The 72089-nt window shown below is 45.7% G+C and overlaps 7 pseudogenes; all 7 read left to right on the top strand.

The window, feature by feature from the left end:
- The first annotated feature begins 28671 nt into the window (after positions 1 to 28671).
- Positions 28672 to 30315, top strand: LOC136543021 (probable E3 ubiquitin-protein ligase WAVH2; annotated as a pseudogene).
- A 1395-nt stretch (positions 30316 to 31710) lies between these two features.
- Positions 31711 to 34077, top strand: LOC136543020 (uncharacterized; annotated as a pseudogene).
- A 193-nt stretch (positions 34078 to 34270) lies between these two features.
- LOC136543019 (uncharacterized) lies at positions 34271 to 35501 on the top strand (annotated as a pseudogene).
- A 6992-nt stretch (positions 35502 to 42493) lies between these two features.
- On the top strand, positions 42494 to 43809 carry LOC136543018 (uncharacterized; annotated as a pseudogene).
- A 103-nt stretch (positions 43810 to 43912) lies between these two features.
- On the top strand, positions 43913 to 45530 carry LOC136543017 (E3 ubiquitin-protein ligase WAV3-like; annotated as a pseudogene).
- A 5251-nt stretch (positions 45531 to 50781) lies between these two features.
- On the top strand, positions 50782 to 59857 carry LOC136543016 (uncharacterized; annotated as a pseudogene).
- On the top strand, positions 59854 to 61357 carry LOC136543015 (E3 ubiquitin-protein ligase WAV3-like; annotated as a pseudogene).
- Positions 61358 to 72089: the final 10732 nt, after the last annotated feature.

Genomic DNA, 72089 nt, shown 5'->3' with positions numbered 1-72089 from the left:
CCTAAAAATCATTTAATGCCCCCCATAAAAGAAGTAACTAATTTAACAATAAAAACATATATGCAGGGAATCCATAAAATTATGACAAACCAAACCTAGGAAAATGTATCATACACTTTTAGTCTAGTGCATATATAGAAAAAATGAGTAAAATGTATGGATAGTCCATTAACTTGTTTGGGTGTGTCGATTTGGTCCATCTACTTTGAAAGTGCATTTTTTTGTCCAAAATCTTGAGTAGTGGTGCATAAAGAGTCCATACCCTTTCGTTTTATGTTCATATTTGCAGAAACCCCCCTACATTTATTTTTCTTTCGCAGGCTTACCCTTCACTTGCACGTTGACTACATTCCGTGCCCACGACGGCCGCCCGCTCACCGCACCAGCGGTGCACGTGCCATCGTTGCTATTGAGTAGCACGGCGATGCAGAGACAGCGCACGTAGCCTAGCAGTCGGCAGCGCTCGTGCATGTTCCTAGCACGTCGTACGGAGTGTGGCGTACGTCAAACCTGGCAAGCCCGGCGGCAGTGGCACCACGGTCGGCATTGGCATGGGCTGAGTTGGCGTCAACGTCAATCCTGGCTATGGCAAGCCCGGTGGCACCACGGTCGACGTCCTGATGGGCGGAGTGGATGTCAACGTCAATACTAGCAAGCTAGATGGTACCGGCACAACTGTTGGCGTGGCCAAAGGCAGGGTGGGTGTCGGCATCAATCCCGGGCACTACAAGTTGGGCGGCACCACGGTCAGCATTGGCAAGGGCGGGGTTGGTGTCCACGTGAACAACCCGTGCAAGAAGTCTGTCAACGTCAACGTCAACGTCCCCCCTTTCCTGTACGCGCAAGCCGCATCAGAGACGCTGGTGCATGACGAATTGATGACCCCAGCGTGGCGCTCTTCTTCTAGGAGAAGAACCTCCAGCTCGGTAAGAAGGTGACCATCCAGTTCGCCAGTGTTGGTGATTCGCCAACACCGTGACGACCGACGCCATGTTGATGGGATAGAATGTTGCCCAAGATCAGGAACACGACGTTGCTGGAGTACCGCTGGAGCGCGATCACCAGCCGCCGGTGCGCAGTCACCGGGAACGAGAGCTGAGTACTTGCAAACACGAACACGAGAAGAATAGATTTGTGCCGCCCGATATCGCAGCGCTTTCGGTCCTTTATTCATGCCTTTTATACATATGATGCATGACCTGATCTTGGGCACAGGCGCCCGCGATCTCCGCGCCACGCCGCGCATTGTGTGCGCGCCGTTTCACCGCAACACGCACCGCGTGCGCAATACTCGCCATGGCGCCAACTAACCAACCGACTCGGGCTGGATCACGATCTAGCACGCCACCGATCGTGTCCATCCCCTATCTAGCTGAACTATGACTCAATTGAACAAAAGATTACATATGCGTGCTCTAGTTTAGCTAACAAACTGCCCCTAAACTTGATGCACCTTCACGATGCCCAGCGCCTGTCGAAGCTCCAGAAAGCTCATCCTTCCAAAAGCTTTGGTGAATATATCAGCAAGCTGCTCTTCAGTCCTGACATGATCTACCTCCACCTTGCCTTGCTCAATGCACTCGCGAATGAAGTGATACCTTGTATCTATGTGTTTGATTCTATCGTGATACACTGGATTCTTACTTAGGGCGATGGCCGACATGTTGTCCATCAACAGCTTCACTGGCATCTCCTTTGTTCCCATCAAATCACCGATCAACCGACTAAGCCACACACCCTGACATGCTGCTGCTGCTGCTGCCACATACTCAGCTTCACAAGATGAAAGAGCAACTATCTTCTGTTTCTGTGAAGCCCAGGTGACCAAACTATTCCCAAGGAAATAGACAACTCCAGTGATACTTTTCCTGTCCTCGGTGTCACCTGCATAGTCACTGTCACTATACCCTAGCAAGAGGGGTTTTAGTGCAGTCCCACGATCATACCTGCAGCCAAACTCAAATGTACCCTTCAAGTACCTGAGAATGTCACTACTACAAAACAAGGATATTGTATCACTTTCTTGTAATATATTTATCAATGTGTTCCAGTGAAATTTCATAGTAACACAAAATATGTGTTACAGACTTCGGTTGTAACACAAAACACTTTTTTTATAAAAATGTGTTACTGACAATAATTATAGTGGCACAAAATTAATGTTACAAAAGTGTACTATGTTGTAACACATAAATGGAACATATAAAATGTGTTACAAATATATGTCCTATAGTAACATAAAATAATGTTACAATCCAAGTGTTACAAAGAAATATATACATGTGGACCTTCTATTCATAGGCGATACGGACATCACACCTAGGTGTCACCAAGGCTATTTGGCAATCACATCGTGGTCATCACATGAGAACCAAGTACCAATGAGTAGGCGATGCCAAAGCCTATTGTCAATTTATTAGGCCGAGCTCAAGACACTCTAGAAGCCAGATTACAAGAAGTAAAACAGGGAAGGAATATTGATATTTTTGATGTTGTTGCGCGAACCCACTAACCTACCACTGTATAGGTGGATCGAGAATTTCAAGTTTTTGGTTCACAAGAATACTAGTCAAATTTACAAAACATTGTCATGTAATATTGTTTTCTATGCTCAAAACCGGAGTGCAAACGTTTTTTGTGGTTTTGAGTCTAACAAAAAGGCTATGCAAAAAACAGTCATGTATGGCGGCCACAAAATGTTAAATCTAATAAGTAATCACCGAAAAAATGGTCTCAAAGTTATTAAATGCATAGAAAGACCACGACAAAAGGCATTTTAGTCTGGTCTTTAACTGATATTTGAGGCAATACAAAACATGTGCCATCACAAATGAAATAGGAAATTCGAAAACAGACTCGAACATGTTTTGTGATAATATTCAGAATATCATGAACCATCGTCTAGGACATTTACATATAGAATGTGAATTCTTAAAAGGGTTTGACAATAAAATAAAAATGTATGCTCTCCAACTTCACGTCCACGCATCCATCATACTTTAGGCTTGAACAAGGTAACTAGGAATGCCACATGACATTAGTAACCTACAATTCAAGAAAAAGAAAATAGTTTAAGAATGTTTCTATACATTAACTGGAAAAACAATAATAAAGCTTCTAAAAGTATGATATGGCAGGGGCTGATCCCGATCTTTCAATGAGAGGATGGGGTAACTTCGATTTGGGGAAGGATTCGATGTTGGCTGTCCGACTACAACATCCAGTAGGGTCGCTGCGCCTTAGCAACAGGTACACCGACTCCGATTTGTTGTTGTTCTTGTCGTGCGAAGAACAACCCTGAACCTATAAGCAATCGAGAACAGGCAAGAACAAGATAAACAAGGAACAACTCACGGATCTGAATCAGGACACGAATTTGGTGTTCTAAATCAAGTAAATCGGGTGGTCTAGCCGACACATGCGTTTACAAGGAAGTAGCTGAAGCTAAACTTGCATCTGAACAAAACCCACCCTCAAATGGTGGCTGCTACATGTCTTTTATAGTGAGGAACAGCCAGGAGGCGTGGGAGGGTGGAAACCCTAAATTAGAATGGCCCCTAGTGGGCTTTACTTGATAAGTGGTTCTCAGCCCATGACTGGAGGTCCGAATGTCTTTTCGTTGATTCTGCTCGTCTCCGGTGGAGTCTGGCCATGAGGTTGGATCCATGTGAAAATAGACATCAAGATCTTTCCAATGAGTACTCATGGGCCTTCAACAACATCCGGAGTCAAGAGTTATGATCAAATCAATCTGGTGCTGCTACGATGTCCAAACATGCACTTCGAATGTTTAGTATAGTCTTCTTGTTGTTTACACCAGGATCCGCTTGATGGTCATCTTGATGACCTTGCACCCAGCTAGTTCCTTCCATCTTCCTAAGCATAAGGAAATCATCACAAGGATATAGTAGTACCCCATTCGGAGAAGACATTGTTTGGACAGCGAGGAACGACTTTACCTGATAATTAAGTTCTCGTGCTTTAGCTCGAGTCATTGGCCCTTGCTATGCAATAGGTATGGTTGTATCCAAGGAAGAGATGTCCTCATCAAAGTAAGACAACATGCCTGACTGATTACGAATACTGTGTTAATATAGATGCAGCTATTGACCAAAAGTGAACTAGAGTCACAACATGAGCAAATTTCGTCCAATGTAACCAGGACTTATTAGAATGAGCATAAGAGGTTGTATGGTCCTAATACAACTGGCCAACAACTATGGGTAGAATTACACTTTCCATATGGGTTAAAACCATCTGTTGTTCAAAATCTCATGAGAAGAACAAAAAATCTTCAGCCCTACACAACAATGATTGGGAGAAGAATTACAAATGAATAAGAATACTTTGCAAATTTAGCATGTACATGAAAAACTTCGGATTCAACTCACTGGGCAATGCTCCAACAAAATGTTCGTATGTCAATTATCTTGTAAGTTTCAGAAAATCGATAAGGTATATACATGTTCGATAAGGCATAAGAATAAAGCGTTGGATAATTCACGAATAAGAATCAAGTAAAATAGAATAATAAGAATTAGACTAAAGTCCATATTTATAATGTTATTTGAACTTGAAACTTTTTTTTTGAAACTCTAAACTTGGAACTTCAGAACAAGTAAAGTGCTATGGTTCGGATAGGATAGTCTAGAGCATGACATATATAAAAACTGGAAAAAAAGAATTCAAACCTAATTTTACCTTGTGCTTCCTGATTGTGACATACTCTCCTCATCCCTCTTAAATCATTTTCCCCTATGATTGCTTTGCTGTAAGGAGAAGATAATTTTGAAGACTATAAGGTACAAATGACAAATGAATTTTGGATTATAGTTATCAGAATAATATATGCCTATCAAAGTTGTAAATCAAAATTAATTTATTTATGAGTAGAAAACTTGGAAGGGTTTGGAGCATACTGAAAGAAAAGTGGAATTAATATTTCAGTAAATACATATAGATAAAATAAGATGGACCACAGGATATGTAAAGTACTTATTTCTATACAGTTTGTGACTGTTATTCCAGATTAGTCTGTGACAGGTACTGCTTTAACTCTTAGAACTAAATATTGCACACTAATCAGTATGTGAATCATGTTTCGGATCAATCTGTGACAGTAAGAACTTAAACGAAGTTGGATTTGAATATTACACTAGGAATTGATCATTCTTAAATAAATAAATATTATTACGAGATATTTATACCATTGCAGATAATTCCCTAGAGCCGCTGACACGAACTCTTCCAGAAACGTGATGTACGCTCCTCCCCTGCCAGCCGATTTTGGCTAATTTAAGGTTCAGATGACCTTGGTGTGGCAGCGCAGCCAGGCACATAGAGATTTGGTAGGATTTATTTATAGCAAACTAATTCTACGATCTGAGAAACAGGACTGGTCCTAGCCTCCTAGGGTTCTGGAGGTAGAAGAATGTCATTCAATACAAATGGGATCAGAGAGGAAGATCAAATTGTAGGTACCTTACAAAGCGGGCATCCACCGTGACGGCCTGACGGACTGGAAAATTTCAAATGGAATCAGTCGCCGTGGCAGGGATTTTGGCTCGCCAACTCGCCGAGCTCCGATGGCCTTGCTTTTTGCAAGGAAATATGGATCTTGAGTTCTTGACGGCCGCTGACTGGGGAAGTTGCTTTGCGAGGAATAAGGATCTTGCGGTGGAAACTTTGGTGGGAACGGGAAACCAATCAACTAAAAAGAATTGTGGGAAGCGATTCCACTGGTTAAAAAATGGTGGGAATTATTCGGTGGGCAAATTAGATTGAATGAAATACTGAGGAGTGTTTAGATGATTTTTTTTTTGTGGGAAACAATTCCACCGGTCAAAAATATTCTAGTTAAATATGAGGTGTTTAGAGATACGACGAGTTATCTTTCCAGAAAAAAAAAAACATAGCACAGTTTCGCTTATGTGGAAAAGGTGACCTTTTTTATTGAACATCGATCAGTGTTAGTAAAATTTCTTTGAAGAAATGACAATATGTCAGTAGCAATCGAATAAATATATGTTGAATATACCTCCAAATTATTGGGTAGATGAAAAAAATATTAATGCAACTCTTTTTTAAGGAATATAGCTGTCACATAAATGTTGAACGTGTACAATGAAAATGTTGGGGTAGATAAAAAAAATATTGATACTAGTCTTTTTTCAGAGTCAAGTCTGATTTACCATAGTCTTTCGAATGTTTTTAGAAAAAATAAGAACAATATTTCAAATAAATAAATTTAATCTTTAACTAAAACTAAAGTAATTAGTCATATTCAATTAATGTTATTAGTTATACAAAATAATAATTTATTATTTCGTATTAGTTAATTTTATTAGTCAATACTTTTAAATAGTTTATAGTGCTAAATATTATATCCGGCAGTGATAGGCTGCAAATAAAACTTCATAACTTTCTCATATAATGTTCCATGAAGAAGAACTTTATACCAAAGTTGTAATACTTGACGAGATCAGTTCATACTTTTTTATTTGAGATATTTTGGATGTCCAAATATGCATCACAAGATTTTATAGAGTTAATACCAAATGAGTCCATATGCTCTATGATCACAAGTGAGTGTGTAGTGGTAGGAAAGGATCTTGATGGAGAAACAACCAAATAAAAATTATAGATTTCAAAAAGTTATGCAACTTTATAGTTCACAACTTTTTTATTTGAAGCCATTTTGATGTTGAGGTATTTGATTCACAAGATTTTATAGAAATTAATATCGAAGCAATCCATATGCTCTATAGTCATAAGTGAATATGTAGTAGTAGTTAAGGATCACGGATGGAGAAGTGCACAAAACAAAAGTTCTAGATCTCAAAAAGTTATACAACTTTGTAGTTGACAACTTTTTCATTTGAAATTATCTATCGAACAAAAATTACATTTGAAGTTCAAAAATTTCAAACGACCTCGGACGGAGAAACGACCAAAACAAAAGTTGTAGATATCAAAAAGTTATACAATTTTGTAGTTGACAACTTTTTCATTTGAAATCATCTATCCATGAAAAAATCACGTGAATTTACTCACATTTGAAATTCGAAATTTTCAAACGACCTCAAATGGAGAAACAACCAAAACAAAAGTTGTAGTTCTCAAAAAATTATGCAACTTTATAGTTGACGACTTTTTCATTTGAAATCATCAATCCAAGAAAAAGTCACGTGAATTTCCTCATATTTGAAATTTGAATTTTTCGAACGACCTTGGATGGAGAAATGAAAAAAACAAAATTTGTAGATCTCGAAAAGTTATTAAACTTTGTAGTTGACAACTTTTTCTTTTCAATTTATTATGGTCCCAAATGCTCATTTCAAAACAAGATGAACATATATTCAAGCACATGAAATATAGCAACTACATTATTGTTTACTTTTAAATTGAATGCCAAGTATCAAGAAACTATTTTTCATTAATATTTTTCTTATTTATAAAAATTAATATAATTGGCCACAATAAATTGATGTCATTAGTTATCAAAAATAAATTTCGTTTGTGTTAATGTTAATATTAAAATTAATAATACTCATTACTTTAAAATAGACGAAACTGGCTCTGGTTTTTTTCTAGAAAGATAATTCCTCGTATCTCTAAACTTCTAATATTTAACTAGAATATTTTTTATCGGTGGAATTGTTTCCCACAAAAAAATTATCTATACACTCCTTATATTTCATTCAATCTAATAATTTGGCCACCGAATTATTCCCACCATTTTTTTTACGTGTGGAATTGTGTCCCACCATTTTTTTAGCTGTGGTTTTCCTTTTCCACCAAAGTTTCCACCGCAAGATCCTAATTCCTCGCAAAGCAACTACCCAGAACCCACTTCCTGAGTCAGCACGCAAAGGAAGGCCGTCGGAGCTCGGCGAGTGGGTGAGCCGAAATCCCTGCCACAGCGATTGAGTCCATTTGAAAATTTTCAGTTCGTCAGATCGTCACGGTGGATGCCCCACTTGTAGGGTACGTACAATCTGATCTTCCTCTCTGATCCCATTTGTATTGAATGACATTCTTCTAGCTCTAGAACCCTAGAACCAATCCAAATCTCTAGGCCCCGGTGCTGCAGCCTGTAGGCGGCTAGGCACTCGCTCGCTCCCGTGCGCAGTCATCGCAAATTGGTTGGAGGGCATCGGTGGGTCGAGCTATGCGGCTGCTTTCTTGGGCACGGGCGCCGGGGTGCAGGGACCACGACCGCCATGAGGATGACGAGCGAGCTTCGACGATGCCGCCGCTGACCTTGGCCGGACATGTGGACGGGCAGGCCGTGCTTGTTGTACGTGCCTCCTCCACGCGGTTGCGAAGTGGCCATGGCCCGTGGATGACCTCTATTGTCACACGCCCCTCTCACCTTCCGCTTCATTCTAGGCAGAGGCGATGAGCTCCGCTCAGCTCTGCAGCTGCAGCATATAGATCAAATGGATAATACTTATATTATCGTACCCATACCCACAAACAAATGGATAATCCATACCCTCCCCAGACAACATGGGTACGGATTTGGGTATGGACACTGGTTATCCAGGTGCCTGGCAGAATTAGTTTGCTATAAATAAACCATACCAAATGTCATGCTCATTAAGGAATTGGGTATGGACACTGTGGGATTAACTAACACTACCCTTTTAGTTTTACAACGAAGGACCCCTTCTTTCTCTATTCCTCTGCAGTATGGATTAGTATGTGAAGATTATTTATAAAAAGTATATATGTCATGCTCTAGGCGATCCTATCTGATCCATAGCTCTTTACTTGTTCTCAGGCTCCAAGTTCGAATAACATTACAAATATGCACTTTAGTTTAATTGTTATTATTCTGTTATACTTGATTCTTATTTGTGAATTATCTTACACTTTATTCTTATTTTTCTATTGGTGCTAAATTTTATTTAGATTGTGCTACCATGGCGGTGGATATTTGGACCATAAATCAAGCGATGCATTCTAAAAGAAAGGTATTTGCTCTATTTTCTATATTTTCACCTAATCTAGTCTTTTGGCTTTAATATTGTTTTAAATTTTTAGAGAGTTCAATGTGTTGCACCTAACCAGAATGATAGATTTCTTAAGCACAGGGATGAATGGGTGAAGTCACTTTCTTGTGAATTTAATACTTATTTTATCCAAAAAGGATTTTTTTATATTAACTCATGCTACTATATTTTTTCTCTTTACTAGAATAAAGAAACATGTGAGTCTAAATTTAGTGATGCTGGCAGTCTACTTTTATCCACCACAAGTAGAACAAGAAAGAAACAAAAGGTATCTATGAACCACACTTTGCTATAATTATAGTAGAATTTTGTCTTATTATTTCATACTTCATTTTATATGTGTAAGGGTCATCACGGAGGTAGACTACAACCATTGCACACTAGGAGGTGGCTCATGACAAGGCTACATGCTACAAGCGTCAAACACCTAAACAACTTCCTCTAATGAAGGTAGATGAACATAATATCACTTATTCTAATTACATGATCATGATGTACAACTAAGGGTTGTTGGTCACTAAGAGATTATGCCAAATTAATATAGGTTGGGTCCATGGTGCTACTAATGACTTCAAAATATCCTAATAAGGCTAACGTGGCCTATGCAGCTCTCTTGAGCACTGATCGAGAAGCCATTGTTGGTGGAGTTAAGATAGGAAGTCAATTCTACAAAGTGCATATCAATCATCCTATAGCAAAATATGAGCCATTAGTGAGGCCCATGCCTAGGTGTAGCAATATTGGTGATGCTCAAGCCAAAGGAGTCTCAATTACTTGGTCTTCTATGTTTGTATGTTCAAACTAGCTTTCTTAACTTTACATCAATGTGCATATATGGTCTAATTTGTAATGTTACAACTTATATTTTCTTTACAGGTTGAAATGATTAATGGTTGAATTCCTACATCAATGTGTACAAGAAGAAGCAATGGACTTTTTGTATCCTAGCTAGTTCTTGATTTTTCTTTCTAGTATGGACTGTGTGTTTGCTCTCTAGAGCCATATTGTTATGTACATATACTATGATTTGATCTGAACATGCACTATGTTTGAAATCATCCTACCATATGTGGATCTTGTTATGATTATAGAAATTTATGGTTTAAATGATTTTGCAATGTGTCATGTTTGTGTGATTATATAATAATCCGTGTGCCACATGTATAAGCGAAATAAATATTTATTTCATAATCAAAATGTGTTACAATAGATATAAAAAAGTGCTACAAACCATGTGTTCCTTTGTTCCATATTGTGCTCTACCATAATGTAGAAGTGTTACAAGAACTAAAAAAAGTGTTACATCAGACAATCCCTGTAACACTAGGCAAATGTTCTGATAGATAAATAAATGTGTTGCAGAACTATGCATTGTACCATAATGTGAAGTGTTACTAGAGCAGAAAAAAGTGTTATAGCAAAAATCATTGTAACACTAGACAAATGTTCCTGTAGACAACTAGATGTGTTACAATAAACCAGTCTATAGTAACATGGCCAATTGGAACACAAAACAAAATGTGTTACTAAGAGAGCTAGCAACACTTTTTCTAACCTATAGTAACAAAAGTTGGTGTTACTATATCCTTGCACTGTAGCAGTGTGTGTTTCACAGCAGCCCAGTGTTGCTTAGTTGGAGCTTCCATATATCTGCTAGCTACACCAACCGAATATGCAAGATCTGGTCTGGTGTTTACTATATACCTCAAGCTCCCAATAATACTTCTATATGCTGTAGGATTCACCACCTCATCTTCTACTGCTCTTGTGAGTTTGAGTCTTGCCTCCATTGGAGTAGCACATGGATTGCAGTTCATCATTCCTGCATTTTCCAAGATTTTCAGTGCATAAGCACTCTGACTCAGTGTGATCCCATCACTTCCTTGCTTCACTTTGATTCCCAAGTAATAGCTCAAAAGTCCCAAGTCACTCATGCTGAATTTTTTCCGCATCTCCTGCTTGAATTGCACTATGTCACTGACATGTGGCCCTGAGATTACTAGATCATCAACATAAACACCCACAATTAAGAATGATCTTTTGCCGGTTCTCCTATATACAACATGCTCAATTTTACTTCTCACAAAGCCAAGGTTCAACAACTCCTTATCAAGTTTAAAATTCCAGGCCCTTGGTGCTTGCCTCAGCCCATAAAGTGCTTTTCTCAATTTCAACACTTTGTCACCTTTGCCAATCATAAAACCAGGAGGTTGCTGCACAAACACTGTCTCAGTCAGGTCTCCATTTAGAAAAGCGGATTTCACATCCATATGGTGTACCTGCCAACCTCCTTGTGCTGCTAGCGCTAGCAAAACCCTCACTGTTTCAATTCTGGCCACAGGAGCAAAAACCTCATCGAAATCGACACCTTGCTGCTGAGCATAACCCTTAGCCACTAACCTTGCTTTGTGTTTTACAACTTTTCCTTCTGGGTTTTTTCACTTGGAAAACCCACTTAAGGCCAATTGCCCTCTGTCTTGCTAGCAGATCAGACACCTCCTAGGTTCTGTTCTCCTCTATCGCCTGCATTTCAACCTGCATGGCTTGCCTCCAGCACTGTTCCTTCATAGCCTCTTCCACCGATCTAGGCTCTTCTTCAGCAACCAAGCATAACCCACTGTACTCCATATCATGAATTTCTTCTGTGGTGTCAAGCAAATTTGGAATGGTCCTATATCGCCTAGGCCCTCAATCTGAATCTGTAGAGGCGTCTAATGGTGGTGATGCCCACTGAATTTGTGCTATCAGTGGTGTTGATCCTTGATTGCCCGCGATGGGAGTGTGAGGTGGTGTATGTGGACTCCCCTCACCATCTTCGAGTGGAATTGTTGCAGCAGGCAGGGTCGGTGCACCATCAACGAATGAATCAGCACCCGAAGCTAAATCGCTGCCTGTTGTCGGACAATGAACAGTGTCAGCATCAGGGTACTGAATGCTGAATGTGTTGGGTGTTGCAGCTCCACCACTAGAGCTGCTGGCTTTCTCCCCCCAATTCCATGGCTTCTTTTCATCAAAGACCACGTCCCTCGACAACATGAGCTTCTCATTAACAGGATCAAACACCCTATACCCTTTTGTTCCTGGTTCATACCCAAGAAACACTCCCAGGATGGATCTGTCAGCCAACTTAGTTACCCCCGGTCCATTGCGCTTGGCATAAGCAGCACAGCCAAAAGTACACAAATGCCGGACACTCCGTTTTCGCCCAAACCAAGCTTCAAATGGAGTCTTCTGATTCAAACTTTTAGTTGGTGATCTATTCAAGATATACACCGCCGCCTTTACTGCCTCCCCCTAGAACTTGCTCGGTACCTGCATTGACTTGAGTAGACAACGAGCCATCTCTACAACTGTCTGGTTTCATCACTCAACAACGCCATTCTGTTGAGGTGAGTACGGCATGGTTGTATAATGCTTTATGCCCTTCTCATTGCAAAAAGCAATCACCGCGGCTGAATTGAATTCGCCACCTCGATCTGATCTGAATGCTTTTAGGCGATGACCAGACTCCACCTCAGCCGCCACCACAATCTTTTTCAGACACCCAAGTGCCTCATCTTTGGATGTCAACAGCTCTAGCCACATGTAGCGACTAAAATCATCAACAACAAGCAGGAAGTATGCTTTGCCACCTGGCGTGGGCCGCATGATCTGACCGCAAAGGTCACTATGCACCATTTCAAGCCTGGCTGATGCTCTATATGCCGACGTCTATGGAAACAGTGCCCGGTGTTGCTTCCCCAGAGCACACCCATCACATACCTGTTCTGCCCGCTTGATCATAGGTATCCCTTCCACCATCATCTTGGCGCCAAGATCATGCAGCGCCCTAAAGTTCAGATGCCCATATCTAGCATGCCACAGCCATGCAACCTCCTCCAACTTGCTCAGCAGGCACACTGGAGCAATGAGGTTCAGCTTCAACACATACAATCAGTTTCTCCTCTCTACCCATATCAGAACACCACGCTGCCTGTATGCAGGCCAGCTATGCTCAAACACCTCCATGATGCCATGATCTATCTCAACCTGGCATCCAGCTTCTTCTAACTGACCGAGGCTTTCAATATTGCACTTAAGAGATGGAATGTAATATACCTCAGTGAGAACCCGATGATCCTCATTCTTCCCGGCAATGGTCACGGCTCCTATGCCTTGTATCTCCACCATGGATCCATCACCAAAGCAAACAGCTCCTCGCACCGACTCATCCAGACTGGTCAATGCCTTTCGGCAGGTGGTCATATGGTTTGTGGCACCGGTGTCTAGTATCCATGCCCCATCCCTATATTCTATCGAAAACACACGTTCTTGATTCAAGAACACGCGCTGATCTTCTGCTATCGCCATTGGCGTGATGGGCTGCTTCCTGTCGTTCCTTCTTTTCTTTCGTCTTGCACTCTTTTGCAAAGTGCCCGTAGATGCCACATTTGTTGCACTTGCCTTTCCACCGTGGTGTGCCCATCGACATGAGTTGTCTTCCTCCGAAGTCACGTGCATCGCCACCGCCATGCGCCCTAGACTTCTCCTTCTTGACATAGTGCCCGCCACTCTTTTCGTCGGATGTCGAGGATTACTCCGACTGCATGCGGCTCTTATTCCTGGCCATCCACTCCTCTGTTAACAAGAGCTTGCCAGTTTTCTCCATGACTTGTTCCACCGTGGGTTCGAACCTATCCTTTGCCGCCCGAGGGTGACCGACGAGCTCCTCAATGGTCAAGCTCTTCATGTCTTTGAACATCTCGATCGCTACTGCTACCTAGCTATAATGTGGTGGTACCACATGGAGGAACTTCTTCACCATTCGTGAATCGGTGACACTCTCCTCCCCAAGCCCTCGTAGATCTATAATGAGCTTCGTGATGCGCATTGCAAATTCATCAATGGCCTCGCCCGGCTTGAACGCGATGGACTCGAATTCAGCCAGCAACTTCTGGGCATTCACCTCCTTAACACGATCTGCCCCGAGCCTCATCATCTTGATTGCCTCCCATGCCTCCTTCATAGTCTTCTTGTTCAAGAGAATCGAGTGCATCTCCTGCGGAACGCCACGCAGCATGGCCCCTAGGGCCAAACGATCTCGCCGCCACTCCACCTTGTTAGGGTCAGATGTGACCGCATCCAAGAGGAACATACCCTCCAGATTGAACTGAATGTGCGACGACCACTCTTGATAATTTGTTCGGGAGAGCATCGGCCACACCAAATTGCCAGCGGCCTGATTGAATGCCCGATCCATGGACTCTTTCTCCCCAGAAGTGCCCATCTAGATGATATTGGGGTTCAAAGCACCTCCTCCGACGAATTGGTGATCTAGGTCACCTAACGTGCTCTACTACTCCTCTCCACCGGCGAACACCTCCGCCTGCGACCAACCTCGGCTCCGATACCACTTGATTGGACAGAATGTTGCCCAAGATGAGGAACACGATGTCGCTGGAGTACCGCTGGAGCGCGATCACCAGCCACTGGTGCGCAGTCACCGGGAAGGAGGGCTGAGTAGATGCAAACACAAACACGAGAAGAATAGATTTGTGCCGCCCGATATCGTAGCGCTTTCGGTCCTTTATTCATGCCTTTTATACATATGATGCATGACCTGATCTTGGGCATAGGCGCCCGCGATCCCCGCGCCACGCCGCGCATTGTGTGCATGCCGTTTCACCATGACACGCACCGCGTGCGCAATACTCACCGTGGCGCCAACTAACCGACCGACTCGGGCTGGATCATGATCTAGCATGCCACCGATCATGTCCATCCCCTATCTAGCTGAACTATGACTCAATTGAACAAAAGATTACATATGCGTGCTCTAGTTTAGATAACACATGTTCCTCCCATGAAGAAGCGAGGCCGAGGCCATCCCATTCTCTGCTGAGAAGGTCCCCGAGATCCTTGCCGGCTCGCTCGCTTCTCGATGGACCCAGACTCCGCCGAGGCGGTGGAGGTGGTGTAGACGCTGCACGACTGCGAGGCGCCCATGGCCAAGGACGAGAAGGAGGCATGCACCACGTTGCTAGAGTCCATGGTGGACTTTGCCACCACCAGCCTCGGGACCGGCCACGTGAGGGCCGTCTTGACCATAGTGGTGAAGGAGGGCTCACCGAAACAGGAGTACACCATGATCGGCGTGAAGCACGTGGCCGGCACCATGCGAGCTGGAGGTCTGCCTACGGCCAGCGCTGCAAGCGTGCGCGACTGGCGTGGTGAGCTCGCGGCCAGGCATGGGCCGCCATGTGGGCACAGGGCATGGCGAGCGGGCGACCATCACAAGCACGACAGGCAGCGAGCGTGCGAGGGCATCGCGGAGGGCTGCACAGCGAGTGGCGGTCATCGCGTACGTGGGATGCGGCGAGCGCGCGTTGCCATCGTGGAGGGCGGTGAGGTGAACGTGCACAGCTGGCCTGGCGAGCTCGCGGTCAGCTCTGTGTGCGTGCACGGCCAGCGCAGAGGGCGGCGTGGCTGAGCAGGCGGCCGGCATGGGCACACGGTGTGGGCAGTGGCCCGATGTCACAGGCATGGGGTGCGGCCAACTTGCACATGAAGGGTAAGCTTGTGAAAGAAAAAATAAATATATGGGGGTTTCTACAAATATAAAGATAAAATGAGGGGGCATGAACTCTTTATGTACCACTACCCAAGATTTTGGACCAAAAAATGCACTTTCAAACATGATGGAATAAATCGACACAGCCTCACATGTTGATGGACTATTCATGCATTTTACTTAAAAATCATATTTTCCATGAAATATTTTTAACCGAGCGGGGTGGTCGATGGAGCTGGAGATCCGCCTAGCTTCAGTGCAGGGGTGGTCGATACTGCGCACTCCTCCCGAGACGTGCCAGTCAATTTGACCCTGCAATTGACAAGGAGAGAAAGTTTATCAGTAATTTAGGGCGGAACATGCCGGTGTTTCCAGACAGTCCTGAATGTGCGGCTCTGAGAGCTGATATGAAAGGAGATCGACTAAATAGTCGATTCCAACATATTCATAAGAATAAATTAGTTAAAGCTCATTGGGTTGTGTAAGAAGAACCGATTATCATTCATGATGAATATCATTATTTAGACAAATATTAGTTAATGATAATAAGATGTCAACAATAATTAGTTTATGCTAAGCCAATGACTGCAAGTAACCGAACCCCTTTGGTATAAAATAAACAGCTCATTATTATTTAACCATTTAATAAAGATAAATCTAATGAACATATTAGATCTCATCTATCGCTATGATCAGTGGGGCATGAGGCAGAATCATACAGGCCGTAGAAACAACAATAGACTCAACGACCCTAACTTATTACTAATATCAGTGGGGCATGGAATGGTTTTCGCTAGCCAATAGATCTACTCAAGATCAGACACACCTTAACCGCACGCTATGCACGATCAGGATTGATATAAAACAACCGATAAAACATAACTCATCGTTTAAAGTGTAGATTAGATCAGTTTAGATTAACAAATGATGCGTTAAAAAAGATAAAAGGCCAGTCTAAATCAATCCCAATCGGGCGAAGTGATATTGCTGTAATTAAATAAACAATGGAAGTAATAAGTAATATCGGTAACTAAATAAATCTATCTAAAGGAACGCCACTCTTAGATAGAGCCGATAACTTGACCTTAATCTAGTTCGAGCAGTGGAGGTCGACCGGATCGATGCAATCGTACGAACAGAGGTATAAGCCATGACGGTACTTACAGACAAGTAGTGGAGGTCGACCAGATCGATGCAGCCGTATTTGCTGAAGAACTCATCGAGATCTACTCTACTCCTACTCCTAAGGGGTGGTCGGAGCCAAAAAAGTAAATAACTTGTATTGGATTGATTGTGTGTCTTTTACAATAGCCAGGGTTTGATATTTATACCCAGATCCTAAAAACGAATCCTACTCGAGTATGACTCAGTACAATTTTTGGTACGAAGAAAACATTCCTATTTTAAGATAACTTGGACTCTAATCTTTCCCCTTTTGTAGAGTCCGATATGTATCTTCTCGATGCCAATCATATCTCATCATCGTTATCTGCTGACGTCATTCAAAGAGAACTGATCCTAGTGTCACATCTGAACTGGCAGATATAAATATTAGGCAATCGACTCCTTGATTGGCACAATCTTGGAAGCCTGCGAGTTCCCACGCTCTTCTCCCAAATTTTGGTGTAAACATATGTCCCCCAATTTTGGGACAAAATGATTTTATCCCAAAATTCCAGTTCATTGGTTTACCATGCCGCAACTGTTCTATCCCGAGATATACGCATGACTCCTGACTTCCCGGCCCGAGTTTTATATAACATCCCAACAGTATCTTTTCCAACCCACTCGGCCTGTTTGCTTTCTCCTTCTTTCTCGAGCCAACTTTAACAGTCGACGCTGTCATCGCCAAGGCCCCAAACCCTAGCAAACCATCTGTTCCAACAAGCCGTCATCCAAGCAATCCTTGCCAGATTCAAACCAATTTTTTTGGCTATAATGGCGACCATCGACCACATCCCTGAGGTATGTTTCCAAGTTTCCACTCTCCAATTATCGGCCTCTACCTTGTATTTCTTTTCTTCTCAAAATTATTTCGTCCGATTTCTTAGGAAATGGGGAACAAAATCTTGATTCCATCAGCTGTTGCCCCCAATATCTATTTTCTTGGGCCTATGGGCGATCCCAATCCATCTGATTTCATCCACTAAGAAACCAACCAAATCCCCTTCAAATAATCTGTGGTGGATTTGTCCTCTTGGAATACCAAGACTCTCTTTAGAAATTGGCTAAAGATGCCTAAGGGATGGAGAAATTGGTTCCGGTAAAGATGCCTAAGGGATGGAGAAAAAGGGTGGAGATTGGGAGCTTTATGATCTGAATCAATGCCTGACCCTCTTGTTGTCTAGGATGGAGAGGAATGATTCACTCCTGATTTTTGTATCTTATTTCTGGTCTAATGCCCTGAATGCCTTTGTAATCGGAGATGGTCCAATGACCATCACTCTGGCCGATGTTTACATGTTGACCGGCCTTAGAATTACCGGATCAATGTAGCCTTGCGAGTACTTGAGTGCTGGTTCCAAGAAATTAGCCAAAATAGAAGACTGTACGGGTTGGGCCGGTTACATTCTAAACCACATTGAAGATGGATCAGATGTCAGCGAAAGGGAATACGTGGCCTTTCTGAACATGTGGCTGGAAAGATTCATTTTCTGTGGGTCATCTTGTGGTCCAACCTACAATCACAAGCTCATGGCGGAGCACCTAGCATTAGGCAAGGATATCCCTTGCGAAAAGTATCTGCTTAGGAGCTACTTGTCATCTAATGTACCAGGTGGCTGCCCAATTACTGAAGAATGAACCAGTGCATACTATGAGTGGCCCTTGGTGGTTAATACAACTGTGGCTTAACCTGTATATGCACAAGTTTGTGAGGCCTGATCTCAAAAGTCTGAGTTTTCCTTCTTCTAATTTTGATGAGTAATATAGAGGTCAAGAAGAACTCGACAGTGCATGAGCTATGGTGAGGATGCATCGGCCATAACAATTGATTTCGATATTGGCCATCTCTTCAAGAAGTTCTATAGAGGATTTGGTGTAGACATCCTGACTTGGCTACCATATGATGATGAGAATGATGAGCTGGCCTTCCCATTCAAGTTTTGATTTGAGTTAGGTTGTTCGAACGATGTGGCGGCTACAATCTTCAATTCTTTCGTCAAGCCCTATGTTCTTCCAGCCAAGTTTCGTTATGGCCGTGGTAAAATGGCTACAGGCTCTTTCATTCTAGGCAACCTCCCAATGTATGAATTTTACAACCCATCCTTTGTAGCTCATTGGTTTGGTTTCGGCCAATTGCCTCCTTAGCTATTCTTCAAGAACATACTGAAGCCACAGGAAGATATCAGTGAAGTACTGGAAGCCAGAAGAGTTTTTCTGCTGGGATCAGATCTTCCTTCCCTCTGTTTGCACGATTGGATTAGAGTCAGCCTCTCTTCTACACTTTTCGACTTGTGGTGTCAAGAATGGTACTCTCATCTTTTCTATGGGCTGGTCCATCCTTTGTCTAGCTTTGGATGGGGAATTCGCTTCTGATAGAGAGGTAACTTGCCATCTTCTTTCAAGAAAATTATTCGATGAATTCTTTTGCCAAATTTTTTAACCGATCTGTTTTAGGACGCTGAATTTGATCCTCCAAGCTTGGATAGGAAGGGGCATCCTATAAACTGTCAACCACCATGTCTTGTTTCAAGAATGGGATCGGCTGCGCCTACATAGGGGAAACTGATGAAAACTCATGCTGCGCCCACCATCATAACATATCAGTCTTCAAAGCACAAGGCAGCTCAAGGGACAACCGAGAAAACTACTACTGGGAAGAGACTCCACCGAATGAGGCCATCAGCTACTCGGGTAAACAATTTATCTTCTTTCTTGAAAATATTATTCAACTATTGATTCCGTTCTTTCACAGCTATTGAGCATTATGTCCCAACCTGCTCTAGGTGCGGGACTGCTATCCCAGGCGTTTGACTCAGCACCATCTAAACCCCCATTGGCTGATCCTCAAGAGGAGCCAATTTTGGTTGAAATAACCGATGCTTCCATATCAGCAGAAAATGTGAGTTTTACCCTTAATGCTTGTCAGAGCATTTTCTTTGACTTCTTGATTTACTTAGTCTTTTACCCTTCATCTGACTTCTTAACATGCCAGATACTTTCTGAGGGAATACCTATGCAAGATCGGGAGCCTGACAATTTGCTTAGCGATCCTATCAGCATTGAAGGTGGTCTTGTTGCCGTCGACACTCAAACTGTCGATTCCCCAATTCGGCAAACAACTGATGGTAAGGGAGTTATTTGCTCAATTTATCTCCTCGTAGCAAACATGAACTAAAAATCTTCTGATGTTTGCAAATGCTGATGTTGAGATTTTCGAGCAAATTCAACCAAATATTACTGGTGTATCGTCAGCTGTTCCTCCCCTTTAGATAGAAGCTACCACAGAAAAGGTACTATATCTCATTTTACTTGTTCCTCCTATTATAAACTAATCCGATCCTTCTAATCAAGATTTCCTCGCATATGTAGGCACGCAACCTTCCAGCTTTGAGCTATTCTTTCGACCTTAGGGAATATATTGATGAGGATGAGTCCAGTTGGTCAGCCACTTCCTCTAAGGAAGCTTTGTCAGAAGAGACTAGAAATCAGCTAAGAGATATACTACCAATGTTTGAGAAGAATATAGCCAATTTGGTACAAGATACTGACTAACGCAGAGAGTCTTCCTGGCCATTAAGGGTAATCCATCCCGAGTTCTCTCCAGAGTCTTGTCATCTTTGTCTATTTTGAAGATCAAACCCTGAAGGTGAAGAAGACCCAGAGGAACTTGTCCAATCGTGAAACCTTGCTGGCCAAGGGGAATTCCAATAGGCAAGAGGCTAAAGAGCTGACACGGCTAATTGATAACTTGAAGAACTCCTCCCTTAGGCCTGATCTAGAGTTGTCTCAACTAGAAATCAAGTGTGCAGAGCTTCAGAAGGAGCTGGAAAATGTGAAGCCTGCCATTGGTCATCGCAAGTCCACTCTAGCCCAAATACCTGATGCCATCAAATAGAAGAAACAGGAATTGCTGGCCAAAGTCAAAGAGGGTAGAGCCATCTGAAGTAGCCTTGAGAATATTCCTGGAACAGCCGAAGAAGATAAGCAACAGATTGAAGAGCCTGATACTTCCTGGCTAGAAGTACTGAAAACCATCCAGGATGTTCTAGCCTTGTAATTTGCATGTTAATGCGTATCTTGTGTAGAATCGATCATACTCTTCATCACTTAATCGTAATTCTTGATTCGGCTAAAGAGCCGATTTGAGACAGCCGATCCCTGACTTCTAATCTTAATCCAATTGAGCCTAAAAGAACGACCTTTATTAAGCGAACCCCTTGATCTTCTGTCCTTAATCACCCATCGCCGTATTCTCTTCGGCATTGGTGAAGTGGCGTTTCGCCTTCTATTAATTGTGGTTGCGTGTCCCGAGGCATCCGCCTCTTCGCTTCATGTCTTCAAATACCAGCCGAGGGCTTCGGCCTTGAACACATCTCCATTCGCAACTGTTCCTTTACTCTCCTCCGCCTACCGAAACCCTATAGCGGTTTTCTTTCTCCCTTCCATGGATCCAATCATCCTTCATGGCCGACAAGGACAATCGAGGCAAGCGCACGGCGGAGGAAGTCCCGGAGGAGAACATGCCGATGAACCAGCACCTCTGATGCATGAGGTGAGATTGACATTTCTTATTTATGATGACGAACTATTCTAACTCGCCTATAGGCTTGTTGTGAATGACAGTCTTCGTCCCCTTCCTAGGGCCGGCGAGATCTTTGATGTGGCATCTTCTGCGCCCTCCTCATCGTCGAATTCCTAAGACTCGTACAATGGTGATGATGCCCGATGCTTCCTCCGAGAGTGGAGGGCGGCCCAGAACCGCTATTCTGAGGCGACTCGGGAAAATGGCCAGCTTGAGATCCATCTCGGGGTCTCTCAAACGGCCCTTCAAGCCATCAAAGAGGAGGCCAATGCCATTCAGGCAGGGCTGGCCGAATCCGACGCCATGGTGGCAGGTAAGATGAACTCCAGGAACGCTTTTACTCTGATTTCCATTGTCTTTTATGTTGACATTTCTTCTCTCTTCCGTGATCGTCAGCCCTCATAGTGCAGTTGGAGTCTCTCCAACTTGTGGCGAATACGGCTGTGGATGCCGTCAATTCCTAGGGCTCTCTCATCAATGCTCGCCTCCACGATGTTCCATCTCGTGTTCAGGAAATCGCCCTCCACGGCGTTCACCATGGTGCGGCAGTGGCGCTGACCGTGGCACAAGTCTAAACTAGGTACGAGCTCCACGCCCTAGAGACTGGTTTCCTAATGGGCAATGGCCCTAAGGAACATGAGGACCTGCTCGAAGAATTCATTATGGTAGCAGAGGCCATAGTAGACATCACATCCGCTCAGGATGTGGTTAACAAGGTCTTTGATTAGATTGTATTTAGGGCGAACTAATGAATGAAATCTTCTGCTTTTCCCTGATTGTCTTATTGCAATGCCCTTGTGTATATCGTGAATGTCTTTATCTTTGTTTTTGCTCTATAGGCGATACGTATCGTATCGGCTTTCATATCTTCAGGTTTATTTTGGACTAGAGGAGATACCCTCCTAGTACCGGCTATAAGAGCCGATGACTAAACGAATCGGCTATCAAGTATTGATTCAATGCTAGGATAACATCTCCTTACATATTTTGTCGCAGAACTTTTCATACCAAAGGTTAAACGATTGATCAACCTAGGTCAAGCATCCCATTAAGCAAAATAGAATTCCTTTAAGAAACCTATCAACTCTAAATCACACTTACGATTCGACTTAGCATTCACATACGTCAGCCTAAACCCATCTCCACGACTAATGCTTATTTTTCCTTAATCTAATGGCCAACATGAAGCCGTGACTTTTTACTAAAACAAACTCTCAGAGCCGATTCCTTGCATCAGCTGTTGGTTTTATTGCTGCTTTTTATGAAGCCTCCTTCCCATAACTTGCCAGAAAAGCATTCGAAGTCTCCTAGTTCCCAGAAGACTGGATCGACTGTTGCGATGTTCATAGATTCATCAGTGCGAACCAGCTCGACATCATCTACATGCCATTGAATCAAACACTGATGCATGGTCGATGGTACACAACAGTTCGCATGAATCCAATCACGACCAAGGAGCAAACTGTACGACCCTTTTCCATCGATGACGAAGAATGTGGTGAGCAGAGTCTTACTCCCGATTGTTAGCTCGACGTTTATTGCCCCCCGGGTCTTAGATGCATTACCTCCAAAGTCCTTAAATATCATGTCAGTCTCAATCAGATCTCCTAGTCCCTTGCCAAGTTTATGAAAAGTGGTGTAAGGCATGAGATTGACAGAAGCACCTCCGTCTACCAACATCTTGTTCATCGGCTTTCCATCAACAAAACCTTTCATATATAAAGCCTTTAAGTGCCGATGCTTGACTGGTTTATCAAATATTGCTTGTTGTACAACCGTCAACTTGGCAACCATCTCCTCATACTCTGATTCATCGAAATCCGAATAAACTTCCTGATTTGCCGGAGCTCTGAATTCTGATGGCAATAGAAAAGACATTTGGATATTAGCCGATGGTTGCTTTCTATCGGCTATTTGCTTAGTATGCCACACTTGAGGTTTACCGGGTGCCTGAGCCTATTCCAACTCTTTATTCCTCAGGTGTTCCACCCTTCTCTTCTGGCTTCTTGTCAAACCTCCTGGGCACCATTGGCCTTCTTGCCAAACATATCTTCTCTCATTGCCTTCTTTTTCATAATCAGCCCAATCTTGGTCAACAACTCTTTTCCCTAGCCGATTATGAACACTTTTATTTTTTAAGCGCCGATCCATGGTATTATGATGATACACATCTTGCGCATGGATAGAGCAGTGGTTGGTTCGAGATTGCCTAAACTCCCAATATTGATCGCTGCATTCTGGACAGTCATGTCTGGTAGGCAACTTCAAACCTTTATTCCAGCAATGTCTGAAGAAAGGACAATTCCAATGTGATTCGGCTTGTGTCCTTTCATACCTCTCTTTTTCCAGTTGATGCTGGTATTCTTGATCCTTTAACCAATGCTGATAATCATTTTCCTTCTACTGCTGCCACTTATTTAATAAAATCCGAGATGTAACTCGCGGCCTTGTCGCCCCTGCTTTTGACATTCCTCCCTGCTCATATCGGCTCTTTTGCTTATCGCGACATCTTTTAATTTCCCTGCATTCGTCGGCCGATATTTGCATCTTGGGATCGACTGTTCCAACTTCTCTTGATTTGGTTGATGTTAGGACCTTAGTCTTTCCTTTGAGCAGCCTAGCATCAACCATGTTTTGATCTCCTAGGAAAGGATTATCATCAATTTTCATTTTTTGAGGCATATCAAATTTGAGTATTCCTTGCTGAATAGCCCTCTGTATATGTTACCGGAAAGTTCTACATTCATTAGTGGAATGAGAAGTAGCATTATGGAACTTGCAGAACTTCTTATTCTTCAACTGATCAGGGGGTAACATAACATGATTATCGGACAACTTGATCTACCCCTTCTCAAGCAAGAAATCGAAGAGCTTATCTGATTTAGTGACATCAAAGTCATAGCTCTGCTCAACTCCTCTTCGCCAAGGATTTGGCACCATTACTGTTTTCTTGCCCCAATTCCATTCAGCCGTAGCAACCTCTTCTTCTTCATCTACATAGCTGTCATTGACTGAGTATGGATTGTAAGCTTTGACCACTATGGTACTCTTCTAAAATTGGGTATCTCTGCACATATTCTGGAATTGGCTATTGAGCGCTGCCACTCGTTGAGCCAATTGACCCAAGTTATCAAATTCTTGTCCCAACAGCTTCTCTTTCCACATTGGCAGCATTCCTTGAACGGCTAAAGCAGCTAGTTGATTATCAGCCAAGTTTAAGGAGAAGCACAAGTTCCTAGTTTCTTAGAAGCTCTAAAGAAACTCAGTGCCTGATTCATTAGTCTTCTGCCTTATAGTTGTCAGATCTGTAATCTTCTTTTCTCCAGTCTCATTGTAAAAATATGTATGAAACTTCTTCTCTAGGTTAGCCTAATTGGCAATGGAGTTGACCGGCAATGATGAAAACCAAGTGAAGGCTGTCCCTGACAGGGACAAAGAGAAGAAACGTACTCGATGAGCATCCTCAACTGATGCCTCGCCCAATTGCGTAAGATACCGACTAACATGTTCTATCGTGCTTGTACTGTCTTGGCCAGTGAACTTAGCAAACTCTGGGAGCCTATAATTTGTAGGAAGAGCGACCAAATCATACCATTCTGGATATGGGCGTTTGTACAAAAAGGTCAGCCCTTTTGGCTTCAGACCGAATTGATTTTTCATCATCTCGGCCACCTTCAGCAACAACTTGTTAGATTGTGGATTTGGATTTCTCTGCACCTGTTGACCCATCTGTGGATAGAAATCCCGTGTGCCTTGATACCCTGGATTTGAAATCATGTGAAGGGTATTATAATCTGTTCTATAGTGATATCCTTGTGGGATCTCTATCTGCTGGGTCCTTTGCTGGCTTGCTGCTTGAAGTCTCTGATTGTAGACATGAGGATCTATATCTCTATGGATCCTTTGAATTGATGGTGCTATTTTTTGAGCCAACGACGGTATGTGGCCTGATGTGCCAAAATTGATCACCTGGTTCTGACCTTGCCCCACCGGCTATTGCACATGTTGTACTGGCGGTCTAGGATTATACTGTATCTAATTCATAGTAGTTCCTTGAGCTTGTTTAGATGAACCCTAAACTACCTGGATATCATTATTACCGGCTGGTGCTGCTTCTTGATGGCTGGTACCGACTTGATTAGTCCTTTGGGTCGACGGATCTGGAATGTTGTAATAAGCCGGCCCACCTTTACCAACTAGAAACCCATGAATCGCTTCTTTCACAGTGCTGTGGAATGTGTCCAAGAAAGCTTCATTATGGCTTGATATGGCATCACGAACAGATTTGTCTACAACTTCCGTAAAGAAACGTCTGTCTTCAGCTTCAACTATATCTGTCTACCTGTGTAATAGAACTCTTGGTAGTGGAAATTTATGAACAATTGTGTTGTCACGTGTTTTGGTGTAGGACAACAAACACTTGTTCTGAAATTCTTCTGTAGCTTTGCTGATGACACCCTTATCTCCATCACGCAGAGCTTCATAATGTAACATAAGGATGTCGTTGTTGTCGTGAACCGTCATGATGATTATGGGGTCCCACCAGCCGTGCCAGAAACGTGTGTCGACACAGAATTTTTTGTCCCATGCTGAGGGCACACGAGCAAGCCAGAACGGTCCGCTCGATGGAGCTGGAGATCCGCATAGCTTCAGAGCAGGGGTGGTCGATCCTGCGCACTCCTCCTAAGACATGCCAGTCAATTTGACCCTACAATTGACAAGGAGAGAAAGTTTGTCCGTAATTTAGGGCGGAACATGCCAGTGTTGCCAGATAGTCCCGAATGTGCGGCTCTTAGAGCCGATATGAAAGGAGATCGACGAAATAGTCGATTCCAACATATTCATAAGAATAAATCAGTTAAAGCTCTTGGGGTTGTGTAAGAAGAATTGGTTATCGTTCATGATGAATATCATTATTTAGACAAATATTAGTCAATGGCAATAAGATGTCAACAATAATTAGTTTATGCTAAGCCAATGACTACAAGTAACCGAACCCCTTTGGTATAAAAGAAACAGCTCATCATCATTTAACCATTTAATAAAGTTAAATCTAATAAACATATTAGATCTCATCTATCACTATGACCAGTGGGGCATGAGGTAGAATCATGCAGGCCGTAGAAACAACAATAGACTCGACGACTCTAACTTATTACTAATATTAGTGGGGCATGAGGCAGAATTATGCAGGCCATAATACAATAATAAGAATATGGGGCTAACACATCTTTCAACCTATCTCTACTTCAATGGTCTCATGACGTGAACTGTTTGTGAAAGCACTTGATATCGGCTAAAACAGCCGATTCAGGCATAGCGCACAATTAAGTTCATGCCCTCTCAGGAACAGATCTACCAAATAACGATCCCCACTCCACGGTGATAATAGTGGGGTGTGAGGCAGAATCACATAGGCCATGATAATGGGCCATGGAACGGTTTTCACTAGCCAATAGATCTACTCAAGATCAGACATGCCTTAACCGCACGCTATGTACGATCAAGATTGATATAAAACAGCCGATAAAACATAACTCATCGTTTAAAGTGTAGATTAGATCAGTTTATATTAACAAACGATGGGTTAAAAAAGATATAAGGCCGGTTTAAATCAATCCCAATCAGACGAAGTGATATTGCTGTAATTAAATAAACAATGGAAGCAATAAGCAATATCGATAACTTAATGAATCTATCCGAAGGAATGCCACCCTTAGATAGAGCCGATAACTTGACCTTAATCTAGTTCGAGCAGTGGAGATCGACCGGATTGATGCAGGCTTACTTGAACTAGACAAGAATTGATAACTAACTTATACCAGAGTCACAGTGGAGGTCGACCGGATCGTTGCAGCCGTACGAACAGAGGTATAAGCCATGACGGTACTTACAGACAAGCAGTGGAGGTCGACCGGATCGATGCAGCCGTACTTGCTGAAGAACTCACCGAGATCTACTCTACTCCTACTCCTAAGGCGTGGTAGGAGCCAAAAAAGTAAATAACTTGTATTGGATTGATTGTATCTTTTACAACAGCCGAGGTTTGATATTTATACCCAGAACCTAAAAATGAATCTTACTCGAGTACGACTCAGTACAATTTTTGGTACGAAGAAAACATTTCTATTTTAAGATAACTTGGACTCTAATCTTTCCCCTTTTGTAGAGTCTGATATGTATCTTCTCGATGCCAATCATATCTCATCATCGTTATCTGCTGACGTCATTCAAAGAGAACCGATCCCAGTGTCGCATCCGAACCGGCAGATATCAATCTTTACCCAATTGACTCCTTGATTGGCACAATCTTGAAAGCCTGCGAGTTCCCGCACTCTTCTCCCAAATTTTGGTGTAAACATGAACGTTTGGGACTGCAGAAACGGCTTGGTCCTGTTCGAGTTCGGCAGCGAGTCCTTCCTCCGCGCTGGTCTCTCTATGCACTCCCCAGCGATGTACCCTAACATGGACAAGGCCATGGTGCTCCCATGGTCGCCACATCCTCGCGCTCAATCCGCTCGGTAGACGCGTCGTTCTGTCGATGCTTTTCCCCTTTCTAGCCCCGCCCCATGGTGGGAGGTTGTCATTCATTACTATAGTAGCAGTTTTGGCAGGCGGGCAACTAGTTCACCTTCGCCAAATCGTCTAGGTAAATTAGGATTAACAAAGGCGGACATATGCTCGCGTGCAATCCCAACAATTGGCCCGCCGAGTCCATCCACAAGGCCCACTGAGCCCATCGACGAGCTGTTGCTGCTCGCAGGATCCGGCGTGGTACGCTTGATTTGCGCGTCCACCAACGTTAGAGAGGCCCGCGCGTGTGCGGTCGCCTGAGAAGCCCACACTCGCACGATCCGTAGTCGGTGAGGCCTCACGCAGTCACGCGTGCGCCATCGCTGGATCTGGGTGGCCGCGGTGATGCCGCGCCGTAGTTGAGAGATCCACTTATCTAGCCACACACACAGCCGCTCCACAAGGCTGTTCATCACCACCTAGGGGTTTTCATGGGTATTCATTGAATGCCCATTATTTTTACCAATCAAAGGTATTTCAAGGTACAATCAATCATAAATGTTAAAAAATAAGGCTGAATCAATCCTTCTCCGCCTCGGCCGGAGCTGCCTGGTTAGTACTGCCACGGGTCTTGTACCTAAGTTGCTGGTGTAGATCCTGTCGACTACTGTGCTCACCGGCGACAAGATCTACATGGCAACCCAAAGCAAGATACATCCTATGACTGGACCTCACCAAGGGAGATTATTTATCGTCGATCTCCATGAGGGTGTGGAGCTTGATCAATACCCAGGCAACCTTGTCCACTGCTGGGGTGACAACAGTGTCCTCTACCCCTCTTCCATATGGATTGGGAGAACAGGCTCAACGTCTGGCTTCACAGGATGAACAACGACCGCAGGCATGGCGGCAGCACCAACAGGTGGGTGCTCAGGGACACCATTTCCCTGCATGAGACTTGCGGCCATCTCGTGGAGCAGGGTTGGGAGACCGCAGGCGATGGAGATGAGGACATCCCTGCAGTAACGGTGGTCGGTGCCGGGGACAATGCAGGGACAACAGAGAAAGACCTAAAATTTTCAAAACCAAATCTGATTTCTTTGGGCAATAAAGGTTTTCCTTGTATTGAGATATACTCCCACAACAATACAATCCAAATCCCCTAAAAATCATTTAATGTCCCCACATAGAAAAAGAGTTACTAATTTAGCAAAAAAATAAATATATGCAGGGAATTCATATAAATTATGACATACCAAACTTATGAAAATGTATCCCACACTTTTATTCAGGTGCATACATAGAAAAATAATATTCTACCACAAATGATTTTTTACCAACTGATGCTCGTGTCACTGCAAATTGTGCTAGACATGTTGTAGCCATGCTGCTGGGGCCTACATCATCGTCAGCCACGAGGTCATCGCCTTCTCCTCGTCAGCCAGCAGGCTGTTCCCGCTCTGGAAGATGACCGCCTTCGGACAGCAGCAGTCGCTGCAGGCTGTCGACTCCCTCGTCGCCGATGGCGGCAGCAACATCATCGAGCTGCTGCGGAATGCTGCCAGGATGGTGGAGGACAGGCAAGCCAGGAACCCGGTGTGCAGCATCGTCATGCTCTCTGACGGTGTGGACTCCTACAACTTCCTGCCACGGGACGGCTAGGCGCTGGACTACGCGCCACTCGTCCTGCGCTCCATCCTTCCCGGGAGCGAGCACTACGTCCCGATCCATGCCTTTGGCTTCGGCATGGACCACAACTCCAGGGCAATGCACGCCGTCGAACAGATGTCCAGCGGCACCTTCTCATTAATCGACATGGTGGGGTCGATCCAGGACGCCTTCGCGCCGTGCATCGGCGGCCTCCCCTGCATGGTGGCGCAGGAGACGCGGCTCAGCGTCAAGTGGGCTGACTAAGATGTGCTGCTGATCACGTCCATCATGTCTGGCAGCCAGTGGAGTGGACGGCGACTGCTGCGGCGCCTTCATGCATGTCGGCCGCCTCTACGCCAACGAGGAGAGGGACTTCCTCGTCACCGTGCTCGTGCCGCCGTCACGCATGTCCATTGCACTCGTCTGACCGAGCTGCACCTACCGCGACACAGTCGCCACGGAGATGGTGCGGGTGGGAGGCGACCCGGTGATGCTGCTCTGTCCGGAGTTCCCGGTGAGCGCGGGGATGTCCCTGCAGCTGGAGCGCGAGTGGCACCGCGTCCACGCCATGGAGGACATGGCCGCGGCGCAGGCCGCCTAGGAGGAGGGCGACCACATCCGCGCGGCTTCTGGAGTCGTGCGCGTCGCTGTCCTGGGACCAGCAAACGAAGGCGCTAGTGGCCAAGCGGCAGGAGATGCAGGAGCGCGCGCTGAAACCGCAGCTGTATGAGGGGTCTGGCGACGCCTACATCCTGTCCAGGCTGAGCTCCCACTCATGGCAGCGTGCCACTGTGCTTGGCGACTCGACGGACCTCACGGGCCTCGTCCACAGGTACTAGACGACGTCGATGGTGGACATGCTCAACCGGTCACAGGGGCTTTGGATCGCCTTGCAGTAGCGTGCTGGCGGAGGGACCGCCGGGAACTGAGTGGTGACTATTATGTGGGCAACTATGATGAAGATGGTGACATTGACTATCGTGTGGTAGAAACAGGAGGCCAAACACAATGGAGAAAGATTTTCAATTTTTAAAACCACATCGGATTCCTTCAGGCAAAACATGTTCTTCCTGTATTGAGATATAAAACCAAGAAAAATGTATCCTGCACTTTAAATCATGTGTGCTTGCTACTACTTTTTATACCAACCCGCTGAGCCACATCAAAACAAAAAGATGTTCACATGCTAATCCTTTATGTACTGACGCGCCACCTCATGACACATCTAGCCACAACGGAACAAAATAAATCTCCGCTTGCTACTACTTTCTATATCAACTAACCGCTCAGGACACACTAAAAAGAAAAAGTTCACTCGCTGCTACTTTTATACAAAAGGTGTGCTAGGGGCCATGACGGTGGGCTGGAAGTAGCCTTGGCTTGCCAACAGCTGGATTTTTTTGGGGTTTTTTTTTATAAAACTATTACCCCCGGTTTGTATTACGAGCCGAGGTGATCTTCATTTCTAAAGTCGATTTGAAACCAACAGTGACGAGATTACTGATGACCTTTCACCAACAAGGGCGAAAACCGGTGATGGGCACTTTTGAATCAACGGCGATGACATATCTGTAGTTGTGAACTTCCGATCTTGTATGGTTCTATGTAGTTAGAGTTTTAGTTCTGGTCCAAACCACATAAGAGTTTCTATAAGAGATGTTTTTAAAAGTTCCATGTTTGGCTTTTATATCATATTATATGCAATGATATTACAGGTGGATGTAGTTCTTGTGATGGCCCGATGCATCACAACATTCCCAATTGTAGATCTACACAGTGGGTAGGGCTGTTAGTAGACAGTGACGTGCCAAGGATGTCGTGTGCTGTGGAACTGAGTGTTGAATATGTGGGCAAGTATGACGAAGATTGTTACATTTACGATTGAGTGGTAGAAAGTTGTGGCCAAACACAATGGAGAAAGACCTGTCATTTTCATAACCAAATCTGATTTCATTCCACAATGAATGTTTTTCTTGTATTGACGTATACTCCCACAATAATACAATCCAAAGCCACAATAAATCATTTCATGTCCCCCATAAAAGAAGTTACAAATTTAGCAAATAAATAAATATATATGTAGGTAATTCACATACATGTTGACATACAAAACCTAGAAAATTGTATCCCACATTTTTAGTGAGGTGCATACATAGAAATTCATATTTTACCACAAAATGTTTTTTAGGTACCGATGCTCATGTCGCTGCAAATTGTGATGGACATTTTTGGCCATGTTGCTGAGGCCCGTATCGTCGTCAACTGCGAGGTGGCTCCCATCGTTGCAACACGCTCCCACCAACGGAGATCTCCTTGACAAGATCCTTCTCTACCTTATATGCTATAGCTAAGTCATTAGAGCCGTGGTCACCAGCAAGTGTTGGCCCCACGGCGCCTCCACTCATCATGCCTACTCAGGTCTACATCTCTAGTGGAGGCATCTCTGGCTCGGAGTTCATCCTGCTTCCTGATGCCTCCAGCACGGTGGTGAGTGCTGAATTGGGTTTCGGGGACTTGCTGGTGCTGAACGCTTTGGACTGCAGAAACGGCTTGGTCCTCTTCGAGTTCGGCGGTGAGACCTGCCACCGCGCTGATCTCCCTGTGCGCTCCCCACTGATGTACCCTAACATGGACAAGGCCATGGTGCTCCCGCGGTAACCGCATCCTCACGCTCAATCCGCTTGGCAGACGTGTCATTCTGTCGACGCTTTTCCCCTTTCTGGCCCCGCCCCACGGTGGGAAGTTGTCATCCATTACTACAGTAGCAGTTTTGGCTGGTGGGCAACCAGTTCACCTCCGCCAAATCGTCTGGGTAAATCTGGATTAACAGGGGCGGACGTATGCTTGCCTGCATTAATGAATTAAAAAAATAAAAACAGCAACCGTCGATTGGCCCGCCTAGTCGATCCACAGGGCCTGTTGAGCCCATTGATGAGCAGTTGCCGCTCGTAGGATCCTCCGTGGCACCGCTTGATTTGTGCATCCGCCACCATCAGAGAGGCCCACACGTGTGCCATCGCCTGAGAAGCCCGCGCTCGTCAGATCCGTAGTCGATGCGGCCTCGCGCGTGAGCCGTCACTGGATCTGGGTGGCCGCGGTGATGCCGCACTGTAGTTGAGGAAGGACATAAGAAGGTCTTGCGATTTGAACTTTCTGCTATGTGCAAATTGAATCACTTGCAAAAATCAAGTATTTGTGGACATGTTTGGAAACAAAAAAATATTTGTTTAAATATGTTTTCTTCTTGTATCCACCTGATTATAAGAGCGGGATATATATTACGCGACTAGGTGTGATATGCAATCTTTGTACATGCGACCATGGGGAGTAGTTGATCGCGCGAATCATCGAACCTCAAAAGAAAAATCTTGTATCTTCATTGTTCCCATGGTTTGCGTATTCTACACTTGCTCTTTACTTTGCGCAGTCTCGTGCCTGCATAGTCATTTTGCCCACTTGCTTGTTTGCCTCATGTAGTTTTTTGTTGTTGTTTGAGTAGCTTGCTAGTTCTACTGGCCGCTTGTTGTTTACCATGATCACTAGAATTGTGTAGGAGCTTGTGAAAGACCTTGGTTTGGTTTTGATAATTGAGTGATATCCTAGGTGGACTAATATGTGTTGGATGTGAGATACACAGGTGCTTAGTCCATAGCAACACTTAGAAAAAACCTAGTGCGCAACCATAGTCCGGCGACCCAAGATGATTATAGTCACAACAGTACAATCCATGGCCCCTAAAAACATTTAATGTCCCCCCATAAAAGAATTTACTAATTTAGCAAAAATAAAAATACACATATGCAGGGAATTCACATATATTATGACAAACCAAACGTAGAAAAATGTATCCCACACTTTTAATCTGGTGCATAAATAGAAAAAAATCGTATTATACATGAAATGTTTTTTACCGAGCGGGCCTGGGATCATTGCAACACGCCCGCACCAACGGAGATCTCCTTGACAAGATCCTTCTAAGCCTTGGATGGCGCAGCTCAGTCATTTGTGCCGTGCTCACCAGCAAGTGCTGGCCTCGCGGCGCCTAGACGGAGCTGGTCTCGCTGTGCGCTCCCCACTGCTGTACCCTAACAAGGACAAGGCCATGGTGCTCCCACAGTCGCCGCTGCCGTCCACATTCTCGGAGTACACCCATGCGATGCTTCTCCCAGCCGACCACGTTGACGATGCCTTGTGCTACCGCTTCAGCGTCTGCACCAAGGAGTTAGACAATAAGGCCGTGGGCCTGGGCCATCTGCTGCATAGCCACGGGTCTTCTCGATAAGTCAACGGTCCATATCCTGCCTACTATTGTGCTCGCCTGCGATAAGATCTATATGGTGACCCAATACATCCTAGGACTAGATCAACCTCGCCAAGGATAGATTCTTCATCGTCGATCTCCCTGTGGGTGCGGCGCATGATCAGTACCTAGGCAACCTTGTCCATTGCCGAGGGGAGGACTCTGTCCTCTACCACTTCCATGTGGATGGGGCGAATTGAACAGGCTCAACATCTAGCTCCGCAGGATGAATGACGACCGAGGGCACGGCGGCAGCACCAACAGGTGGGCGGTGCGGGGGACAACATCCCGTGCCACCTAAGCCGATTCACTGTCGCAGAATGCTACGGGGAGATAAGGCCGCAGACAGTGTGGGAGTGCCTACTAGGCTCCACAAGGAGCGTGACATCATTGTCGGGGCATGAGGCAGTGCACGCCCTCGAGGAAGATGAATTCCCCACGGAGGAGCGCAGCGTGGTCGGGGCCGAGTGTGCGCCACAGGCTGGCGGCCCAAAATGAGCGTGGCCAAGAATGCCACTGCAGCTGTCCACGTACACAATACCAGTTAGCAAAACGAGCCCGAGGGTAAAATGATTGGTATGGGAAAGTTTAATGTGCTGAACACTTGGTCTGGTAGGTTGGGGCTAAGTAGGCAACACACAAGAAGTCAGGGGTTATTTAGAGGTTTCCACTTTGAAAACCAAATCTGATTTCTTTGGGCTATAAATGTTTTTTGTTTATTGAGATATACTCCAACAATAATACAATCCAAAGCCCCTAAAAATCATTTAATGTCCCCCCATAAAAGAAGATACTAATTTAGCAAACATAAATAAATATATCTAGGGAATTCACATAAATTATGACAAACAAATCCTAGGAAAATGTGTCCCACACTTTTAGTCTGGTGCATATATAGAAAAAAATTCATATTTTACATGAAATGTCTTTAACTGAACAGAGCTCCCATCGTTGCACCACGCCCTCACCAACGGAGATCTCCTTGACAAGATCCTTCTCCGCCTCGGATGCCGGAGCTGCCTGGTTAGTACCACACTCACCAGCAAGTGTTGGCAATGCGGCGCCTACACTAGACGTGCTTATTTGGGGTCTACGTCTCCAGTGGAAGCATCTCTGGCTTGGAGTTCATCCCGCTTCCTGATGCCTGTAGCGCGGAGGTGAGTGCTGACTTCGGTTTTGGTGACTCGCCGGCGTCGAACGTTTGGGACTGCTGGAACAACTTGGTCCTCTTCGAGTTCAGTGGCGAGACCTTCCACCGTGCTTGTCTCACTGTGCGCTCCCCACTGTTGTACCCTATCACGGGTTAGGCCATGGTGCTCCCACAGCCATCTTCCTTTCGGCGGACCGCCATGCGATGCTCCTCCAAGCCGACCACGGCGACGACGCCTTGTCCTACTGCTTTAGCGTCTGCACCTAGGAGTTAGACAATAAGGTCATGGCACTGGTGTGTGTCCTACAGTCCGGCTCCTGGGCCATCCGCTGCATAGCCATGGGTCTTCTCGATATGTCAACTGTCCATATCCCGCCTACTATTGTGCTGGCCTGCACAAAATCTATATGGCGACCCAATACATCCTAAGACTAGATCGACCTCGCCAAGGAGAGATTCTTCATCGCTGATCTCCCTGAGGGTGTGGCCCTTGATCAGTACCCAGGCAACACCTTGTCCACTGCCGAGGGGAGGACTCTGTCCTCCACCTCTTCCATGTGGATGGGGCGAATTGAACATGCTCAAGGTCTAGCTCCGTAGGATGAATGACAACTGTGGGCATGGCAGCTGCACCAACAGGTGGGCGGTGCTGGAGACAACATCACATGCCACCTAAGCCAATTCACTGTCGCTGAATGCTACGGGGAGATAAGCTAGGCCGCAGACTGTGTGGGAGTGCCTACTAGGCTCCACAAGGAGCGTGACATCATCTTCGGGCACAAGGCGGTGCACGCAAGACATCAGGGGTTATTTAGAGGTTTCCACTTTGAAAACCAAATCTGATTTCTTTGGGCTATAAATGTTTTTCATTTATTGAGATATACTCCAACAACAATACAATCCAAAGCCCCAAAAAATCATTTAATGTCCCCCATAAAAGAAGTTACTAATTCAGCAAAATAAATAAATATAGAATTTTACTACAGGCAACGCGTGCAGGAATTCCACCATCCGACTGCACACTCTATTTTGGGAAATCAACCAACGCGCTTGCCATATATGGGAAGAAGCCGAGGCGGGAGAGCTCGACGCGCTTAATGCACGGACGCGCGCCAAAAGAGCGCAGCTCCCAAGCCAGGCCCACAAAAAAAGTAGATTCACCGGCCCATCTTCTTCTACCGTAAGCATTTTCAACATTCACATGGTAACATGTATTCCCCACCAGTTTGGATCTAGAAAACCTCATGTATCGTACAGAAAACCACAGAACCCAAGATGATCAAGAAAATCGCATACATCCAACATTAAGCAAGTGTGGAGGCAATGAACAGTAACATGCATTTGATGTCAGATTAATGCATTTTCTATGTTTCTTCCCTTCGTATCTCCACTCCAAGATTTCTTCCTGTTTCAATTCTTACTGGTTCCCTTCATATCTTCTGTTGACCATGCATTCAGTTTTCATTTTGGATAATGAGCTAACTAAAACTGCTTCAGTAGCAGAACTAAATTGCTTGTAACTGTTGAAGAAAATGGTTTGTATGGGTTGAAGTGTTGAGGCAAGTCCATGTACGGGAATTCATCGACAGGACCATGACCCTGCAAACAAGAGGGAAGTCATTAGGATGTGGGATAGTCAATTTACTAGATTCTAGTTGACAACCAAACAAAAGCAATGTTTGACTGAAAATCTGAAAGAAACAAATGACCAACAGAATTGTGCATGCCATTGTTCATTTTCTAAATAAAAAGTTTTGTTCAGTAACCTTCTGACAGGAGAGCCCACTAGCTTTTAAGGTTATCTATGTGATTATGTAGTTGAAAATGTGTTTCATCTTCCGAGCAGAAGTATGTATAGTAAAGAACAGTCACCTTTCAGCATTTCATGTTGGTAAAAGTAGAGTAACAAAAGCATAGCAAGCAGTCATAGCATGAAGAAACATAATGCCGATGATTTGAATGTTACTGTTAATGGATAAGTTCGATTTTCAGTATGTTCATCAGTCCCAAGTTCGATTTTTCTGAATATGCAGATTTACTTACATCTGAAGAGACAAGATTCATTTTGTTTATGTACAAGGACTGCAGAATACTATATCCACACTGCAAATACCACAATCCATATATAATTTTGAAGTACTCGATAAGGTTACAGTTAACTCCATAGAAGATAGAACTCAACTGACTGTAACCAAAGTGAGATGCTAAAGTTAACTTATGTTGCTAATTTCGTTCATTAATCAATGAAGTATTTCATCTGTTAGGCAAAATAGTGTTAAAAATTAAGCAATAATATGGTTATATATTAGGCAAAACATTGTGGTTGATAAAGCAATAATATTGAGATAACCAGAAATGAAGGCCGATAGCTCAGGCATGAGGAGAAATGGGTTCACATCGTTCTAAAATTTAGGCGAGCAAGGTTAGATGTAAAGGCGAGATCAGCGAGTGCCTATGTGGCCCCGCTTGGCGGAGGAACTGGGATGGTGACACGGTGAGGAGCAAAACGCCATCCAGATCCAAGGTCGTGGGGCAGCCCAGACCACACAGCCACACCGTGCAAGGCTACTCCTGCAGCACGACACGAGGCTTGCACTCGAACCGTGCGCCCACCTGGCCCAGCAGCTAGGCAGCAGTGCCTTAGACCTCCACACTGACAATGGAGAGGCAGAGCATGGGGCGACTAAGTGGTGCCGTCTCAGGGGGCATGAAGTGGAAGGGCGTCGCAGCCTTGTAGAAGAGGGAGACGTGGATGCACCACCCGATCGATGGGGCAGCTTGCCATCGGAGCCATAGACGCGCAATACACTCCCATCCTTGCCCTCCACCACTGCAGAGACGGAGGGCAAGGGGGTGTCGACAAGCGCATGGCAGGGGAGAGAAAGGGAGGAGATAAATGTGAGATATTGAAGAGTTGCTTGTCATAAGGCCGGCTTCCAGAGCCTTCCATCAGCGCAGGTGCATTGGATCATCTGTTAACGGTGGATGGGTGTGTGCATGCAAAGAAAAAATTACTGCCGGGCTAAATGAAGTCATTATCACACGAGGTAGTATTTAACTAAGAATCTGTCATCTAAAAATACACAAATTAGTCTCTTTAAGCCCTATCCTCTAGTACACAACCATGGATTGGCATCATCATCAAAGGCAGATCATTACAACACTAAAAATGCTAAACCAAAATGAAAAAATTGCTTGCTGATTTAGCATAACTTGGCTCAAAATTAAATATGTGGGCTCACGACAGTTGTGAGGATTAGGCATTGCACTGGTGTGATGAAGAAAGCTATGATCCATGGGCCTACCTCTGTTGTGATGAGTGAAAGGGGTAATAATTTTAATAATGCCTCAAGCAATGATGGGAAAGCATCACGCAATGCATTGGCCACATGCTCGCCATCACATTTGTTGATCCTTGGGTCTCTTCAGCAGCGGACAACATAGAGGGAAGCTCCATCTAAAGGCGCCCATGGCCACCCCTAATCGCAATCGTTAGATGGTCTGTTCATATATGAATTTGTTCATATATTCAGCATATTCAAATTTAGTGTATGTTTTTTGGCACATTATTACTAACGATGTAAACAAAAACAACACAGGTAATGGTCCCTATGCTTCAAGCCGTCGAAAATAAAGGATCAGAATCAGTGCGACACTACTACGGTGGTTCTAAACCAAAGGAGCAATAGATTTGAGATAACACTACCCAAACACAAAGAAGGGCATAGCAACTACGAGGTTGTGGACATTACGCAAACTTTATTGGAGGCGGGCATTTTCGGTTTTCCGCGGCGGGCAAGGCCGCCCGCCGCGGCCACCGCGGCGGGCGGTGTAACGTGCCCGCCGCGGTAAATATACTTTTACCACGGCGGGCACGTTAGGATGCCCGCTGCGGTTAATCATTTTTAAAAAAAAACAAAAAAACCAGGAGCCCACCGGTGAGCCCGTTCTCGAGCCCACTGGCGAGCCCACCGGCGACGCATCCGGGCTTCCCACGGCCGCCACCACCTCGCCAGTCGCTCACAGGGGACCACGCCGACTCCTCCTCGTGGATCCCCGTGCCTCCTCCCGGATCCCGCCGCACCGTGGTGGAGGGAGGCCGCCGCGCCGCCGCGTCCTCGCCCACCGTGGTGGAGGTCCCAGCGTCGTGGCCGTGGTGGATCCCAGCGTCGTGGCCGTGGTGGAGATCAACCGCCGGATCCGGTTACTCCACCGCCAGATCCATGGAGGAGGAGGGTGCAGCCGCCAGATCCGTGGGGGAGGAGGTCGCCGCCGCCGGATCCGTGGAGGAAGAGGTCGCCATCGCCGGATCTGGAGAGAGGAAGAGGGAGGAGTGAGGGAGATGGAGAGAGGAAGAGGGAGATGGAGAGGAAGAGGGAGATGAACTCACTGGATTTGAAACCCTAGCCCCGCGCCGTCGTCGTTCATGGAGGATCCGTGGGGGAGGAGGAGGGCGCAGCCGTCGCCGTCGTCCCGCGCGCGCCGCTGTAGGGGGCGGCGCTATGGAGGAGAGCTGCGCCGCGCGCCGCTGCCTGCATCGAGGGAGAGTAGAGGGAGAGTAGAGGGAGGCAGAGGGAGAGTGGGGGAGGCGGAGAGCTGAGAGAGAGAGAGTGGAGGAGGCGGTGAGCTGACAGAGAGAGAGTGGGGGAGGCGGCGACGATGGTGCGAGGGCCTCGGTTTATATTGGAGATGGCTATTGGGCCTCAACATTTTTGGTGGCGGGCATTTTAGGACGTCCGCCACGGTAAATCGATTTACTGTGGCGGACGTCTTAAGATGTCCGCCGGAAAATAGGGTATTTTCCGTGGCGGATATCTTAAGACGTCCGCCACGGTAAATCAATTTACCGTGGCGGGCAAAAAAGCCCGCCGTGGTAAATAAAAAATGCCCACCTAGGTAAACCGTGGCATTTACCGTGACGGGCAAAAATAGGTGCCCACCTCGGTGGCCTCCGGGGGTGTCTCGCAAAATCATTTGTGTAGTAGTACGTCAGTTTAAAATGACATTGGTTCATGTGCTTCAAATTTTATAGAATGGTTAAATTAAATGTTAAGTGTTGAACTGTACGTTATCGCAACCATGATTATGGATCTGATATGCTCATGCATGCTAAACACTAGGACGGGTGATCAACATACAACTATAAGGAGGAAGATATTGCCAATATTCACAAGGTATTGACATACAAGTGGCTGACACCAAAAAAAGTTGAAACAAAATGGAGGGACAAGTTAAAGCTAGGCTAGGTACGTGTGCCAAAATATTTGAAATTTAGATTGGTATGGAAGGCATTTATGTATGAAACATAAAGCATTTCTGGTGTACAGTGCGTGTATTTATCTACAGAAAAAAAGTAACTTTGAATCTATATATGTAGGTAGGCCTAGAAGAATTGTTAGAAATAAGAGTGACAATAGATTGTGTTATACTAATCCAATAGTGATCATAATTTGTTAAAAAAATTACGGCAACCATTTAATCAAAGGAAAGTTTACTGTCATACTAGAAGCATTGTTAGGAAAAGGGAGTACCAGTACTAATGACTCCATGGCATACTAACAAGTGTGTATATATATTGTATACACTAACAAGAATTAACAATCAATAATAGGTAGAGAAGGGAACCAAAACATACTTGACGTGACACAAAAGATTTGTAAATGAAACACAAAGCACCAGATGAGAGCAAATAAATGTGGTACCTGGAAAAGGAAAGAAATGAACAGTAAGTGCAAGATGAAGCCAAGATCAAGTCCAACCACATTATTTTAAGCCACTGGAACAGGGAATTACAGAGATTCGAAGAGAAATGGAGGGGAAAGCACCCCTGGTTTCTCACAGAATCTACATACTACTCCGGTGGAATTTTAGTAGGTTCTAAAAACTTTGTGATTAAAAATGATCCCAACTTCACCATATTAATCTAGAACCAGTAAAAATTTTATGAACATAGCATGGAGATAGGTAAACCTTACATACCATTGGATATAGTTGAAAGCAGTGAACAACCAGCAGTTCCAATAATGCAAAGTTCTCACTTGTGCACTAGGCTCGTCAATACATGAGTTTTTTAAGAAAAAAGAAAAAACATATAAATCTTCACGGTACATTGCACAGTCATTTACAATGACAGAAAAGTGCACAGGCAAGTAAGGGTGAACAGGCATCAATACTAACAGGTAGGAGAGCACGTGCACACTTCCAGTTATCAAAACCGAACCACTTATGAGAGAAAAAATATAGGCAAATCACAACATGAGTTTTGAAAAAGATTTTAGGTGCAGATTTGAAATGATAGAGAGGCGGATAAATACTAACAATTTGGAGAAGCAACCAGGGAATACACACTTGTCATGAATAACCACATCATTACATGAATAATAGCCATATTCACATTTTATTACAAAATCTAAGAAAATACATAATAGCTACTGCACATATGACAAAGCTCATGACTAATGCACTTCTCATGAAAAAACCCTAGGCCTCCAAACACACCACATGAAAGATCACTTAGACCACATCTACCATCTGTTCTATCTAATCTAAGTACAGACCGCATGAAAAATCTAAGTACATAGTATAGGGCACCAACACACATGTAGTACCGAAGCTAAACTGAGAGTGAAATTCAGTAGGAATGCATACACAATTGGCAGGGTTATTCCCAAAAATGAACCTAAATGCTTAGTAAATGCTAATGAACCTACATTTTGTGGCGCCCAAATTGGAGATCCACCACTTTGATTGACTTCGATTGAAGCTTAGCAGCGACTGATTCGTGGAGGAGACGAACTAAACAGTGGCGAGATTCACCAATAGTGACAGATCTGCCATGGATTCGTAAAGTGAGATTCAATATGGAGAACATGGAGGATTAGAAGGGCATATGAAATCGAAACGGCGAAGAACAACAAACGGATGCGAATGGGGGAAGGGGAAGGATGATGACGGACCCAAAACGAACATATCCACCACCGTGGAAACCACCGTAAGCAAGGCAACCTCCCGTCGCAGCTCCTCACTAGAACACCAAACGCACCTCGATTCGAAGCTACAAATCATTCATCTAGCCGAATTCGATGGGGCCAGTTCACAGTCTGCTGCGAAATTGACAGTGATTTGAAACCTAGCTTCTACCAGATTCACTAGGGATCGGAGCCCCATTGATGCCTGATTCACTGGGATTAGAATGGGCTAGTTGAAGAAAAATGGGATGGAAATGTTTACGCACCTTACAAACCCATGGGAGCCTAGGGGAGAGGTGGAACATGGCTGGCAGCGGGATGCCGAAATCCACCAGATCACCACCCTTCTTGAACCATCGAGGTTCCTTCTCCATGAACCATGGACGAAATCCTCCCTGTTACCTCCGTCCACAAGCGCTCGTCAACGGCGTCCACCCAGATTCGAAGGGCTTTTGCCCCCTTGTCACCGGCTACTGCTAGATTCGTCAGGGATTGCAGGGCGTAGCTGCGACTGCTGGATTCACTTTTGAATTTTGTACGGGATTGGAAATGAAATGGGAAGACAGAGAATGAAAGGGAGGAGAGAGAACACAGAGGAAATGGGGAATCGATATCTGAGAAACGTTGATACTTGTGGCTTGTGGGCCAAGTCTGCTTCGTTGTGGGCTCGTGGCTGCATCCGCACGGAGAGATCGGATGGTAGCAATGGTGCGCATTCCCCAGTGCTAACGTGCGCGCGCTCGTAAAATTGTATTTTGGAGAAATATATGAAGGGAATTCATATAAATTATGACAAACCAATCATAGGAAAATGTATCCCACACTTTTATTCTGGTGCATATTCATATTTTACATGACATGTCTTTAACTGAGCGGAGCTCCCATCGTTGCACCACGCCCTCACCAATGGAGATCTCCTTGACAAGATCCTTCTCTACCTCGGATGCCGGAGCTGCCCGGTTAGTACTGCACTCACCAGCAAGTGTTGGCCTTGTGGTGCCTACACTCGACGTGCCTACTTGGGGTCTACATCTCCAGTGGAGGTATCTCTGGCTTGAAGTTCATCCCGCTTCCTGATGCCTGTAGCCCGGAGGTGAGTGCTGACTTCGGTTTCGGCGACTCGCCAGCATCGAACGTTTGGGACTGCTGGAATGACTTGGTCCTCTTTGAGTTCAATGGCGAGACCTTCCACATGCTGGTCTCGTTGTGCACTGCCCATTGTTGTACCCTATCATGGGTTAGGCCATGTTGCTCCCACAGTCGTCGCAGCTATCTCCCTTCTAGAGTACCACCATGCGATGATCCTCCCAGCCGACCACAGCGACGACGCCTTGTGCTACAGCATCAATGTCTGTGCCTGGGAGTCAGACAATAAAGTCACAGCACTGGTGTGTGTCCTGCGGTCTGGCTCCTGGGCTATCCGCTGCATAGCCACGGGTCTTGTCCCTAAGTTGCTGGTGTAGATCCTGTTGACTGGACCTCGCCAAGGGAGATTCTTTATCGTCGATCTCCATGAGGGTGTGGAGCTTGATCAATACCCAGGCAACCTTGTCCACTGCTGGGGTGACAATAGTGTCCTCTACCCCTCTTCCATATGGATTGGGAGAACAGGCTCAACGTCTGGCTCCACAGGATGAACAACGACCGCAGGCATGGCGGCAGCGCCAACGGGTGGGTGCTCAGGGACACCATTTCCCTGCATGAGACTTGCGGCCATCTCATGGAGCAGGGTTGGGAGACCGCAGGCGATGGAGATGAGGACGTCCCTGCAGTAACGGTGGTCGGTGCCGGGGACAATGTAGGGACAACGGAGAAAGACCTAAAATTTTCAAAACCAAATCTGATTTCTTTGGGCAATAAAGGTTTTCCTTGTATTGAGATATACTCCCACAACAATACAATCCAAATCCCCTAAAAATCATTTAATGTCCCCACATAGAAAAAGAGTTACTAATTTAGCAAAAAAATAAATATATGCAGGGAATTCATATAAATTATGACATACCAAACTTATGAAAATGTATCCCACACTTTTATTCAGGTGCATACATAGAAAAATAATATTCTACCACAAATGTTTTTTTACCAACTCATGCTCGTGTCACTGCAAATTGTGCTAGACATGTTGTAGCCATGCTACTGGGGCCTGCATCATCGTCAGCCACGAGGTCATCGCCTTCTTCTCGTCAGCCAGCAGGCTGTTCCCGCTCTGGAAGATGACCGCCTTCGGACAGCAGCAGTCGCTGCAGGCTGTCGACTCCCTCATCGCCGATGGCGGCAGCAACATCATCGAGGTGCTGCGGAATGCTGCCAGGATGGTGGAGGACAGGCAAGCCAGGAACCCGGTGTGCAGCATCATCCTGCTCTCTGACGGTGTGGACTCCAACTTCCTGCCACGAGACGGCTAGGCGCTGGACTACGCGCCACTCGTTATGCGCTCCATCCTTCCCGGGAGCGAGCACTACGTCCCGATCCATGCCTTTGGCTTCGGCATGGACCACGACTCCAGGGCAATGCACGCCGTCGCCCAGATATCCAGCGGCACCTTCTCATTAATCAACATGGTGGGGTCGATCCAGGACGCCTACGCTCCATGCATCGGCGGCCTCCCCTGCATGGTGGCGCAGGAGACGCGGCTCAGCGTCGAGTGGGCTGACTAAGACATGCTGCTGATCACGTCCATTATGTCTGGCAGCTATGCCAGTGGAGTGGACGGCGACTGCTGCGGCGCCTTCATGCACGTCGGCCGCCTCTACGCCAACGAGGAGAGGGACTTCCTCGTCACCGTGCTCGTGCCGCCGTCACGCATGTCCATTGCACTCGACCGAGCTGCACCTACGGCGACACAGTCACCACGGAGATGGTGCGGGTGGGAGGCGACCCGGTGATGCTGCTCTGCCCGGAGTTCCCGGTGAGCGCGGGGATGTCCCTGCAGCTGGAGCGCGAGTGGCACCGCGTCCACGCCACGGAGGACATGGCTGCGGCACAGGCCGCCTAGGAGGAGGGCGACTACACCCGCGCGGCTTCTGGAGTCGTGCGTGTCGCTGTCCTGGGACCAGCAAACGCAGGCGCTAGTGGCCGAGCGGTAGGAGATGCTGGAGCGCGCGCTGAAACTGCAGCTGTATGAGGGGTCTAGCGATGCCTACATCCTGTCCACACTACTGGATTCAGGCGTTTTGCCGGGTGCCGAATGCACCCGGCAAAGGCTACTTTGCACTCGGCAAAGCCTCTGCCGGGTGCAGCACTCGGCAAAGAACCTCCGACAAAAAATTAGTCGGCAAAGATTTCTTTGCCGGGTGCTTTTTATCGGGCACCCGACAAAGACTTTGCCGAGTGCAAACCAGGCACCCGGCAAAGAAAAGTGGTCGTTACGGCGCCGGCTCCGTCATCCCTTGCTTTGCCGGGTGCCATGTCAGAGGCACCCGGCAAAGATTTTTTTAATTTTTTTTTCAAATTTTCTTTGCTGGGTGCCGTGCCGGGAGGCACCCGGCAAAGATTTTTTTATTTTTTATTTATAATTTCTTTGCTGGGTGTCGCACCGCGGGGGCACCCGGCAAAGAGTTTTTTATTTTTTTTCGTAATTTCTTTGCCGGGTGCCAGGTCATGGGGCACCCGGCAAAGAATTTTTTTTTTTGAAAAAACTTTGCCGGGTGCCCTGGCCCTGGCACTCGGCAAAGCTAGGAATTCCTTTCAGAATTCCCAGGCAAAGCTAGGAATTCCTTTCAGAATTCCCAGCTTTGCCGAGTGCCAGGGCAAGGGCACCCGGCAAAGCCTCAAAAATTAATTTTTTTTTATTTTGTTTTTTGATTCTATAATCACAAACACAGCATATAAAAGATATATATCACATCTGAAGCATCACAAAGACAATATAGCATATATATATATCACATCCATCTCATCACAAACTCAATCCCACACATATATATCACATCGCGAATACAATACCTCACATACACGACATCACAAACATAATAGGTCCAATTACCATCGAAACAAGTCGATAGTGGATCACAGTGCATCACATGTCCATCAAGCGGTGAAAAAGAGATACAAACTAAAGGTGGGGAGGAAACTGAGTGCCTGGTGAAGGAAACTCGGCACCGCCTACTTGCGCCTGAGATGGGTCATTCAAACCCGCCGATGGAGGCTGCATAAAGGACAAGAGATTCAGGCGCTTAGAGTGGGTCATCTAATGAAAGCACTAGTCGAAGCAATATGGATTCATACTCACTGGACTAGCTACAACTGGCGGCGGCGCTGGAGCGAACATCGGCACAGGTACACCATTCACTTGCCCAAAGTTCTGCAGGAACATCGTAATCTTCGCCAGCTGCTTGGCCTGTCTCTCCCGCTCAGCCCGCTTGGCTTGTCTTTCCCGCTCGGCCACCTCGGTCCTCGCCGCCAGGTCCCGTAGCTCCTGAGCCATCCTCTCGTTATCGGCCTGCAACATTTCAATCGAATGTTTTAGTAATGTAAAGGTAACTAAGTTATGTAAAGATCAATATACAAAGAGTTAAACTGGACTAACCTAGAGTGCGTCGACCTACTGTTGTGAAGGGGACGGTCGTTGGCGTATGGCCGGGCCTCCGCTCGGGGTACTTGCTCGGATCTGGGAGAGGGAGGGAACAGAGCCGGACTCGAGGGTGCCATCGCCAAGCCAGTACCGCCCATGCTTCTTGCCCTGTCTGATCCTCATGACAGTCGTGCCATCAATGTCGTCGGTGCTCGGATCCCAGTCTGGCCCCTGGACCGACCTTGCATCCGACGCGTAGGAGCTGATGCGGGTGTGGGCGCACGGGTTGCTGTACGACTCGAGTGGGTCATCCGGGCTGAAGGTGACAGCGGAAGTCGCCTTTCCCTTGCGGGCTAGTCCATACGCCATGAACGTGGACAAAGGCTGGCCACCATGCGACGCCGACTGCAGAATGGAGCATCAGAATACTAAAAATGAATTCACGTACCCAAGCTTGCTTGTACGCGCCGAGGCTATGGCTGCCTTGGTGGTGTGTGGGGCCTGTCGCCTGCAAAGCCCGCTCCTGGTGGGCTTCATGTTCCTGGATATAACCCTCTATGAACCACCTGTCCACGATCATCTCCCAGCAGTCGGCAAAGGACTCGCACCACCATGGAATCATCTACATGTCATAAAGAATTTGAGATTTAAGACGACCAAATGAAAGCTACTTAATCTCAAAACGAATTAGTATTATTCTTCTTCATTTACCTCAATGTACTATTCCCGGGTCAGAGGCATCTGTCTTGCCTGTGTCTTGCTGACTTTCTGACCAAGTCGCGTGGTACGAAGGCCAACAACCACATATATACCAAACATGGACACGAAGGCCAACAACCACCAATATATCAAGAGGAGCCATGTACTTTAGTTCTCTTTCCATGCACATGAAAGTATTGAAGTAGTACAACAACAATAACTACTAACCCTACAACTACTACTAACAACTACTTAACTACTAACAATGCTAATAGTAAGAACTACTTAACTATTAACAACTACTACTACTAACCACTACTACTTACTAACTACTACTATTTACTAACCCTACAACTAACACTACTAACTACTGCAACTAAAACTACTAACTACTACTACTAACACTACAACTAACTACTACTAACACTACTAACACTACTAACTACTACTACTACTAACACTACAAGGGTAGGGCTTACCTTGGCGGCAAGAACGGCAAGAGCGAGGGCCGGCGACGATAGCGGGGATGACCGCAGCAGCGCGAGGATCAACGGCCGGTCGGAATGGCGCAGGGATCGACGGGCGGTCGGGTCGGCACCTTCCTCTTCTTCCTCCTCCCCCTTCTCTTTCTTCCTCTTCTTCCTCCTCCCCTTCTCTTTTTTCCTCTTCCTCCTCCCCCTTTTTTTCTTCTTCTTCCTTCCTCCTCCCTTCTTCCACCTACCTCCTCTACTGCTGGCCGACGGCGGGAGGAGCCCGACGGCCAGACCACGGGCAGCCGGCCTCGTCGGGGCCGGCCGGCGAGGTGGGGGCGCGTGGCCGCCGCGGCCGGCGAGGCTGGGGCGCCGGGGCCAGGCTGGACCGCCGGCCGAGCGTCGGCCGGGCCGAGCGCCACCGGGGTAGTCGGGGCTGGGCCGCGGCCGTGGGGCTGCCGGATTCGGGTGGGAGCGCCGCCGGGTGTGGGCGCGGCTCGCGCGGGCGCTGGGCCACCGGTGCCGGCGCCGCGTGGTCGCCGGGACTGGGCGGCAGAGCAGCGAGGCGCGGGAGAGGCGCTGGCGCGGCGGACTGGCGAGGCGCGGGCGTGGCGGAGCACGAGGGTGGCGGCGGCGACTGCGGACCGCAGGCGCGGGGGTCGGTCTGCTGGAATAGGATAGGGTTGGGACGGGCCGGCCTTTTTAGTCATGGCCCTTTGCCAGGTGCCAGGTGACGACGGCACCCGGCAAAGAATTTTTTTATTTTTTTTTAAATTTCTTTGTCGGGTGCCCCATGACCTGGCACCCGGCAAAGGCTTCTTTGCTGGGTGCCCTAGGTGGCACCCGGCAAATTATTTTTTTTTGTTTTTTTGACCCCATTTTTTTTGTGGGGACTTGCTACAGTAGATATCTAGGTTTTAGGCAGCCGACGTCGCAACTTGCTCGAAACTTTCTCAATTTTTTACCAGGGCCTCCACATGTGATAAAAAGACACATCGACAAGTTTCATGATTTTCGGACATCGTTTGGATTTTATATAATTTAAATAAACTTCCCCCGCGAGTACATCGTCATGTTACGACAACATGATGCGCGACATTTCATGCCACTTCCTGCATACGGCCTCGACATAGCCTAAATATCATGAATACTATTTTTTGAATGACAAAATTCCATTATTTCATGTACCTGCAGTTCAAATTTGGAATAGTCGGAAATATTCAATGAAACAGAAAAAATTAAGGAAATATAGTTAAAAAACTCATAATTGTCCCAAATTTTGAAATATGGATATATCTACTGTAGCAAGTCCCCACAAAAAAAATGGGGTAAAAAAACAAAAAAATAATAATAATTTGCCGGGTGCCAGGTCATGGGGCACCCGGCAAAGAAATTTAAAAAAAAATAAAAAAAATTCTTTGCCGTGTGCCTAACGGTGTGGCACCCGGCAAAGGCTGACGGCCGCTGGGCGCCGTCAAGCCGGCCACCTTTGCCGGCGGCCATATTTTGTCGAGTGGTCGCCACCCGGCAAAGACCAATTTTTGCCGACGGCTGAAATTTGCCGAGTGCCTGGCACCCGGCAAAGGCTGCTTTGCTGGAGGACTTTCTTTGCCGGGTGTCGCCAGGCCTGGCACCCGGCAAAGAATTCCTTTGCCGGGTGCCCGATAAAAAGCACCCGGCAAATTTTTTTGCTCCCGGCAAATCAGCCGTTTCCTGTTGTGTCAGGCTGAGCTCCCACTCATGGCAGCGTGCCACTGCGCTTGGCGACTCGACGGACCTCACGGGCCTCGTCCACAGGTACTAGACGACGTCGATGGTGGACATGCTCAACCGGTCACAGGGGCTTTGGATCGCCTTGCAGTAGCGTGCTGGCGGAGGGAGCGCCCGGAACTGAGTGGTGACTATTATGTGGGCAACTATGATGAAGATGGTGACATTGACTATCGTCTGGTAGAAACAGGAGGCCAAACACAATGGAGAAAGATTTTCAATTTTTAAAACCACATCGGATTCCTTCAGGCAAAAAATGTTCTTCCTGTATTGAGATATAAAACCAAGAAAAATGTATCCTGCACTTTAAATCATGTGTGCATGCTGCTACTTTTTATACCAACCCGCTGAGCCACATCAAAACAAAAAGATGTTCACATGCTAATCCTTTAGGTACCGACGCGCCACCTCATGACACATCTAGCCACAACGGAACAAAATAAATCTCCGCTTGCTACTACTTTCTATATCAACTAACCGCTCAGGACACACTAAAAAGAAAAAGTTCACTAGCTGCTACTTTTATACAAAAGGTGTGCTAGGGGCCATGACGGTGGGCTGGAAGTAGCCTTGGCTTGCCAACAGCTGGATTTTTTTGGGTTTTTTTATAAAACTATTACCCCCGGTTTGTATTACGAGCCGACGTGATCTTCATTTCTAAAGTCGATTTGAAACTAACAGTGACGAGATTACTGTTGACCTTTCACCAACAAGGGCGAAAACCGGTGATGGGCACTTTTGAATCAACGGCGATGACATATCTGTAGTTGTGAACTTCCGATCTTGTATGGTTCTATGTAGTAAGAGTTTTAGTTCTGGTCCAAACCACAAAAGAGTTTTTAAAAGAGATGTTTTTAAAAGTTCCAAATTTGGCTTTTATATCATATTATATGCAATGATGTTACAGGTGGATGTAGTTCTTGTGGTGGCCCAATGCATCACAACATTCCCAATTGTAGATCTACACAGTGGGTAGGGCAGTTGGTAGACAGTGATGTGCCAAGGATGTCGTGTGCTGTGGAACTGAGTGTTGAATATGTGGGCAAGTATGACGAAGATGGTTACATTTACGATTGAGTGGTAGAAAGTGGTGGCCAAACACAATGGAAAAAGACCTATCATTTTCAAAACCAAATCTGATTTCTTTCCACATTGAATGTTTTTTCTTGTATTGACATATACTCCCACAATAATACAATCCAAAGCGCCTATAAATCATTTCATGTCCCCCATAAAAGAAGTTACTAATTTAGCAAAAAAAAAATAAATATATATATGTAGGTAATTCACATAACTATTGACATACAAAACCTAGAAAAATGTATCCCACATTTTTAATCAGGTGCATACATAGAAAATTCATATTTTACCACAAAATGTTTTTATTTGCCGATGCTCATGTCACTGCAAATTGTGATGGACATTTTTGGCCATGTTGCTGGGGCCCGTATCATCGTCAACTACAAGGTGGCTCCCATCGTTTCAACACGCTCGCACCAACGGAGATCTCCTTGACAAGATCCTTCTCTACCTTATATGCTAGAGCTAAATCGTTAGAGCCGTGGTCACCAGCAAGTGTTGGCCCCACGGTGCCTCCACTCGCCGTGCCTACTCAGGTCTACATCTCTAGTGGAGGCATCTCTGGCTCGGAGTTCATCCTGCTTCCTGATGCCTCTAGCACGGTGGTGAGTGCTGAATTGGGTTTCGGGAACTTGCTGGTGCCGAACGTTTGGGAATGCAGAAACGGCTTGGTCCTCTTCGAGTTTCGGCGGCGAGACCTGCCACCACGCTAGTCTCCCTGTGCGCTCCCCACTGATGTACCCTAACATGGACAAGGCCATGGTGCTCCCGCGGTCACCGCATCCTCACGCTCAATCTGCTCGGCAAACGTGTCATTCTGTCGACACTTTTCCCCTTTCTGGCCCAGCCCCACGGTGGGAGGTCATCATCCATTACTACAGTAGCAGTTCTGGCTGGTGGGCAACCAGTTCACCTCCGCCAAATTGTCTAGGTAAATCTGGATTAATAGAGGTGGACATATGCTCGCCTGCATTAATGAATTAAAAAATAAAAAACAGCAATCCCGTCGATTGGCCCCTCTAGCTGATCCACAGGGCCCGCTGAGCCCATCGATGAGCTATTGCCGCTTGCAGTATCATCTGTGGCACCGCTTGATTTGTGCATCCGCCACCGTCAGTGAGGCCCGCATGTGTGCCATCGCCTGAGAAGCCCACGCTCGCCAGATCCGTAGTCGGTGCAGCCTAGCGCGTGAGACGTCGCTGGATCTGGGTGGCAGCAGTGATGCCGCACCGCAGTTGAGCGCTCCGCTTATCTTGCCACGCACACAGCCGGTCCACATGGCTGCTCATCATCACCTAGAGGATTTCAAGGGTATTAATTGAATACCGATTATTTTTACCGATAAAAGGTATTACAAGGTACAATCAATCATAAGTGTTAAAAAATAAGGCTGAATCAATCCATTTGTTTACCTTTTGAAATTTTGAATACACGTTCTTCGAATCTTGGCCCAATGTCTGGTCGCGCCAATCTATGGGATCGTCAAAACCTGGCGGTGAGCGAGCAAGCAACGCCACTCCGATACCTGGATGCCTCTGCCAAGCCGTCGTTCCGCATCTAGCGCCGCCTGATCCGTGAGGGCTAGGGTTTTGTGGTGGGTTTGGGGATCAGTGGCGAGGCACCATTTATACTGCCACCCCAGTTGTTGTGTGGTGCCATGTCGGGGGGGGGGGGGGGGGAGTGTGGGTAGATTTGGAAAGTGGTGACGGGATGATGGTTAGCGTGACTTGTGGGGGCGTTCGGTGTGACGTGGTGGGAGTGATGCAAGGGAACTATAGTAACGTCAATCGCCGCGCGGGAAGAGGAAGGGCATAGGAAGGTCTTGCGGTTTGAACTTTTTGCTATGTGCAAATTGAATCACTGTGCAAAAATCAAGTATTTGTGGACCTTGTTTGGAAACAAAAAAATATTTGTTTAAAATATGTTTTCTTCTTGTATCCACCTGATTATAAGAGCGGGATATATATTACGCGACTAGGTGTGATATGCAATCTTTGTACATGCCACCATGGGGAGTAGGTGATCGCGCGAATCATCGAACCCCAGAAGAAAAATCTTGTATCTTCATTGTTCCCATGGTTTGCGTATTCTACACTTGCTCTTTACTTTGTGCAATCTCGTGCATGCGTAGTCATTTTGCCCACTTGCTTGTTTGCCTCATGTAGTTTTTGTTGTTGTTTGTGTAGCTTGCACTGGTAGAGAACCGAGCTTTACTCCCGGTGGGGAACCCCCTCTAGTCCCGGTTCCCCACCCGGGAGCAAGCATCCGGGACTAAAGGGGGGGGGTCCTTTAGTCCCGGGTCAGGAACCGGGACTAAAGGAGGACCTTTAGTCCCGGTGGGTAACACCAACCGGGACTAAAGGTGCCTCCTGACATGCCACGATGGCCGGCACCTTTAGTCCCAGTTGGTAATACGAACCGGGACTAAAGGTTTTTTTCTTTTTTCTTTTCTTTTCATTTTTTTGTTTTCTTTTCAAAATAGGTTTTCGAAGTCATATTGTACGCTGCTAATTATACATTTATACGCGCATATAGTATGTTTCGGTTCAAGCACAATGAACGTATTAAATCACACAATTCAAGCATAGAAATATATATATATATATATATATATATATATATATATATATATATATATATATATATATATATATGCATGCATCATATATATATTTACATGCATGCATGCATATGTGTATTTTACATTATATTATTTCATGTGCATATATTACAAAAGATTGCATTATAGTTGTTGTGACATAACAAGTTTCTTCTCATCCTCTAGCTTGGCTTCAATGGCAGTGTTGGGTCGAAGTAGAACTCGCCCTTGGAATCGATGACCTGCTTATTAAAAAATCCGGCTATAGACTCTTGAATTGCTTTGATTTGGTCTTGCCGTATGACCTTTTCCTCCAACCATCGAGTCTACAGGTTTGAATTAAAGGAAAATAAATTAATATATGTACATATATATATAAAGACATAGTAACACAATCAATAATAATAATTAAATGAATATATAATGTATTTTTAACGTACTTTGAGTCTCTCTGTAGGAGTTCTTTGGGAGAGCACCTTGATAAACTTGCAAACATAGTAACCACAGTAGTTGTTCCCCTGTTCCTGCCTCAGACACCACTTTACGAGAAAAAGATTTGTCATCCAATCTGGTGATCCGGTGAAAGCTATATGTTTAATTAATAAAGATGATGCGATTCAGGGGACTTACTTTCAATGGGATTACATTCAGTGGCGCTTTGCATTTTTCCATGTGTTGCTTCTCAATAAAGGTTTTCCAAACACTGCCCAATAAAAAATTTGCCACGTCATCAGATATAGTTAATCATCATGTTTGTGTGTATATATAGTTGCTAGAGATCCCGAAATTACCTCTGGATAATATCTATCATATCTTGGTAGTCTTGTTGTGGTTTTCTCATCGAGTCATAGATTATCAAGTGACTTTTCACTAGATCGATGTCCATCAATATCCAGTGATTGCTGCATGTGTTTATAGGATATAACGCATAACACTCATTAATTAACTAGAATCAACATATGAGCCATTAAGGCTATGATCGACATGATTAACACTCACTTGAAGTTATAGGGAAAGAGTATATCCTTCTTGTGGCGTTGGTTCACTAAGAAGTTCATGAGGTTACTCTCTGACTCAGACTTCCAATTAGTCATTGGAGTAATTGGGTCTTTGAATACTATATGGGGATCAACAAAACCAATTTCATTGCAGCCTTCCTTTCTGAGCTCTGTCATTGTAAATCTGCATATATATAGTACTTGTTAGGATAATTTATATGCATATACACACATATGATGAGTTTAATAATAGATCGAAAGAATTATTACTTACAGGCAATAGCAGCTAATGATAACTTTGTCCAGAGAGGTCAGGTGGCATAGTTGATGAAATTCTGCAAAGTCAACATACATAACATCATCGCCACGGAACCAATGTTAGTCTCTAATTCTGACACCAACGCAGAAGTCTCCACTGGTAGACGCCTGCATGTACCACTTGTTTAGCAGGTACATTTGCGTCCCCAGATCAGATAAGGCTTGAGGGTTGTATAGACTCTGGCCTAGTACAAATTTTTTCTTCCAAATATCAACCTCCGCCGCACTCTCAATGTTTCCATCACCAAACATCTGGTAAAGGTCGAGACCAGTCTCATCAAGAAATTCACCAAGGTGATCCAAATCGACATCCGGAGGTATGTTTGCCTGATGCATTAATCCTAAATTCGAACCATATTCATTACCAACAACTAGCGGGGGGATTGATTGGTGCGCTTGTTGTCCGAGTTGGGCAACTCCTTTCCCTGCCCGCTTCTTTTTCTGTGCCGCCTCAATTGACTTGGTGAGAGTGCGGTCATAGTCTGATAACGTTGATTTGGACGGCTTACGAGATTCCCGCTGTTGATGCTGGTAAGAAGTCACCTTTTTTCTTAAAATATCCGGAGCTACGAAGAAGTACGGTTTCTCTGGGTTTCTCCTTGCTTCTTGATTCATTTTAAGTTTGTCATAGAATCTAGACATGTCTTTTTTATATGCATCAGTTCCTTCTTCCTTCTCTTCAGATATTATTTTGGGAATAGCCCTTGGTTTCACGGTGGCTTTCTTTGCAGGCGGGGACTGGTTCTTCGTTTGAGGGGCTGGCCTCTTGCTAGGCTTCTTGGTAGGCGGGGGCGGGGGAGGCGTTGGAGACCTCCTTGGAGGTGTTGGCAGCGGCGTTGGAGACCTCCTTGGAGGTGTTGGCAGCGGCGTTGGAGACCTCCTTGGAGGTGGCGGATGCGGCGTTGGAGACCTCCTTGGAGAGGGTGTGGATGCAGCCTCGTCTTCCAACACAATGTCATCGTACAGAGCACTATGATGATCTGGCGATTGAACAATTGGATTTAGGTTGGGGGAGGATCTGCTACAAAAAAAGGAATGACATATTATTATGAGCAGATTGTTAATTATTTAAGCCAATACAAATTAATGATGTAGTGTTTTCATCCGCACGTACCTATGGTGAGGTAGTTCAGAAGGAGGTGGAGCCGACATCCCTGGAATGATGATGTAGCGCTTGCGCCATAGAATGAATGTCTTCTCCGCTTCTCCTAGAGTCTTCTCGCCATCACCTCCAGGAATGTCAAGAGGCAAATCACTAAAACCTTTTTCAGCTTTATCTACCGAGATGGTGGCATATCCTTCTTGGATTATATTCCCATGAATCCTTGGTGTCTTGGTTCGGTCGATAGGATTAACAAGACCGATAGCCACCTTGATTGTGGAATTCTCCTTCGGAATGTGTAGCTCACACGTTGTACAAGGTTCAGTGACGTCATCCACAGGGAAGCGCAGTCCTGTGTCCCCTTGATTTGGTATCTCCGTGGAAGCGCAGCTGCTTTTCAACTGAACAGATTGGCTAATGTTGATTCCTGGCTCTGATGCCTGCTTGCTTGCACTCACTGCTATTTCCACTTGCCTTTTGATTTCCTCCTGCATTCTCGCTTCAAGGTTTTTTCCCGCTCCTGTGCTTCACGCACCGCTTCCTCCAACCTCTGGAGCCGATGTGCCTCTTCTTCCTTCTTTCTCTGGCGACTTCTGTAGGAAGGTCTGTCCTGAGGGAATCCATGCTCCCACGAGACACTTCCTTTGCCTCTAGTTCGGCCACCATGTTCAATAGTCCCGATGGCGTATGTCAGCTCATCCTTCTCTCTGTTAGGCCTGAACGCACCACTAGCAGTAGCTCTCTGAGCATAAAACAATCTTTCTGCTGCTTCTTGCAGTCTTGCGCCATAAACGCACTTCCCTGTCTCCTGGTCTAGTGTTCCCCCATGAGCGAAAAACCAATTCTTTGCACGTTCTCCCCACTCGAGTGATTCTGGTCTGATACCCTTGGCAAGAAGGTCTAAAGCATTTCAGGAGCACAATGTATGAAAGCATCGCTACAATGTAGACAATCCCAACTACCACTAAAAGAACTAAAGCTAAAATACATTTCAGGAGCACAAGGATTTCGCGACCAATCTCAACTAAAACAGACAGATCCCCCGATTGTGCAACATCTTTGGGCTTCTTCGGCTGGATCACTGCCTCATTAGCCGCCGTATCTGCCTGTTGTGCAAGATATTTTTGCACGAGTTCAACATACTCTTCCTCCCAGTAGAAGCCTGAACATCGTCCACTGCCATCCCACTGAAATTAAAACAAAAAACTAGAACTTTAATCACAACCATCATGAAAATAGGTATAAACTAACCATAATCATTAAATACGATAAAATAACTCACATTGCGATCCGGACACTTGTAGAAGATACGATCCTTGTTGGGACCCTCCTTCTTCACTCGGTACTCCATCACAATCTTCATCTCATCACGACACTTGCCGCATGGAATGAGAGGAAGGCCCGGCCTAAGTCGCTTTGGAAACCCATGAGAGGCCGAGGACCCGGAAGCAGTTGCCATCTACTCTCTATACTCATTTTTTAATACACTATAAATTTCTTCTTTTATAAACAAATAAAATTAACAAACTATAAAATTATCTAGATCTCTAAACAATGATATTTTTAATGGTCATTGTGTTCTCGTCTTTTACTGCGGCAGGTAAGTAATTCATATGATATTTCCGCAAATTAACAGAAGAATGGGAATGTACACACATAACAGACTACTACGACGATATCGGGACGTGTGAATAAATAACCATCCGTACTAGTTGACCTTGCTTACGTGATCATCTCGGCGAGCATTTCTCCACCGGACAGCACCGTACTTGGTCAAGGAAGAGCTCCGATTCTATGAGGAAGGGAACACGGTCTCCCACGACCGTTGTCGCTCTCCCTCGTAGAATCAAAGCTCCTCCTTGATGTCCGTTACCGCTCGACAGAGAACATGCTTGCCGAGCTGAACACGGTCCGCAAGTTCAACTAGTACGGATTTTCTATAATTTTCTAACTATTTTCTAAGTTTTTATTTATATATACTACGTTTAGGTACGGTGATTGACAGACTACTACGACGATATCGGGACATGTGAATAAATAACCATCCGTACTAGTTGACCTTGCTTACGTGATCAGCTCGGCGAGGATTTCTCCACCGGACGGCACCGTACTTGGTCAAGGAAGAGCTCCGATTCTACGAGGAAGGGAACACGGTCTTCCACGACCGTTATCGCTCTCCCTCGTAGAATCAAAGCTCCTCCTTGACGTCCGTTACCGCTCGGCAGAGAACATCCTCGCCGACCTGAACACGGTCCGCAAGTTCAACTAGTAAGGATTTGCTATAATTTTCTAACTATTTTCTAACTTTATATTTATATATACTTTAACCTTCTTTCATGTAAATATGCAAGCTTAAAGTGATTTTGAGCTCAAATTGCTTACAAATGAAAAAAAAACCACAATAAAGAACCATAAATATATATAGTGAATAAAATGGCATAAGAAAATGGTAAAAAATGAGAGTATGAGATTGGTAACCTTTACAACTGAAGAATCGACGGAGGAATCGAAGAATGGATGGAGGAACAATGGAGGGAGGGAGGAAGCAAGAACACTACTGCAGTGAGCTTCAAAATGTGCTGAGCTCGGGCTCGGGGAGGAAGGAGGAGACGGCCGATTTATAAAGGGAGAACATTTAGTCCCGGTTGATAGATCCAACCGGGACTAAAGGTAACTTTCCAACCCCGGGCGCAGCCATGGCCCGGGAGTAGACCTTTACTCCCGGTTGGAGCCACCAACCGGGAGTAAAAGTATACCTTTAGTCCCGGTTGGTGGCTCCAACCGGGACTAAAGGTCCCTGCCACCTCTGTCTGGCGCAGTAGCCGTTGGGCAGGGGCCTTTAGACCCGGTTGGAGCCACCAACCGGGAGTAAAGGTATTTCTAGTCCCGGGGGCAAAAAAATTCCGGGACTAGAGCCCATTTTGGCCGAGGATCAAAGGTCTGTTCTCTACTAGTGTTGCTAGTTCTAGTGGCAGCTTGTTGTTTACCATGATCACAAGAATTGTGGAGGAGCTTGTGAAAGACCCTGGTTTGGTTTTGATAATTCAGTGATAATCTGGGTGGACTAATATGTGTTGGATGTGAGATACACAGGTGCTTAGTCCATAGCAACACTTAGAAAAAACATAGTGCGCAACCATAGTCCGGCGACCCAAGATGATTATAGGCAAAAATGGATGTTTTTCTTTTATTGAGATATACACTCACAACAGTACAATCCAAAGCCCCTAAAAACATTTAATGTCCCCCCATAAAAGAATTTACTAATTTAGCAAAAATAAAAATACACATATGCATGGAATTCACATATATTATGACAAACCAAACGTAGGAAAATGTATCCCACACTTTTTATCTGGTGCATATATAGAAAAAAAAAATCATATTTTACATGAAATGTTTTTAACCAAGCGGGGCTGGGATCATTGCAACACGCCTGCACCAACGGAGATCTCCATGACAAGATCCTTCTAAGCCTTGGATGACGGAGCTCAGTCATTAGTGCCGTGCTCACCAGCAAGTGCTGGCCTCGCGGTGCCTCGACGGAGCTGGTCTCACTGTGCGCTTCCCACTGCTGTACCCTAACAAGGACAAGGCCACGGTGCTCCCACGGTTGCCACAGCCATCCACCTTCTCGGAGTACACCCATGCGATGCTTCTCCCAGCCGACCACGATGACGATGCCTTGTGCTACTGCTTCAGCGTCTGCACCTAGGAGTTAGACAATAAGGTCGTGGCACTGGTGTGTGTCCTATCCTGCCTACTATTGTGCTCGCCTGCGATAAGATCTATATGGTGACCACGGTGACGACGCTTTGTGCTACAGAGTCAACGTCTGCACCTGGGAGTCAGACAATAAGATCGCAGCACCGGTGTGTGGCCTGCGGTCCGGCTCCTGGGCTGTCCGTCGCATAGCCACGGGTCTTGTCCCTAAGTTGCTGGTGCACATCCTGTTGACTACTGTGCTCACCGGCGACAAGATCTACATGGCAACCCAAAGCGGGATCCATCCTGTGATGGGACCTCGCCAAAGGAGATTCTTTATCGTCGATCTCCATGAGTGTGTGTAGCGTGATCAGTACCCAGGCAACCTTGTCCACTGCCGGGGTGACAACACTGTCCTCTACACCTCTTCCATGTGGATGGGGAGAACAGGCTCAACGTCTGGCTCCACAGGATGAACGAGGACTGCAGGCATGGCGGCACTGGTGCTGCTGGCGGCAGCACCACTGGGTGGGTGCTCAGGGACACCATTTGCCTGCATGAGACTTGTGGGTATCTCGTGGAGCAGGGTTGGGAGACCGCAGGCGATGGAGATGAGGACGCCCCTGCAGTAACGGTGGTCGGTGCCGGGGACAATGGAGAAAGACCTACAACTTTTAAAACCAAATCTGATTTCTTTGGGAAATGAAGATTTGCCATGTATTGACATATGCTCCCACAACGACACAATCCAAAGCCCCTAAAAATCATTTAATGTCCCCACAAAGAAAAAGAGTTACTAATTTAGCAAAAAAATAAATATATGCAGGGAATTCATATAAATTACGACATACCAAACCTATGAAAATGTATCCCACACTTTTATTCAGGTGCATACATAGAAAAATCATATTATACCACAAATGTTTTTTTACCAACTGATGCTCATGTCATTGCAAATTGTGCTAGACATGTTGTGGCCATGCTGCTGGGGCCTGCATCATCGTCAGCCACGAGGTCATCGCCTTCTCCTCGTGAGCCAGCTGGCTGTTCCCGCTTCGGAAGATGACCGCCTTCGGGCAGCAGCAGTTGCTGAAGGCTGTCGACGCCCTCGTCGCCGATGGCGGCACCAACATCGCCGAGGGGCTGCAGAAAGCTGCCAGGGTGGTGGAGGCCAGGCAAGCCTGAAACCCGTTGTGCAGCATCATCCTGCTCTCTGACAGCCAACCTCCCGCCGCGGGAAGGCTCGACGCCGGACTACGCGCCGCTCGTCACGCGATCCATCCTTCCCGCGAGCGAGCACCACGTCCCGATCCATGCCTTTGGATTCGGCATGGACCATGACTCTTGGGCGGTGCACGCCGTCGCCTAGATGTCCAGCGGCACCTTCTCATTAATCGACATGGTGGGGTCGATCCAGGACACCCTTCTCATTAATCGACATGGTGGGGTCGATCCAGGACGCCTTCGCGCTGTGCATCAGCGGCCTCCTCAGCTTGGTGGCGCAGGAGATGTGGCTCATCGTCGAGTGCGCCAACTAAGGCGGCTGCTCATGTCCATCATGTCTAGCAGCTACGCCAGCGGAGTGGACGGTGACTGCCGCATCGCCTTAGTCCACGTCAGCCGCCTGTACGCCGACGAGGAGAGGGATTTCCTCGTCACCGTGCGCGTGCCGCCGTCACACGTGTCCATTGCACTCATCCGCCCAGGCTGCACCTACGGTGACATGGTCACCACGGAGATGGTGCGGGTGGGAGGTGACCCGGTGATAGTGCTCCGCCCGGAGTTCGCGGTGAGCGTGGGGATCTCCCTGCAGGTGGAGTGTCAGTGGCACCGCGTCCACGCCACAGAGGACATGGCCGTGGCGCATGCCGCCACGGAGGAGGCCGGGCGACTACACTCTCACGCAGCTTCTTTCCTGGGGGCCTGCCGCCTGCTGCTGGAGTCGTGCGCGTCGCTTTCCTGGGACCAGCAAACGTAGGCGCTAGTGGCCGAGCTGCGGGAGATGCAGGAGCGCGCCCTGAACCCGCAGCTGTACGAGGGGTCTGGCCGCGCCTACATCCTGTCCGGGCTGAGCTCCCACTCATGGCAACGTGCCACTGTGCATGGCGACTCGACGGACCTCACGGACCTCGTCCACAGGTACCAGACGCCGTCCATGGTGGACATGCTCAAACGGTCACAGGGGCTTTGGATCGCCTTGCAGTAGCGTGCGGACGGAGGGAGCGCGGGGAACTGAGTGGTGACTATTATGTGGTCAACTATGATTAAGATGGTGACATTGACTATCGAGTGGTAGAAACAGGAGGCCAAACACAATGGAGAAAGATTTTCAGTTTTCAAAACCACATTGGATTCCTTCAGGCAAAAACTGTTTTTCCTATATTGAGATATGAAACCATGAAACATGTATCCCGCACTTTAAATCATGTGTGCTTGCTACTACTTTTTATACCGACCCGCTGAGCCACATCAAAACAAAAAGATGTTCACTTGCTAATCCTTTATGTACCGACTCGCCACCTCATGAGACGTCTAGCCACAATGAAACAAAATAAATGTCCGCTTGCTACTACTTTCTATATCAACTAACCGCTCAGGCCACACTAAAAAGAAAAAGTTCACTCGCTACTACTTTTATACATAAGGTGTCTCCAACACGCCACCAAACAACTCACGTACAACTGCAAAAATAGGACACGGCTAAGAAACGGGCATGTGTGCCGCCGCAAGCACGGCTGTCTTCAACCTTCACGCGCGTGCCACCTCTCCCCTTTCTTTCTCCTCACCAGTACCTCATTCTCGCTCCCGCCGCTGGCCAAAGCCCTAGCGTGCCTGCAGCAGCCGTCTCCCCCCCCCCCCCCCCCCCTCGCAGGAGCTCGCCCTCGCCAGAACTCTCTCGCCCTGACCTAGCTGGGCCGCCTCCACCACCGCCAGGGCCCCTAACCGCCCTCCAGCCAACCCCACCACTTGGCCGGCCTTCCTCACCCCAAACCTTCTCTTCTAAGCCCACCGGAGTTGGGGAAGATGAGAGGGTGAGTTTGCTAGAACCCTTGTTCGAAGATCCAGGGGGGGAGGAGTCCTACCTCACTGGATCCGCCATGGCCGCCGCTGGATCCACCAAATATGCCCTCGCCGGCGCGGGTGAAGGGACAAGCTCGGCGTGAGGAAGTGGTGGGGGTTGGGTGCGGGGAGGAGGTCGTCGTAAGCTAGGGAGAGAGAGAGAGGAGGGGGCATGGGCGAGAGAGTGCATGGGTGCGTGAGAGCCGTAGGCATGCAGGGCGTTATCCCTAAAAATACTAGCGACTCTTTCGCCCTAGCCAAACTTCACAGCAGTTTGGCTCATTGTGGGGTCCAAGCACCACAGGTGGCAACCTACCCCGACCATGCATGGGTGTGTCCCTCCCCTCTATCTCCCTCAATCTTTCTTCCTCTCTCAAAACTAGAAGCGCAAATATCGCTCACCCACTCTCCCTCTCTCAATGTGGCAGGGGCCACGATGGTGGGCTGGAAGTAGCCTCGGCTTGCTGACAGCTGGATTTTTTGTTCTTTTTGTAACTATTACCCCCGATTTATATTATGATCCGAGGTGATCTTCATTTCTAAAGTCGATTTGAAACCAACAGTGACGAGATTACTGCTGACCTTACGCCAACGAGGGCAAAAACTGGTGATGGGCACTTTTGAACCAACGGCGATGACATATCTGTAGTTGTGAACTTCCTATCTTGTACGGTTTTATGTAGTAAGAGTTTTAGTTCTGGTCCAAACCACATAAGAGTTTCTATAAGAGATGTTTTTAAAACTTCCATGTTTGTCTTTTATATCATATTATATGCAATGATATTACAGGTGGGTGTAGTTCTTGTGATGGCGCGATGCATCACAACATTCCCAATTATAGATCTACATAGTGGGTGGGGCGGTTGGTAGAAAGTAAGTGATGTGCCAAGGATGTCGTGTGCTGTGGAGAACTGAGTGTTGACTATGTGGGCAAGTATGAAGAAGATGGTAACATTTACGATTGAGTGGTAGAAAGTGGTGGCCAAACACAATGGAGAAAGACCTATCATTTTCAAAACCAAATCTGATTTCTTTCAACGTATTGAGGTATACTCCCACAATAATACAATCCAAGGCCCCTAAAAATCATTTCATGTCCCCTCATAAAAGAACTTATTAATTTAGCAAAACCTAGAAAAATGTGATGGACATGTTGTGGCTATGTTGCTGGGGAATTCATATAAATGTGGACATACAAAACCTAGAAAAATGTATCCCACATTTTTACTCATGTGCATACGTTGAAAATTCATATTTTACCACAAATGTTTTTTATGTACCGATGCTCATGTCGCTGCAAATTGTGATGGACATGTTGTGGCCATGTTGCTGGGGACCGCATGATCGTCAACTACGAGTTGGCACATGTCCCTGACCGCTTCTCCCTTGTCGTTGACAGCGAGAAGCAAAGTTCTGGCTCTAATAAATATTTTTGTCATGTGTGAACTTGCCAGGATGTCATCGTCATCGTCGTCAATGTTGGCAATGCTGTCTCCGAACCACGATGTTGATGTCATTGTTTATGCTTTGCTTCCCGCCGCCGTGTGCCAACTGGTCAGTGACCTTCTCTAGTGCAACGTGGTTTTGTAGAGTGCCACCGACGATGACGACGAGGAGGAGGTGTAGGAGGCCTGGGAAAGATGCTACTTTGATCTGCCCTGCTTCAAGAAAGCCACCAAGATTCTGCTCAAGCTACGGTATCAAGGCCTTGCCTTCTGTTGATGCAAAAGTGGATCTGCAAACACAAAGGGCTAATACCCGAATCGATATCCAAGGCGTGCCAGTCGATTTGACCTGTTAATCGACAAGGATGAAGATACGAGCACTTTGGTCCTGACAACAGCGATACGCCCGGAAGTCACGGCCAAGAGGTACTCATGCGGAACTCGAGGATCGCCGAAGGTCGCACTGAAGCGATGCAGCTCGCCGAATCAATGAGAACTCGTAAAGAGAAAATAATGCAAATTGACGAAGTCGCCGAAAAGTAAGTAGATGCAAATGGGAGTAAAAATTGGTTTTGATATTGATTGATATATCTAATTACATTGCCTCTCACTCCATATTTATACCCTGATCTAAAGAGACACAACCAAACACAACTAGGACACCAAGCCCATATCTAAGGAAACACGTGACTCTTACATGAATCATACTCTAACAAATATAGAAAAGGAAATCAACTCCTATCTATTTCCCTGTCCGCCTCAATTACGATGGAAATCTCACCGTCCTCCTTCCCATCGGCATACCCCCTGTTTCATCGGCAGTAGTCCTCAAGTCTTCCTTCATCAGCATACTCCTTGTTTCATCGGCAGTAGTCCTCAAGTCTTCCTTCATCGGCATCGACAATGACACCTTCAACCTCATCGGCAACGCCCGAGTCTAAATCAACCTCTCCATCGACCATCACCAGCTATCGGCAACCATCTTTACAAGCTGGCTTTCATCGGCTATCAAGTATACAGTAACTTTCCCCTTGCCGATTAGTCCACTCCGATCATTTTGACACGTGCAAAAAACGGTGTCAACACATGCCCCCCAATTTCGGAGTATAAAACCATTAATGCTCCGAAATTTACTCCAGATTACCGTAACTCATTCTCCAAGCCAAAACCTGATCTGTTATCAAATTCAATCAAATCTAATCCTGATTCACGCACTTCAGTAAATATCGCACAATCGCCAACCACTCTTGCCTTGATTATGGTTAAGATACCGAAACAATAACCCATCGGCAAGATCTTAACATGACAATGCTGTCATTTTCAGAATTAAAATATCCTGTACCGATATCTCTTCCAAGTCATGATTACTTGCCATCAACCCATCTGTACAATCCCCTGATTATCGTGCGAACAGTTACCATATCCATCTGAACCACTTCAACCTACATGCGCGCGGCATAGAGATAAGTTCAAAATACCCCTACTCCAAGCGGCTTATAAATAGATTCCTCCGGAACACTCGTCTTCTACCCTCAGACTCCAATCTTTGACATTTTCTCTTTCCGGCGGCGACTCCGACGAACCACTGCACGACCTCAACCAACAAGAACCCTTCTCTAGCATTACCTCAAGTCTCCGGCTCGTGCCCTCATCTTCCTCAAGATAATGGCAATCAACTTCGACGTCCCCGCGGTTCGCTCCACTTCCATTACCTTTACTTTGATTCCCCTAGTTTTTGCAAATCCATACAGTTGGTGATTTCTTTCTTTTGTTCTCCGGATCCTTCAAACCTAGGAACTGCGCAACAAATTAGTTATTCCAACCGATCAGCCACATGTCCAATGCCTAGGACCAATGGGCAACCCAGATCCAACCAATCAGATTAATGCAGAGGTTAACAGAATCCCCTTTAGAGCCCAAAATTTCTCTCTGAATTTATGGAAAGACACATTCCGATCTTGGCCCAAAACCACCAAAGGGTGGAAAGATTGGTACTTGAGGGTTAATAGATCGATGCAAGTATACTGGGCAGAACGGAAGTTAGACCAATGCATTAGGTTATCTATTGCCGATATGCAGAAGAATGAATCGATGATGATTGTAGCTGCTTACTTCTGGTCAGACACAACAAACACTTTTATGTTTGGACATGGCCCATCTACTCCTACACTTGCCGATGTCCACATGCTCACTGGCTTGGATATTTCAACTGCCGATGAAGGCTCCATTTATGGTAGAAAATCTGAATATAGGGTGAATACCCGCAACATCGGCGGTTGGACGGGATACATTCAAGAATACCAGAAGACTGGGACACTTAACCAGAGAGAACATGCCACATTCTTGAATATGTGGTTAGAAAAATTTATCTTCTGTGGTCGATCAGTAGGACCAACCAACGCCTTCCTCCCCGCAGCTGAACTTTTGGCTAATGGTGTAAGGTTTCCTCTTGGCCGATACCTTCTGAGCTCCACTTATCATCTTCTTCATCAAGTGTCTCAGAAACTTTTGCTTGGCGAACCCATCGGCAACCTAGGAGGCCCGTGGTGGTTTATCAACATGTGGCTGAATGCCCACATGCACAAACGTCTGCAATGGGACTTTTTTGCCCAACAATTCCCATGAGAAATTACTGAAGACCATGTGCTTGGGGATGATGAATCAGCAACACGCTCACCCCTCAATTTTGGTGAAGCCATAATTGTCCTTCCTGGAACAGAGGCCAATGAAGACCAGATCGGCAGATTCTTCCAGAGCCTCTACAATGGTCTTTCTCGTGATCATAGGGCTTGGGTACCTTATATTGACGAAGAAAACAGATTCCCCCTTCTTTTCAACTTTGCCGATGACACTCTGAATCAGGATAAGGAACTCATGATGGCCATCATTACTCCCAGGGTAATCCCAGTAAATACATTTGGTAGCGGGAAAAACACCAGCATTACGTATGAATTTTACAACCCATCGGCAGTATCCCATCAATTGGCTTTTGAGCAACTGCCAATCAAACTTTGCTTTGCCGATGTGATCAAACCCAGGGAAACAATTACCTGCGGAACAGATTGGAACAAGGTAGTACAACTCTCCCCCGATGCTGATACTACAGATGTTGATATATCCACCTGGATGCTAGTATCTTTCATCACCGAGTCATATAAGCAATGGTGGCGAGAGTGGAAGGAACAACTGTTTGCAACATCTGTTCACACATATCGGCACATGATCGACCCTGAATACGCCATTCCTGATGACGCAGTAAGTTCCTTTTAGCTCCCTTCCACTTTTTCCTTTCATATATCGGTAACTAACTCTCTCGTGACAGGTTAACAACCCAGCACCAACTATGAGCAAAAGTGGAAACCCTTCGATCTTCGGCCTGTTTCCCCGATATCACCGATCGGCTACAACGCTCCCACCTTAGCCGCTTTGACTCACCAGAAGATCCATACCAAGACCATCACCTCCAAGTCCAAATTGGCTACAGCCAGGGCCACTCCATCGGCTGCTGCTACAACCTTGGTCAAGGCATTCAAGGTAACAACCTTGTTTATTTCTACTCATGCCGATCACAAACTATATTAACATTAATCACCAGGGGGTAAGAGCTGCTGCTGGATCGTCATCGGCAATTCCTCCGATATCAAGCACCACTTCTTTTGACGAACCTTCAGAGGTATCTTCTTAACTTTACATTTTATCTGTTAAATATCATACCTTACACTTGTTTTGCAGCAACAATTGGGTACATCGGCAAGCGTACTAGATGTCCAAGCTTCACAATCAACAAGTGCCGATGCCCTCCAGCTAATCGTTGCCGATGCCCAAGCAAAGCGCAAAGCTTTAACAGATGCTGAAGCACAGCCAAAATGACAAAGGTCCATGCCGATCCCTACATCTGCCCCAATGTCATCGGTCATCATACCTCAAGAGCCAACCACCGATGAAGTCACAGAGGATATCCCATCGACAAGCTCAACCGATCCCCCACACGACATACTCCAGGTTGCTTCCTCTAGTCAAGCATAGGAAATCGCCTTGAAATAGGTAAACCGATTAACCTAGCTGATTTACAATACTCATACTTATCCTTAACTGACCTCCTTTCCTTTTCCTCAGGAACAAGACTCCCCAAACAGCCTATTCTCCTTCGCTATTGACGTCTCTGACGATGATGGAGAGGAAACAAGTTCTTCCCTTGCACTGGGAACAATATCGGCAGAAACTAAGTCTAGGTTGGAAGCTCTCCTGAACTTGCTACAGCAGGATACCGCCCAACTGGTAGATGACTCGGCCCCGCAAAGGCAATTTTCAAAACAATCCGTGGCCAGGTCCCTGCCGATGTTGAAGAAGTACTCTTCCCAGCAGCCCATTTAGAGAGTCGCCAACTACAATATCAACGGGCTGCTCAACGTATTGCTGATAGAGCAGCTCAGGCTCAACTCAAAGAAGAGATGCTACAACTGAAACAAATTGCCGATGAGAAGCACAAGGGCATCGGCAACTTGCAGACTTCGGGTGCTGAACTTAAGCAGAAAATCTTGGATTTATCAGCAAGGAAGATGGCTCTATTGGCTGAATTGAAGGAAGTCGATGCAGCCTTAACTCATGCTCAACAAAAAGAAAGCCAGCTACCCAATGCCATCAAAGCCCTTTAGCAAGAAAGAGATATCCAGGCTCGCAAAGCTTTGGCCATGAAGAAAAAACTCAAGCCTGTGGAGGGTACTGCCGATGATGATATCAAAGAAATGGAGGAAGCTGAGCAGATTCGCCTGCGTGCGATATTAGCTATCCAATCCTTGTTGAACTTGTAATCTTGTTTATTGTATCGGCACTTTATGAGACATTGACATCCTTGCATAATTCTAGCCGATAGGACTGTTATCGGCACTTATACTTTTATGCATCCATCCAGATACTAGGGTAATATTTCTTTAAATATTTTCCATTTAATGCTCTAGGAAACACAACCCCTTCGAGGGTTTCTAGAATATATGCGTTACCAGGAACAGACTGATTTATCCGATATGGACCTTCCCAATTAGGAGACCACTTTCTAAACTTTGAACTTTTAGTCCCAATCGGTAAAACCAATTTCCAGACCAGATCTCCATCGGCAAACTCCTTTATCTTCACCTTCTTGTCATACCATCTGGCTACTCTTTTCTTATTTTCTTCGATGCTAACTAAAGCCCTTAACTGATGACCCACCACATCTTCCAACTCATCCTTCATAAGGGTATTATAATCATCGGCTGTCAGCTAATTTTGAGAACGTATTTGCCTAGAGCCAATTTTAATTTCCCAAGGCAATACTGCATCGTGTCCATATACTAACTGATAAGGCGTTACTTTGGTTGCACCATGACATGACATCCGATATGACCACAAGGCTTCATTTAATACTGTATGCCACCTCCTAGGATTTTCTTCAATTTTGCGCTTAATGAGTTTGATGATCCCTTTGTTAGAAGCCTCAGCTTGACCATTAGCTTGAGCATAATATGGAGAAGAATTTAAAACTTTAATTCCCATACCTACAGCAAACTCATCAAATTCTCCTGATATAAACATAGTGCCCTGATCGGTAGTGATAGTCTGAGGAATACCAAATCGGTAGACAATATGCTCTTTCACAAAATCAATCATATTAACTGATGTCACCTTTTTTAAAGGAATTGCCTCAACCCATTTTGTGAAATAATCGGTAGCAACCAGAATAAATTTATGTCCTTTACTCGATGGCGGATAAATCTGACCAATGAGATCAATAGCCCATCCCCTGAACGGCCACGGTTTGATTATAGGGTTCATAGCCGATGCAGGCGCTCTTTGAATATTACCAAACTTTTGACACCCCTGACATCCTTTAAAATATTTAAAACAATCTTCAAGAATAGTCGGCCAATAGTACCCATTCCTTCTGATCATCCACTTCATCTTGAAAGCCGATTGATGCGCCCCACACACTCCATGAATTTCACCCATCAAGCTTTTCGATTCATCACTGCTAACATATCTAAGTAAAACTCCATCTATAGTTCGATAATATAATTCATCATCAAGGAGCACATACTTAGTAGCTTGGAACCTTATACATCTCTCAACCTTTCTATATGGATCCTTTAAATAATCGACAACCTCCTTCCTCCAGTCATCGGTATCAACTGCCGATGTTAGCACTTCCTGAATAGGCTGATACCCTGAAGCATGCTGAGCTAGTCGATTAGCTTCCTCATTATGCAACCGAGAGATATGTTCAAGACGAAAATCTCTAAATCCTTTCAACAATTGCAAACATCTTTCATAATACGAAATCAAAGCTTCACTTCGGCATTCATAAATTCCAGTCAATTGATTTATAACTAGCATAGAATCACCAAAGATTTCAACAGCATCGGCACGTATCTCCTTCAGTAATTCTAACCCTTTTATCAAGGCTTGGTATTCAGCCTGATTGTTTATCGATGTAGCAACAATCAGCAATGAAAACTCATACTTCCTTCTTTGAGGTGAAATCAACACAATGCCGATACCTGCTCCTTCACCGCATGTGGAACCATCGAAGAAAAGTGTCCAAGGGGCAATCTCCAGAGAGTCCACTGTATTACAATGCTGAGTAACGAAATCAGCCATAACTTGCTCCTTAACTGCCTTGGTCGATTCGTAACGTAGTTCAAATTCTGATAATGCTAAAATCCACATGCCGATTCTACCACTTAATATCGGCATTGACAGCATGTACTTGACTACGTCGTCTTTGCATATGACCGTACATTCAGCAGATAACAAATAATGTCTCAATTTGACACAAGAAAAGTATAAACATAGACATAATTTTTCAACGGCCGAATACCTTGTCTCAGCATCCACTAATCTTCTGCTCAGATAATAAATAACACGTTCTTTCCCTTCAAATTCTTGAATAAGAGCTGAACCAATAACAGTATCATCAGCTGACAAATACAACCTGAAAGGCTTCCCGTGTTGAGGTGGAACTAGCACTGGAGGATTTGTTAAATATTTCTTAATTTCATCGTGGGCTAACTGCTGCTCAGCTCCCCATACAAATTCCTGATCGGCCTTCAATTTAAGTAATGGACTGAAAGCCTTTCTCTTACCCGACAGATTAGATATGAATCTTCTAATAAAATTAATCTTACCGATCAAAGATTGCAATTCAGTCTTATTGGCAGGAGCAACCACCTTGTTAATTGCATCAATAGACTTTCTACTGATTTCGATGCCCCGCTGATGCACCATAAAACCCAAGAATTGACCTGCCGATACACCAAATGCACATTTATTAGGATTCATCTTCAATCCATGCTTCCTTGTACACTCCAGTATCTTTCGTAGATCGGCTAGATGTTTTGTGATATCTCCAGATTTAATCACCACATCATCAATGTAGATCTCTACTAATGTGCCGATGTATTCATGAAAAATAAAGTTCATAGCTCTCTGATAAGTAGCGCCGGCATTTTTCAAACCAAACATCATAACTATCCACTCAAACAACCCCACATGACCTAGACATCTGAAAGCAGTCTTGGGAATATCTTCTTCAGCCATGAATATTTGATTGTAGCCTGCATTACCATCCATGAAGTTGATAATTTGATGTCCGGCTGTAGCATCAATCAACAAATCAGCAATCGGCATTGGATAGCCATCCATCGGTGTGGCTTTATTGAGATTCCTGAAATCAATACAAACACGAAGCTTTCCATTCTTCTTATAAACAGGAACCACATTAGAGATCCACTCTGCATATCGACACTGCCGAATAAACTTTGCCTCAATTAATTTAGTTATTTCGGCTTTAATATCAGGAAGTATATTAGGGTTGCATCGGCGCGCTGGCTGCTGATGTGGCCGAAATCCAGATTTGATAGGTAACCGATGTTCAACTACCGATCGGTCTAACCCAGGCATCTCAGTATAATCCCAAGCAAAACAATCTTTATACTCTTTTAACACATCAATTATTTGCTGCTTACACTTGGAATCTAACTTAGCACTAATAAAAGTAGGTCTTGGCCTATCGCCATCACCGATATCTACTTCTACTAAATCATCTGCCGATGTGAACCCTTGACCTAATTTTCCATCATCGGCAAACCTATCCATTAAAACTCTTCTTCAGAACCGACTGCTTGGATCGGTGGAATTTCATAATCAGCAACTCTAAGGAACTCTTTTTCCCAAGCTTCTCCTGATATGCATTTAGTTCGCTCATAAGTATCTGACTCTGCCGATGCGATGATATAAGAAGAATCACCAGGGACAACCTCAATCTTATCCCCAATCCACTGTACGAGGCATTGATGCATTGTAGAAGGAACACAACAATTAGCATGAATCCAATCCCTCCCTAGAAGCAGATTATATGCACCCTTGCCGTTAATAACAAAGAACGTCGTTGGCAAGGTT

The sequence above is a fragment of the Miscanthus floridulus genome, chromosome 3, assembly GCF_019320115.1.
Source record: "Miscanthus floridulus cultivar M001 chromosome 3, ASM1932011v1, whole genome shotgun sequence".
Classification (NCBI taxonomy): domain Eukaryota; kingdom Viridiplantae; phylum Streptophyta; class Magnoliopsida; order Poales; family Poaceae; genus Miscanthus; species Miscanthus floridulus.
The sequence above is the reverse complement of the archived record's forward strand: the minus strand, read 5'-3'. Positions and strand labels throughout refer to the sequence as shown.